This window comes from Tursiops truncatus, chromosome X (assembly GCF_011762595.2).
Source record: "Tursiops truncatus isolate mTurTru1 chromosome X, mTurTru1.mat.Y, whole genome shotgun sequence".
NCBI classification, from domain to species: domain Eukaryota; kingdom Metazoa; phylum Chordata; class Mammalia; order Artiodactyla; family Delphinidae; genus Tursiops; species Tursiops truncatus.
In genome coordinates, this window is record NC_047055.1 from 14,649,799 (window position 1) to 14,703,878 (window position 54,080).

Here is a 54,080-nt window from a genome sequence, read left to right on the forward strand (position 1 = left end):
CACTACTCCTCCTTTCCTCACCTCCGTTCTAGTTTCATTTCTAGGTTGCTAATCTGACCTTTAGTTTTTTGGTTGGTTTTTTTTTTTTAAGTCACCAAATGCAAAGAGAAAGTAGGTATTTTCCCCAGGTATTATTACCAAAGTGAGACCACATCATTTCTTAGAGTCTCTGTAGTTAGAGACCCATTTGCTGTTCAGAGTTCCTGCTCCCCATAAAAGTGCCAGAAGGGGATCCATCCTTATCCCAAAGCCAGTTTTCCTCAGAAAAGCTAGGCTGAGATGTTTATATGAATGTAGATTATTGAGAAGAGAATGGTGTGGTTTAAAATTTGCTCAGGAGGGACTCCCCTGGTGGTGCAGTGGTTAAGAATCTGCCTGCCAATGCTGGGGACATGGGTTCGGGCCCTGGTCCTTGAAGATCTCACATGCTGCAGAGCAACTAAGCCCATGTGCCACAACTACTGAGCCCGTGTGCCACAACTATTGAAGCCCACGTGCGTAGAGCCCATGCTCCGCAACAAGAGAAGCCCACGCACTGCAGTGAAGAGTAGCCCCTGATCGCCGCAACTAGAGAAAGCCCGCGCGCAGCAACGAAGACCCAACGCAGCCAATAATTAATTAATTAATTTTAAAAAATTTGCTCAGGAAACCCAAGGACTTAGCAAATGCCAGGCTTTTGAATATAGGACTTAGGAATTACTCCCCCAAATGAGAGATTTGCTCCCATTTAGTTCAGAATTTAACAAATGCACCCAGTTTCCTTCTCTACCTGCCCCAACCCCTATAGTATTTAGGCAAAACTTGGAAGCCTGCCATCAGGCCTGTTGTCAAGCAAAGCCCTGTAATGGATGGGAGGCTGTCCTAGAAACTGAGGCCCCCTCATACCCACAAGGCAACATATCAAGAATTACATAAGCTCTAAAGAGACTGAGGCACTTCTTGAGAACTCCTTTTAAAAAGAATTATTACTCTACTCTTATGTGGAATATGTGGGCAACATATTTTAATATATAAGCAGACATTGCTTTTCTACCTCAGTTTCCAAGAGACATGGCCGCTCCTAATGATCTTTTGATCTCAGCTTAAGATGCCACATCACCTCCTCCAGGAAGCCTTCCTTCACCCCCACCAAGAGAGTATCTTCCTCTGTGCTTCCAAAGCAGCCCCAGCAGAGCACTTGACTGCTCACCTCCTTCTGCCTGTTTCCTCTTTTGTCTCTCCCACTGGACCTAGATCCCCTGAAGGCAAGAACACATCTTTTCCGGTCAATCATTCTGCCCTCTCTTGCTTCTGGGTCTTCACTCCTAATTATCTTTCAGGGCTTTCGCTTAAGCCCTGCCTCCTGTGTGAAGCCTCCTCCACACTCTTCCACCCTAGACGGAATTCCTACAGCCCATGTGGCCTCCTGGATTTACTGAAACCACATATTTGCTAGTCTATCTCCAGTGGTGTGCTGGTAAATGGTTAATAACTGGTTTTCTGAAAAAATATTCCTGGTTGATAGTGATTGCTGATTTCCATAGTATAAATACTCCTACCGTGGTCAATTTCAAGCTACCAGTGTGAGGTCACTCAACACCTACTTGGGAAGAAGTGACTGGCTGTGCAACATTATACAGTATTTCCACCATGCAGACACAGTGGATGTGGAGAACCTCAAGAACACAGGTAATCATAAAAGGCACCAAAAAATGATTAGGAACTGATAAGCTTTGAGTATTTATTTATTTATATTTTATTTATTTATTTTTGCTGCATTGGGTCTTTTTTTGCTGCGTGCGGGCTTTCTGTAGTTGTGGCGAGCGGGGGCTACTCTTCATTGTGGTGCACAGGCTTCTCATTGTGGTGTCTACTCTTGTTGTGGAGCACGGGCTCTAGAGCGCAGGCTAAGTAGTTGTGGCGCACGGGCTTAGTTGCTCCGTGGCATGTGGGATCTTCCCAGACCAGGGCTCGAACCCACGTCCCCTGCATTGGCAGGCGGATTCTTAACCACTGCGCCACCAGGGAAGCCCGCTTTGAGTATTTATTAGCTTTGTTTTAACTATATTTGCTTTAATTGTAAGTTTACATAATTTAATTTTTAATAGCAGTGTGTTTAACAATCGGTTTGCAAAATTTCTGTTTATCCACGCTCTCGAGCCAGCAGGAGCTCACGCCAGCACATCATTCTCTGTCTCCCAGACTAGGCTGTCAGCTCCTTGAGGACTGAGACCAGGACCATCTTGTCCTCACCGTACCTCCTGCCCCGCAGCTGGGAGGAGACACTCACCCATGTTCACTGGAGGTAGCCGGGCGAATCCAACCTTTGGTTCTCCCATCGAAGAAGTTCAGAGAGAGCTCGCTGTGCTCTTTAACCACAAAGGTGTTGGGAAGGAAGAGATTTCCCTCTCCCCTTGTAGGTTCTTCTGGCCTAAAAATTAAACTGACATGACACAGGTTAACAGGAGAAAATCACACAAAGTTTAGGAACATGTATACATGGGAGAGCCCCAGGAAAACTGAGTAACTCCGAAAATGGACGAAACCCTCACCTTAAATACCAACTTCAGCTAAAGACAAAAGAGGATGTTGGGGGTAGGGGTTTGGGACTTCAGAAGGGTGGGAAGGCAATTGACATAGAGATGGACAAGCAAATGTTTGGTAAATACATGTTTGCCAGGCCAGGCAGAGACAGTGGGACACAGAGTGGACTCTGATCTCTAGGTCCTCTTCCCCCAATCCCCTGCCCCCAGCCCATATTCTCTGCAGATGTCTCCGCTGATAGCTTTATTCTGGGAACAGGCCCTCTGTGTACATTCTTTTAGGCACTTAGGGGGAAGGTGAAAATTTCTTCCTGAGTCTTTCAGGCCTTGATTGTTTTCAGTTCGAAATAATCCGCATGCCAAAGAGACATCTTGGGGTGGCAAGTTTTGCTCCCCTACAAAGGTCACTTGGCAAATGCTCTAGAGGAAGCCTTCCGACCTCAGCTAAGAACAAGGTCAGATCTCTGACATATAACACCTCACGACCAGCTTCCTACCCGCTGAGCTACCAGGAGGCTGAGGGGCAAACACCAGCTTTCTTCCTAAGGAAGCAAGCAAGACAGTGCAGTTCTGATCTTAAGGCCAAATTCACGCCAAATTCCGTTCGGCAAAAGAGAATTCTTGCCTCTCCAAGCCTCAGACACCGATCCAATTATTTCAAGACCCATTAGAATTCACAGAATTCCAACCCAATGGGAGAATTTAGACATTTCCCTGAGGTTTCTTGGAATGGTTTTGACTACCCCAGAGCACCAGGCCGGCCACCAGCAGGATAGAACCACGGAAATAGTTACAGTATGTTTCAGGCCAAATCCAAGTCATAGTAAGTGTGAAATAATATTCATATATACGGTGAAATGAGAAAAATGTAAACATAAAAATTCTTCTCTGCCCTTTGGCCTCCTCTCTCCGCCTGCTGTGCATCGTGTATCTGCATTATGGATCCACCAAACCTCCCCCATCGAGAGGAAGACCTGCGCAACCATAAAGAGCAACATTCTCCCAGCATCAACAAGACAACTCCTTAAAGAACATTCCTGGGCTTCCCCGGCGGCGCAGTGGTTAAGAATCCGCCTGCCAGTGCAGGGGACACAGGTTCGAGCCCTGGTCCCGGAAGATCCCACATGCTGCAGAGCAACTAAGTCTGTGCGCCACAACTACTAAGCCCGTGCACCACAACTACTGAAGCCCGCGCGCCTAGAGCCCGTGCCCCGCAACAAGAGCAGCCACCACGATGAGAAGCCCGCGCACCGCAACAAAGACCCAGCGCAGCCCAAAATAAATAAATTAATAAATTAATTTTTTTAAGATAACATTCCTTCTTGATCTTGTAAAGGGTCACATGACCCACCACAAAAGTGCTTAAATCTGTATTACGTAAACTGTCAATAATACGTCATTTGATATACAGCCCTCTGTCTCAAAAAACTTATATAAATTGTGGCTTGACTTCTAACGGGTAGACCAGTCCTCAGAGCTTTCTGAGATGCTCTTCCTGGGTTATAATCCTCAAATTTGGCTCAAATAAAATTTTCCAATTCTTTCTTAGATTGATTAATTTTTCGTCGACATAAGCCTACCTTTCAGGCACTGGTGAAACCTTCTGGAAAAGAACTTTTAATAATCATAGCAATACCTAACACACAATGGGTGCTTCGTACCTCTGTGCCAAGCGCCATGTAAGGCCATCCTCACAGACTAATTAACGAGGCCTCACACAAAGACCTCAACTGGTGGCATCCTCATCTAAATTGTCTGGGGCTGTTCCCAATCCAGTGAGATCAGACTGTGGTTGGGATCAAAAGGTTCTGCTTCATTAAGTGTCAGAATGTTGTCGTGGCTCTCTAAGAAATCACAGTTGGGGGGAAAAGTCTCTCAGGGACTATTTTCCTTTTTGCCAAGATGGTGTCATTCAAACTGGCAGGAGAGGGACTTCTCTGGTGGCCCAGTGGTTGAGACTCCACACTCCAAATGCAGGGGGCCCCGGTTCGATCCCTGGTCGGGGAACTAGATCCCTCATGCCGCAACGAAGATCCCACGTGCAGCAACTAAGACCCAGCACAGCCAAAATAAACAAGCAAATAAATAAATAAATGTTTTTTGAAAACTGGCAGGAGATGTGGCTTCCTCATTAATGTGCCCAAGTCACCTCGACTCACTCCAGTGAGAAGCACAGCAGGAAGACATCCCGCGGGCTCAGCTTTGCCCCTGTCTGACATCCGTTCAGAGAGTTGAAATCCGTTGGCTTTTCAGGGCAGTGGGTGACACTACCCACGGTCCTTACAGATCTTCAATAGGTTGACATTTCACATCATTTGAATAAATCAAAGTGACAGAGGTGCATTAAGTTGCTGAGTTGGGGAGAAGATCATAGAGAAGTGAAAAAGACATTTTCATTTTCTTGCTGATGAGCAAAATAAGTAAATTTTGAAAAGGAAGTGAGAAGCTTTGTGGGAGGACCCTTCTCAGGGAGAGAGCTGCAGTGGTACCTCTGTCTTGGCCAGTAATAAACTGCTGAGGAAATGTCTCAAAACCACCCACCATGTGCACCCTAAAACCCAACGTGTAGAATTCACATTCTCCCTGGAAAAAACAGAGCCCTGATTAGGTAAATCCTGACCTTGGAATACAAACTCTCAGTGTCACATGGAAAATTGAATCTGGTTTCCTCTAAGTGAAACTTGAGCCTTGGTCCTCCATGGCTGTTAATCTTTATTTTTCCTGCAAAAAGAAAAAAGTAGTTTCTCTACCGTTGGTGAAAACACAGGGTATAGGCGCTCTTCTATTTGTATGCAGAAACAGCCTAACTCGGCTTCCAAGCTGCTTTTTTTCAAAAGGAGTTTCAATGGAAGCAACCTAGATGTCCATTGACAGAGGAGTGGATGAAGAAGATGTGGCACATATATACAATGGAATATCACTCAGCCATGAAAAAGAACAAAATAATGTCATCTGCAGCGACATGGAGGGACATAGAGATTATCATACTAAGTAAGTTAGAGAAAGACAAATATCCTATGATATCACTCATGTGGAATCTAAAAATATGGTACAAATGGACTTATTTACAAAACAGAAATAGTCACAGATGTAGGAAACAAACTTATGGTTACCAGGGGGGAAAGGGGGGAGAGATGACTTGGGAGATTGGGATTAACATATACACACTACTATATATAAAAAAGAGAACTAATAAGAACCTACTGTATAGCACAGGGAGCTCTACTCAATACGCTGTAATGGTTTATATGGGAAAAGAGTGGATATATGTATATGTATAACTGACTCACTTTGCTGAACAGCAGAAAGTAACACAACATTGTCAATCAACTATACTCCAATAAAAATGAAATACAAAAAACAGCAACAACAACAACAAAAAAGGATTTTTAAGAATTCAGTGAGTGTAAAGAAAAAGCAAAGCAAACAAACAAAAACCCCAAGTGGTCCTGCAATTCGAGTCAGAAGTTGAAAAATACGACTGCGAGGCCTCATTCAGGAAGGAAGATCTTTTCATGCGAATCAACTACTAATTATAAAATAGGCGAGAGCAGGCGCTGTGAGGGACTAAAAAGGAGGGGGTGGGGCGGTACTACTTCAGCATTTAGTCACCCTGGGCTGGAAAGTGGGCGTTGTAAGACCTGGCACTAAACCCCAGCGAGTCACTCTGTAGCGTGGGTTTCTCGCACTTCGGGCTTTCAGTTTGGACACCACTGGGTGGGGGAACTAACGTCATTGTAAGACCAAGTTATCACATTGCCAATGTCCACTGCCCAGAACCAAGTCAAGGGGAGGGGATTTGTGGTCTAGAAAGTAAACGGAAAGAAAGTGGTCTCAGTGCTGTCTGCGTATTAGAATCGCCTGGGGAGCTTTGAAAACTCTGTGTCCAGGCTGCACTCCACGTGAATTAAATCAGAATCTCTGGGAGGAAGACTCAGGAATCAGTTGTTTTAAGCGAGTTAATTAATCAATTAATTAATTAATAAGTTACTGTTGATTGATTGATTTACTTATAGGTATCGGTATTTAAAAAAAAACTCCTTAGGTGATTTCAAGGTGCGGCCAAGATTGAGAATCATGAATTAAACAGCAATAAAGCACAGCTAAAGTAATGAAGTATTCTAATGTGTGCAGTCTGTGTTTTTTCAAATGATGCTTTCTCTTATAGTTGGCATGCAAATGGGCGATTAACGTTAGCATTGGTATCTCGTTTCAGTATTGAAATACGTGTAAAGTGAATACCTAATCAAGGGACCAGGTCTGATGTTGAGGTAGGCTGGCAAGGCTGATGCCCTCCTCAGAGAGATGGGCTCCTTTGAGCTCATGGGCTTGGCACTTGGTGTGCTTGGCCAATCAGTTGCTACCAAGTGATCAAGGCGGCACCAAGGTCTGAGAGCCAGGCAGGCAGGTGGATCTGGGATTCGAGTGGAGACAGTGTGGAGAGGCATTGAACATGGAAGTCCCCGAGATGGGATGGCGCACTAGAACAGACTCAGAGAGGGATGCAGCTTCATTCTGCCCCACGCTAGAGTTCTTTACTCAGGCTCAGGCGGTGGCCACCCTTCTCTTTGGCGGGGGTTTTGGAGTTTGAGGGGAAGGATCTGCTACGGCATGTGCTTCCGGTAGGTCTGAGTTAGTTTCATGTTCATTGCGTTCTAGTCAACAGCCACCTATCTGACTGAGGACAAAGTTTCGAGGTGCCTAAGATTCTCCTGGCTAGGAGAGCTGTGTGCTGATGTGGTGGGGCTGGGTACACAGGGCCATTCCTCCAGGTTGAAGTCCTCGTTGCCTTCAGGGTCTGACTGTTAAGAGAGCACCCAGTAAATATTGTATTGCAACTCATTTGAGGACATTCATTCACCTGACAACTCTTCATAGCGTGCCTGATAAATTTCAGGTGCTTGTGAGAGAGGACTGAATCAGCTAAGTGGGGCTTGGGATGGGGGTGAGGGTGTCCCAGTCTTCTGGGGAAGACAGCTCCAACAGGGCTCAATGAGTCCACAGAACAAGAGGGACATGATATAGTAAGAGTTCCCAGAGGTACTGAATCTTAGAGAACGAGTAGGCACTCCCTAGGTGAAGAGAGTTGGGAAGGACGTTCTAGGCAGAGGAGACAGAGAAGGAAAAGCATGTTTCTATTGGAGATCACATGCAGATCACTGTAGCTGGAGTGTTAAGTGCTTATTTGTGTGAACTAAAGGAGAAGGAGGGATCAGGCATGACTCCCCAAGAGATTTGACCGTCATACTTTGCTGATGGGGTTGTAAAATGGCAGGGGGGAATGGGGAGTGACTAGTAATGGATAAGAGTGTGGTTAAATGATGCAGAGAAAACAGGTGACAGAATACAGTTTTTTTTTTTGGCTGCACCTCCCGGCTTGCGGGATCTTAGTTCCCCAACCAGGGATCGAACCCACGCCCTCAGAGCTAAAGCATGGAGTCCTAACCACTAGACCACCAAGGGAATCCTGGCAGAACACATTTCAGAGGGACTGGTGCCTGTGGGGCCTCCGGGTACTGATGTTCAGTAGCCAGGTAGATGGTGAATCCCAAGCTCCTGGGAGAGGTCTTGGTAGGAGATGGTGATTTTCGAGTTATCAACTTGGTCATCAATGGTCATTGATGTTATGGGAAAGGATTCCATCACTGAGGAAGAGGTTGTGGTGTGTGAGGGCTGTAGGCCAAGGAAAGATCCCTGGAAAACACTAACATTTAGGAGATGGTAGAGAAAGACGAGCTCATGCAGGAGCCAAAAGAGGAGGCTCAGGAAGATTTGAGGAGAAGCAGCCAAGTGAGAGGACGGATTGTCATGGGATCCCAGAGCACTGAGATACAAAATCCAACGTAAATACTATTATATAATTAAGTCGTTGCCCACATTCCTAATACCAGCCCATACTGACCCTGTTTTGCCTGTATGGGTAAGATGAATTTTGTGCAATGATAAATTCTCTGTAATTAAAAAGTTCTCTTTAAGAAGAGAATGTTTTCAACAAGAACACCTTTTAATTCTTTTTTCCCCCCTTTTGCTACAAAATGCATTTACAGGAAGATATAATTGTGGGTTTGACTCCAGACCATGGTAATAAAGCGAATATCGCAATAAAGTGGGTCACATGAATTTTTTTTGTTTCCCAATGCATATAAAATTTATGTTTACACTATATCGTAGTCTATTAAGTGTGCAGTAACATTATGTCTGAAAAAACAATGTACATGCCTTAATTTAAAAATACCTTATTGCTAAAAATGCTAACCATCATCTGAGCCTTCACGAGTCATAGCATTGATACTAACATCAAAGACCAATGATCACGTCCACCATAACAAATAGAATCATAATGAAAAAGTTTGAAATATTGAGAGAATTACCAAAATGGGACAGAGACATGAAGTGAACATATGCTGTTGGAAAAATGGCGCCGGTAGACTTGCTCGATTCAGGGTTGAGCACACAAACGTTCAATTTGTAAAAAACCCAGTATCTGCAAAGCACGGTAAAGTGAAGCACAATAAAATGAGGTCTGCCTGTATTTACAGCCAGATAAAATTCTCCGACTGCATATATGGTACATATTATAAGGTCTTTCTTTGATACATGTCCTGATAATAAGGACATTTAATAAGGACATTTAATAAGGACATTTAATACATTATTTAAAAGTCTACCAATAAATAAGCCACAAGGGTATATTGTACAGCACAGGAAATATAGCCAATATTCTATAATAACTTTAAATGGAGTATAATCTATAAAAATTTTGAATCACTATGTGTACACCTGAAGCTAACATAATATTGTAAATCAACTATACCTTAATAAAAATTTAAAAAAATACATAGCAAACAAATATCTTTGTCTCTTAAAATATAATTTAATTAAACTGTTAATGTATAAGCCATGCGACTGGTCACTGACATGGGTGGCTTGCAACCCTTCACTGATGAGTCCAGAGCTATATCAACACATCACCCGACGATGAGAATGTTTTTAACAAGAACATTATAAAAGTCTCTTTTACAAGTCCTGGTCCCTGGTCCCGTTTCCCCCCTGCCCCTGCCCCTAGAAAGACAGAGGTCATCTCTCCAGGGCAGAATTAGTTCCTCCACCCTCTGCAGCCCCGTTATTCCTGCAGGTCCTCTTGGAGACAACAGGAAGAGGTGTGGTCCCCGGAAGACTGAAAAATGAGCTGTCGGCGTGGGCTCGTCACACGTGCCCCAAGTTGTCTGCCTCACATGTTGACAGTGATATTGAGTTGACGTTTATTAAGTGCTAACTATATGTCTGGCATAAGCCTTTACTCATTTAGTCCTCAAAATAACCTTACAAGTACAATTATTCTTCCCATTTCAAAGATGAGGGAAACAAGGCAAAGAGAAGTAAAGTGACTTGCCTGCCGCTGTCTAGCTAGAGCATGGTAGGGCTCTAAGAGCACTTGGCCTTAACCAAGATCTACCGACCTCTCAGGAAGGAGCTGCAGGTAGCAGCGTGGTGCAGGAGTAAAGGGAGTGGATTTGAAGTCAGCCAGTCAAGTCCAAGCTCTGTAATCTAACAGCAGGCTGTGCTACATTTGGCTACTTACACACCCTCTCTGAGCCTGGGTTTCGTAATCTATATCATGGGGATATTAATACCGGCTCTGCGAACCTCACCGGTTTGTTGTGACGAGCAATTGAGATGTGTACTAAGCGAATGCTTAAAACGATAAAGCTCTGTGCAGACACAAGTAGGTGGTACTCTTATTTTCCCAGAACCTCATTTGGCAGTGGACACAAAGTAGGAGCCTAGCACCGCTGATGGGGGGAACTCAGGGATCCTGATCCACGCTCTCTGGCGACACCAACTGTACTTTTTTTTTCCGCACCACTCGGCACGTAGGATCTAATTCCCCCACCAGGGATGGAACCCGCGCCCCCTGCATTGGAAGCCCGGAGTCAACCACTGGACCGCCAGGGAAGTCCCTAACTGCACCTTATTGTAACTCTCTGTTTGGATATCTGTCTGGGACTTGTCATCTCTGTCTCCACAGCACCTGGCTCAGTACCTGGCCCTGAGAGGCGCCTGGTATCTGGTACTAGTTTCTGGGGCTAACAGTGAGAGCGGCAATAGGAGGAGAGGCCCCAGCAGCAGCACTTTGAAGGAATGACTTCAAAGTCATTCCTTCAAAGGAATGACTACAGTCCTACCGCACCAGCCTGTGGCCAGCAGAGGGCAGCAGAGACCCTAGGCCCAGACCGTGCCGGCGCAAGCCCGGGTACCCGGCCAGTCTCCGTGCATCTCTGACATTGCATGGCATTTGGCCTCTCTCCCAAGGGATATAAATTGTGCTCCGTTTGACTAAAATGTTTCCCCAAACCTTAGCAGTTTTCAAATTTCGGCCTGAAACTAGGGCAACAGGAGTCGTTTTAGTCACCAAGGCCATTCCCAAAGTTTGCTAAGCCACCACATTCATGAGGCCTGAAACTCTCCAGGGAGGGACGGTGGCGCTTCCCAACTCCTTCCCACAGAGCTCAGTGCGTTTGACAAATGGTATTATCGAGTTTGGAAAGAGTTCCTGGCTTTAGAAGATCGAGAATTGGAAACTTCTGTTTCTTTCTTTCCCTTTTTTTAAATAGTGTATTCAAAGGTCGCTTAGAGAGAGCTGCTGTCTACATATTATTTTGATGTTCTGTCGTTAATAGAAGGCCCCACAAGTCCGTGTTGGGAGTCATTTAAAGTGGTTGAATGGATGGTAATTATTTTAGCTAGCCGTGGAAAGTAGGGCCCAGCATACTGGTGAAGTGGCCTGCTTCTACTAATTGATGGGCCAACCTTATTATTTTTTCCATTTGACACCAAAAGCCTGCTGGAACTAATGGCCTTTCAAGAGAAGGCAAAAGCTTTCTATTTATTTACTTTATTCTCTGGCTTTTACAGGGTTCCATTTTAATACCCCTTAATTACTCTACAGCAGTTGAGTGAAGGGGTTAAGAGTAATGGGCTTTGGAGTCAGACAAAACAGGGCTTGAATCCCAGCTCTCTAACAGCTCTAACAGCTGCCTGGGCTGGGCCACTTATGGTACCGCTCCAAGCTTCAATTTCCTTATCTGTAAAACAGCAACACTAATTCCTGCCTCAAAGGGTAATTGTAACGATTCAATGAGATGATGCGTGTAGAGCACTTAGCCCAGAGCAGGGTACACCACGAGTGCTCGGTAAATCACAGCCCTTGATATACTCAAATACTATAAGAATGCTAAAACACACGGGCACGCGATCATGAATTCACACTGAGGACAGTCAATGGTCATGATAAAATGCCCGAAACAAGCCCTCATCAAGTAATGAGGTTCAGAGAGATGACGTAATTGCCCAAAGTTGGTAGGAAAGTGCTAGAGATGGACCTTAAGCCCTGTCTGTCTGAGGCTAGAACTAAGCCTCCCATGTCACCTTTGTTCTGGAAGGGCAATCGACTCTTCCCTCCAGCCTGAGATCTCTCAGAACCAGCTTGTAAAAGTCTGTCCTGCGTCCCCTTCAGGGTCCATCCTCAAGTCCACTGCTCTAACTGAGGCTGGCTCCCAGGAAGCCAAGTTATTTGCCTAAGGTCACACAGTTGGCTGAGCAAGGAGACCTGGAGAAAGAGTGGTAAATCCATTATTCCTTAGCCTTGATGTTGTACTTCTGGAACATAGAGTATAATTAATAGTCCAGGCATCCAGTCATTCATAAACATGGCACTAGGGGTACAGTGATGATCAGGGAAGACCCAGCTCACAGTCTAATGAGGAAGACAGACAAGGGGATAAACACGGGGTGACCAACGCTGTAATGGGATGCCTGGGGAGCCGAGGGAGCTCAGAGGAGGGCAGCTAACCCAGACTTGGGTGGGAGTGAGGGTGTGGGTCCAGGAAGGATCTATAAAGTTCATCTGTTCTTTCTGTTGGCCAAGAGTAGTATCAATTGGTCAGTGGCACAGTGCTATTTTCATTCATTTTTTGAACAAACATTTACAGAATGAGGTCCCTGTGCTAGGCACAATAAAATACAGAGATGACTCAGCCCTGGGTATTGCGCCTCTGAAAGCTGGCTCTTTCCTTTAGGAAATGGGTAGCCGTGGTGCTTTTCAATGTATTCAGAATTATCAGCTCCATCAGCTTCAGGTAACAGGTAACGATAACTAAGTCTGAAAAATTCATTGGTTGGATTTCTGCCTGGTTAAAACATCTGTTGATTATTTGTTCTTTTTGCATCACAAAATGTGTTAGTTTGGGGCTTCCCTGGTGGCACAGTGGTTAAGGAGCTGCCTTCCAATGCAGGGGAGATGGGTTGGATCCCTGGTGCAGGAAGATCCCACATGCCGCGGAGCAACTAAGCCCGTGCGCCACAACTACTGAGCCTGTGCTCTAGAGCCTGCGAGCCACAACTACCGAGCCCACGCACCTAGAGCCCGTGCTCCACAACAAGAGAAGCCACAGCAACGAGAAGCCTGTGCACCACAACTAAAGAAAGCCCGTGCGCAGCAACGAAGACCGAACGCAGCCCCCCCACACACAAAATGTGTTAGTTTGTGAGCAGGAAAGTGCACCTGAATTTCTGGAGCTTCCTGCATGGTAATAGGTTATGATATTAACTAATGAAGTCTTGAAGACTGACCTTCACCTTTTGAGGATGAAATCAAACTCAATGTCAGTGATATGAGCAGACATGTTAACGTTGAGGTTTGTCTTTTTGGTTTTTGGCTTCCATTTTTAAATTCTAGTTTTATTCCATTTAGAGGCGTGGCATTTTGCACCATACATTTGTTCTGCTTGTGTTTTTTTTTTTTAACCATATATAAATGGAATCCTGCTACCTTTTCTTTTGGAACTCCAAAGCATTTCTCTTTTCAGTAAAAAAGACAATATTATCTCAAGGTACCAAGCTCTTCTGACCCGGAGATGGAGTTGCTTCTATCATAATTTCAATAATTCTAGAAGTTACTGGGGTTAAGTCAGTTAGAGTGGACAGATCGCCATTGCGATTAGGTTTGGGGACACAAAATCCTCGTGAAAGGGTTGGGAAATTTTGAAAATGTGTCCCAATTGTCTTCCCCAAAGTCCCTTTTCTGTCATTAGCAAGCTGGATGCAAACTAACAGAAAATGAGAATGTCACGCTATCTTGGCCAGATACTATTTCAATGTATTTCACTTTCCAACTTCACAAAGAATATATTCAGAGTATTTCCAATGAAATCCGCTGCTGTTGCCTTCACAATATGAGGAAATCGTTACCAGAAAACTAGGTTTCTGTACCATCTAGTGGTATAGCTGACACATAGATATTTTTTAAGTGAATTGTTCTTTAAAAGAATCTCTGTGGGCTCGGGTCATTGTGGATTGTTTCATAGAGAGATTCTAGGTGCAAGGAAATGGTCAGCTCCTTCATTCTGGTATTATTATTACGAGCTCTGTTGCTTGACTCCTTACCTTGTCAGGAGAACAATAGATTCGGGTCTGCAATCTAAAGAATCTAGGTCTGCACTGACTATAAGTCGGGGCACGGGGGGAGAAGGGCCAGCATTAAGTGTGCACTGTTAGAGCATAGTACACTGTTAGAGCATAACCTCTCTCTTTTTTCTTTCTGGGACATCATTTAAAAGCTCCCAGAACTAAGAAATTTTTTTTAAACTTCAAATGTGGTAGAAAGCACATAACATGAAATTTATCATCCTAACTGTTTCCAAGTGTACGGTTCAGTAGTGTTAAGTATATTCAAAATATTGTGCAGCAGATCTCCAGAACATTCCGTCTTGCAAAACTGAAACTCTGTAACCGTTGAGCAACCATTCCCCGTTCCTGCTGCCCCCTCTAACAGGTTTTATCAAGGGATCACTCATAGACAATCCTTTATGGGTCAGTGTTTTCACTAAAAGGAATAATTGTCGCAAAAACTGCTCCCTCCCTTTCCCTGCCCACTACTTGGGAACAAAAGAATGATTCTGAAGTAGTGACATTTTATCTTTTGTTAACCCCAAATCTCAGAGCTGAGTTCCCGTTTCCCACCATCGTTGCCCGCGAGGGCTGGGAGCAGAGGTTTTGAGACCTTGAAATGCAGGATTCTGTATTCTGTAAAAATAAAAAGTTAAAATTAATTATTGTTTGAATGGAAGGATTAAGTCGAGGGAATTTAAGGCTCACCAGGGAAAAGTTGCAGAGAGATCCCAGTGGAGGAATAGAGAGCACACTTTCCTCTAAAAAAAGGAGAGAGCTGGTTTGGAATTCCGGCTCTGCAAAGTTTCAAGCTCTATGGCTGCGATGGACTGAATGTTTGTGTCCCCCAAGATTTATATTTTGACCTAACTCCCAAGGTGATGGTATTTGGAGGTGGAGCCTTTGAGAGGTAATTAAAGTCCTGAGGGTGGTACCCTCATGAATGAGATTAATGCCCTTATAAAAGAGACCCCAGAAAACACCCTCTCTCCTTCCCTCACCTGAGGACACAGCAAGAAGATGGCTGTTCATGAACCAGGAAGCAGGCTTTCACCAGACAGAGTCTACCTGTGCCTTGATCTTGGACTTCCCAGCGTCCAGAACTATGAGAAATACATTTCTGTTGTTTAAGCCACCCAGTTTGTGGTAATTTGTTATAATAGCTCACACCACCTCAGTTTCCTCATCTGCAAGGTGGGAATAACAACACCTATGTGTTGTGAAGCAACAACTCCACACACACACACACACACACACACACACACACACACACTAACATGTCCTTTTTCAAAAATCACAAAGAGGATAATAGAAGCTGGCTATTCCGTAACTTGCCTTTCTCAACTAATGATGTATCTTAGATGTCTTTCATTACCAGTGTATATAAATCTACCTGATTCTTTGTATCTGGTCCATAGTGTTCAATTGTACAGATGTATTATCATTTATTTAGCCAATTTTTTTGACAGGAATTGGGATCACTCCTAGTTTTTTTGCTACTAGTAACCATACTGTAATAAACAATTAACCTATTTTAATTATCTATATATATTTTACAATGAGCTTAAAGTATATGTGTATGTGTGTGTGTGTGTGTGCAGTGCATGTGTATACCTCTTGTACTTAATAATATGCATTTTCATGCATAAATATAGATCTATAGCATCATTTTTTTTGGGGGGGCCACACAGTGCAGCATGCAGGATCTTAGTTCTCTGATCAGGGATCAAACCCACACCCCCTGCAGTGGAAGCGCTGAGTCTTAACCACTGGACTGCCAGGGAAGTCTCTATAGCATCATTTTAAGGGCTGTGTATTATGTTATATTGGATGAATGGAACATAATTTGTTTAATGAATGCCCTACTGTTGGAGATTTATGCTGTTCCTGATTTTTCACTAGTATAAACAACGCAATGTTAAACATCTGTGTGCTTAAATTTTTGTGCATTTGTCAAATTATTTTCATTGGACGTACTCCTAGAGGTGAAGTTGCCAGGTCAAGGAGTACACATATTTTTGAGTAGTCATTTCATTTAAAAGGAAAACGCCCATTCTGTCACACAGATTTGCTAAACAGAGGTCCTCAGATATATAGCCTCAGGAAGAAACATTTATATCACGTAGGTCGGTGGTTTCCAAACCTGATGTAGTAGGCAGAATAGCCCCAATGATGGCCATGTCCTAGTCCCCAGAACCTGTGAATATGTTATGTTACATGGCAAAGGAAACTAAGGGTGCAGATGGAAGGTTGCTAATCAGGGCGATTATTCTGATTATCTGGGGCCCAGTGAAATCACTAGGATCTTTAAAAATGGAAGAGGAAAGCAAAAGAAGAGAGTCAGAAGAAGATGGGACTATGAAAGAATGATCAAAGAGATGCAATATTGCTGGCTTTGAAGATGAAGGGAGGAGACCATGGGCTGAGGAATGTGGGCAGCCTCCAGAAACTGCAAAGGGTAAGGAGACAGATCCTTCCCTACAGCCTCCAGAAGGAATGCAGCCTCGCAAACACCTTGATTTCAGCCCAGTGAAACCCATGTAGAAGGACTTCTGATCTCCAGAACTGTAAGAGAATCAATGAGTGTTGTCTTAAGCCACTAAACTTGTAGTAATTTGCTACAGCAGCAATAGGAAACGGGTACACTTGTTTACACCCAAAACTAATGACGGGGTGTGGGGCAGGGAGGAGATGGGGGAAAGGTAGGAGAATGGGGGAGTCTCATCCCCAGAGACTCTGATTCAGTAAGTCTAGGGCAGAACTGAGGAGTATTTTTCACCGTGCTTCCCAAGTGATAAAACGCATCAAGTGGGGCTCTCGAGAGGCACTGATATAGACCACATGGCTCTGCAGAAGTAGCCATCTCCTGTTACGTAGACAGTCATTTGCTGGCCTGGCGGATGGTCCAGGTAGCTGACTGAAGATGGAGCTGACCTGGGGCTCCAATCTGGCACCAACCTTAACTCCATGTCCACGTGACAGTGTCAATCAACCTCACTAATCTGACCCCAGCTTGATTTTTCAACTGCTTATCAACCCAAATGCTCCACTCCAGTCAGACTAGTCTAATCGTCATCTATTCAACGAGTCTTGAGATTTATTTGTCTTTGCTCTTAAAATACTGCCCTATTGTCAGCTGGGTCGTCCAGAAAGCAGGCTCCGAGAAAGAGTTAAAGATGTGAGAGGTATATAGGGGCTTGGGGCGAAACATCTGCAAAAGATAAAAAGGGAAGGAGGCAGGGCTTCCCTGGTGGCGCAGTGGTTAAGAATCCTCCTGCCAGTGCAGGGGACACGGGTTCGAGCCCTGGTCCTGGAAGATCCCACATGCCGTGGAGCAACCAAGCCCGTGCGCCACAACTACTGAGCCCATGTGCCACAACTACTGAAGCCCACGCACCTAGAGCCCATGCTCCGCAACAAGAGAAGCCACCGCAATGAGAAGCCCGCACACCACAACGAAGAGTAGCGCTGCTTGCCACAACTAGAGAAAGCCTGTGCATAGCAACGAAGACCCAACGCAGCCTAAAATAAATAAATTTATTTTTTTTAAAAAAAGGGAAGGAAGCAGAATTGAGGAGGAAGAGACTCAGACTAGGATGCAGATCTGATAAAGTCTCAGCCAACTCAACAGGAACCCTGGAACAAATACTGCCCAATAGAGGAGTCCCATGTTGGGCAGTAATGGCCAGGTCCTAACACTCCTGTCATGCTCAGTCATTGGCTGCCCATGAATAGCATGACTGAAGCAGATCCTAAGGTGCTGATAGGTGGAGGCACTCAGCGGACAGCACTTCTTGGAGCTGAATGGCAAACCCCTGGCTGCCAATTCTTCCGTTTTCCAGTTGGCCAGACCCTGTCCTTTCTTTGAGCCCTCCTATGGCAACTGTTGACAGGTCTTGTCATAACCACTACATGTATTTCGAAATATAGGCTGTCTGAGCTGGAAATGTCCTTAGGGATCATCTCATTTTACATATTGAGAAACTGAGACCTGGGCGGGGTGGGAGGGTGAGTCATTCAAGATGGCACAGCTAGCTGGTGGCAGAGCCAGAACTGGAACCCAAGCGTCCTAACACTCAATTCCGGTTTGCAGTTAACATTAAGAAAAGGCTGATCATTTTGAAAGATGAGTGGAGGGTCAGTCTTCACCTAAAACGTAATTGTAACTGCTGTAAATCAATAGACTAAACTTGCTTCCAAGTATGCTGAATCATTAAAATGAAGGGAAAAAATAACCAAACTTCTCTTTGAGAAGATCTCTGAGGCTTAGTTTAATCTCAATTAAATTGATAAGAAATAGTGATAAAACTGTAATCCTTATGAAAATTCTATAGCCCATTTCATTTCTATAATCACCACTAATCTATAAAAAATTCAGTGACATACTATTTTAAAATCATACTAATCTTATTAAAGGAATTCGTACGGACCATTGCATTATTTTGAAAATACAGACGGTTTACAAAATGATTTTCAATTATGTCAAGCTAGAGAAACAGTTATGGAAAGGGCAGAAACTATTGTTTATACGGGAGAAAGATGTGATATAAAGATTACTTAGCTTTATCTCTGGAGAGGTGACTTTCTTTTCAGCCTTACACGTGATATTGATTTTTAGAATGGAAAACTGCTTCAACACAAGTCTCAATTGGCTTTGCAAACAACATCCTTATTTGGAATTCTTGATAGTCTTTACTACCAGAAAAAGGAAATTGTCACCTTTTGTTTTAGCCCAGGTATCATTCAAGTATGTAAGTTTCCAGCACATTTGGAAACAATTTCCATTCTTTCAGACTGTAAAGTTCAGCAATGAGTGTGTTTGGGTTGGGGGAGATGTGGCAGCGGATGAGTCAGTCAATCCGGCCACTTGTCAATTTCTGAAAATTGTAGAGAAAAATGTGAATGAGGTTTATGGGCTGTAGCCCTATTGGGCCTGACTTTCCAGTTTCAAACCTTGATCGATCTGCTAATTCCACCCCCTCCCCAACTAGCATCTCACAAGATTATCAACTAGGAGTGTAGATGAAACCCTACAGATAACACAGGGGGCTGGGTGTGTGTGTGTGTGCGCGCGCGCAATTAGCAAGAGCAAAATGCCAAAGTGAGCCAAAGAAATGCTTTTCAAGTTACCTTTTTGGAAGTGAGGTGTGAAAGTTAAAAAGGATGGATCTAGAAAGACAGAAACCAAAGTCTAGGATTAAGTAGATGATCTGGGGAGGGATTTACTTGTCTCAGAGGAGCAGGGGTCTTTCAGAGGCAGGAGACCTTTTCTTCCCTCTTTATTAACGTGGGAAAATTGATCACTGCTTTCAACTTTATTCAAGAAAGAGCTTCCAGGCTGAGGGATTTGCAGGGAAATATTATCAGATTACCCAGGCTACACAAAATGCCAGCCCTCTTGGAATCATTTTTCTTTTCCCTAAATAGCATATTGAGTTCAGTTCTGATGGGCATGTTATCTTCTAACAGATGAATCTTTCTACAGCGAGCCAAGATAAACACACACTTGTTTAAGTGCTGGAATCAGCCTCCACCCTGAATTTTCCCAACCATCACCTAAAATAGAACACGGCTTTTGAAGGCAAATAACTGAGAGAAAATGTACTGGTCAAGTTTTTTTTTCTCTTAGTAAATCTCGGAAACCTATGCAACACACTGGAAAAACTGCTTGAGACAAGAGAATTACTGTATTACTGCCAACGTTACCAATTCACTCGTGCAAGAGCTGATGGGAGAACAAAATATCCAAGAGCCGCCCTGATGGTAACCTTTGATAAATATTATGGTGGAGAGAAAAGAGCCCCGAGATCAGACCCGGGTTCCAGCGCTGGCTGTGTGACCTTGGGCCAGTCATTGGCCAACTCTAAGCCTCAGTATCCACATGTATTAAGTGAAGATAATCATGTCAATCCTAGGGTTGCTGAGAAGTTTGCATGAGATCATGGATGTGAAAGAATTTAGAATTAAGAATAGCATAATCCAAAAATGTCATTTGATTATTCACCCTTTGAGCTGTTACACGGGAGCAACTGGGGTGTGCGTGGGGAACGCTGGTGGCAGGGGCCTCCAGGGTTGTCAGGGCTAAGTACCGAGCTCACACCGGACCATGAGCTGTCTATCAGATCGGAGAGATGAATGAGTTTGGAGAAATTTGTCATCTCATCTGGAACAATCTGCAGAGAAGTCCTGCTACCAAGTCTTGGACCCACGTGGGCAGCCACACTGGTGGCCCCAACGGTTCTGTGCTGGAAAGAAAGTTACTATTTTCCCGATGTCACTAACAGCGGAAGAGCTACAGGAAAGCTTCCGTGTTCATGGCAGCCAGGCGGGCCTCTGCAGAAGGCTGTCAGGTGCAGATGACCTCCTCCTCAGAGGGAAGGCAGCCAGCAAGTCTTGCAACTCATCCAAGAAACGTTCTGGATACAGAGCTCATTCTAGGCCCCACTTGGGATGGCGTGGTTTGCTTACTAACGACTTGCAAGTTACTTCTCAGATTGCTCAGCCATTCTATTTGGAATCACTTTTTTAGAATTCAGGGATCGAATTTTCCGGGTGACTATCTCGTTCATCAGGCCCAGCCTGAGACCTTTTCAGCTTCCTTTCAGACTCCAGCCACTCTCAGTGGGTCTTGCCCACCCCATTTCCATTTTGCTTTTTGTAGAGGCAAGAGGGAAGATGGAAATAGTCTGGTTAAGGCTAGAAAGTGTCAGGCTGTTCCTGGAACCTCTATTCAGTTCGAAGAGTGGGACAACCCCATCGGGTACCACGCCATCAGTCTTGATGTGGAAGACCCAGCTGATGGAGGGGGTAAGGCGGCTGATTTCTAAGTAGGAGGGCAGTGGGTGCAGGGGGTGTGAGCCTCTATGCTCCCCACCACGGAACATCTCTTTTAACCATCTTATATGCTGAAAAAGTTAAAAAAAAAAAAACCTAATGTGGGGCATAGGTGCCAAGGAAAAGTATAGAATTTCAGGGAGAACAGAAACTTGCTTTGGACTCAGTGCTCTTTTGTGGCAGAAAGAGATAAGGACGGCGATGTCTCTAGACCCTCTGGATTCTCAGTAGAAAACCATAAGCAGGTTTGGAAAAAGGAATTCTCTTCTTTAAACCGGAGTTCAGTAAAAGAACAGATCTTTTCTTCTCTCTGGAGACTGGCTTTCTGAAAAATAGGATAAGCATGATGAGGAAAGAAGCCAGCTTGGGGTCCAAGGAGCCCAGGTTTGAATTCTGACCTACCTCACCACTCCTAGCTGTGTGACCTTGGGCAAGTTGCCTAGCCTATCTGAGCCCCACTTTCCTCAACTGGTAAATGGGAATACTAATGATACCTACCTCCTACATGAGTTACACACACGTAAAGCCCTTAGAACAGTGTGTGGCACAGATATGTTCAATAAATATTAGCTCTTATTTTGTTAAAGAGGCAGTGCCTTTATAGGGAGTAGAATTATTGTGGGGTCATGCTGCAGCTTAGATTAGTGGGTAAGACCAAGGACAGAGAAAGCTGACGCTGACACTTACCTTGACTTTGGGCAAGTGACTTAACCTCCCTAAAGCTCCATGTTCTCATCTGTGAATGAGGATATAAACAGTACCCGTGGTGTGGGGAGCTATTGGTTCTTCTTTTGCCTCACTTCCATGGCTCTTGTCATTCTCCTCACCTTCTAATGATCTTTACTTCATGCCACTTCAGCCAGCCATTTGCCCTGGTCACACGCCAGACCTCATCATGGCCTACACAGGTAGCATCCTTGCCCTCTCAATTTCGAACATCCGCTCTCCAACCACCATGTCCCAATGTCATTGGCTTACGTAGTCTTATCACCGCATTTTATATAACCTCATCCTCCAATCCATCAACCTCCACTACCCGGCACCTCCCATCTGCCTCCATTTCCTTCTTTGAGCAGCTTACACGCCATGGTCCCTTGTTCCAATCACTCGCTTGCAAATACCCTCAACTCCTTTTCCTCTTTCTCCACCCATCGCACTCACTCATCAAAATCTCAACCCTGGATGAACCTCATCGTTTGCCTTCTCTGCATTACACTAACCCAACAGCACTGGCAAGAGTCACCCAAGCCTGTTTCCACTTAAACTGGTGATCTCAGCCTTCATAGTTGACTGAGAAGAGAGAAATCGTGTAATTAGTACATTTCAGACTCCCCACAAACAAGCCTGCAAATCTACTTGCATCTGTGTCCTTATTCTCCTTCTTTTGTCTGCTTTCAATGGCAGAAGGTCCCCTCCTCTTAGCAAATGTCAGTACTTCCACATGTCCCTTTCAAAACTTCTCAGTGTGGGGAGGGGGAAGGGTAAGCTGTGACAAAGCGAGAGAGTGGCATGGACATATATACACTACCAAACGTAAGGTAGATAGCTAGTGGGAAGCAGCCGCATAGCATAGGGAAATCAGCTCGGTGCTTTGTGACCACCTAGAGGGGTGGGATAGGGAGGGGATATGGGGATATATGTATATATATAGCTGATTCACTTTGTTATACAGCAGAAACTAACACACCATTGTAGAGCAATTATACTCCAATAAAGATGTAAAAAAATTTTTAAAAAAACTTCTCAGTGACTTCAACCACGAATTTATCCTCATCCTCCCGTCATCCATCTCTTCATTTTGTATAGGCTGTAATATTTGCCTTCTTTAAAAAAAAAAGACCCACTCCACTCCACTAGTCTCCGTAGCTACCACCTTATTTCTGTTCACCCCCCTCAACGCTATGCTCTCCGAGAAGCTACTGGCATTTACTGTCTCCACTTTCTCATCTCCCATTCCCTCTTCAACCCACCCAACCTCGCTTCCGTCCACACGCTATAACGAAAACTGCTCTTAACTAGGTTATCAAAATCTTTGATGCCACATCCAATAGAAATTTCCCTGGTCTTCTCTTATTTGATCTCTCGGAAGCCTTTGCCACAGTTGATCATGCTCTCTGGAACTTTCTCCTCTCTGAGTTTCTGTAACACCTCACGCTCCTGGCTCTCCTCCCACCCAGGGACTGCTTCTTCTCAGTATCATCTTCTGGGTCCTTATGTCCTCAACTTGTAAATATTGGCATACTCCAAGACTCTGCCCTCTGCCCTTCTCTCTTCTCTGCCTGGGTGATCATTCAATGGCTTTCAATGTCATTTTATACTGAACAATCTCAGAAGTTTATCCAGACTCCCCTCTTGAACTCCACACTTACATACACAACTGTTGAAGAGGGATATCCGCTTGCACGTCTTGTAGGCACCCAGACTGAACGTGGTCAGAGTTTTGTTCTCCTACAGTCTTCCTCATTTCCATACATATATCCACCCAGTTGCTCAAGCAGGAAACCAAAGAGCTAACCCCCCTCAAATAGATCTCAAATGCATTAACTTCATTTGGCCTCCACTGCTGCCATCTGATCCAGGCTACCATCCTATGCTTCTGGCCTCCTAACTGGTCTCTTTGTTCTCATCCCTTTCTCCAGTCAATCCTCTCCACAGCAGGTTTCTGCACCCTTATTAAGTGCAAACTGGGGGCTTCCCTGGTGGCGCAGTGGTTAAGAATCCACCTGCCAATGCAGGGGACACGGGTTCGAGCCCTGGTCCGGGAAGATCCCACATGCCTCGGACCAACTAGCCCGTGAGCCACAACTACTGAGCCTGTGCTCTAGAGCCCGTGAGCCGCAACTATTGAGCCTGCGTGCCACAACTACTGAAGCCCGTGCGCCTAGAGCCCATGCTCCACAACAAGAGAAGCCACTGCAATGAGAAACCCGCGCACCGCAAGGAAGAGCAGCCCCCCCCTCGCCCCAACTAGAGAAAGCCAGAGCGCAGCAATGAAGACCCAGCGCAGCCAAAAATAAATAAATAAAATTTGTAAAAATACTTAAAATAAATAAATAAATGCAAATTGGCTCACACTTCAAACCCTTCCATGGCTCACTGGGTCACTTAGAAGAGAAAATCCAACCTCCCACCATGACCCAGAAGGCCCTGTGTCACCCGGCCCCGGTCGACCTCTCCAGGCTGGGCTCTGGCCCGTTCCTCACTCACTTCCGGGCCTGGGCAGGGCAGCTCCCTCCATCTCCACTCCAGCTCTTCCTAAAGCTCACTCCATCCCTCACTTCATTCGGGTCCCTGCTTGCACATCACTTCCACACAGAAGCCTCCCTTGACCACTTTATCCAAAGTTGGCCTCCATCTTTCTCTATTTCAACACTTGGTATGCTTCCTTCATACTTACCGTAACTTGCAAATATTTTGTTTTGTCTTCTTTATTGGTTTTTTGATGGAGTCTACCTTCCCCACTAGACTATTAACTCTCTGGGGAGCAGGGACCAAGACAGTTTTATACACTATTAGATTTATATATGTAAATAAAAGAGCACCGTGTCTGGCAAATAGCAATGTCAATATTATTATTACCTGTAAAAACTGAAGAAATGTACAAGGAATCAGTGTCTATTTGTACAGATTAAAAAAATCAAATTCACTAAAAATTTCGGCACCGCAGTTTTGGGGAGTCCCCTCCAGAAAGGTCTCTCCAACTAACTACCCTTCCAGCAGATCGTTCTCTCCACAAGGTCTCTGCCTCATGGGTGTGGGACACCTGCATGAGGGGACTAGGCCATATTGGAGGGGAAGGAGGGGACTCGGCCTTCCTTCCTTCCTTTGACAAATATTTATCTGGGGTCTCACAGAGGAAATCTTTCAGAACTACCAAAATCCTTCCTGAAAGTTTCATCCAGCTCACTTCAAAATCAGGTTAATATATGGGAATTCCCTGGTGGTCCAGTGGTTAGGACTCAGCGCTTTCACTGCCAGGGCCTGGGTTTAATCCCTGGTCGGGGTACTAAGATCCCACAAGCCACGTGGGCAAAAACAAAAAACAACTCCCCCCCAAAAACACCAAGCCCCCCCAATCAGGTTAATATAAAATATATCAAGAATCAAACATATAAAGAGGCGACCAAGTCCCACGCCAAAGCTACCAACCAGGAAGTGATGGCACAGAATCTGGGCATTTCACGAGCTCCCCTGTGGTTCTCAGCGCCAGGCAAGATGGGGAAACTGGCAGTGTGCTCTCTTAAGAGCATGGGTTTTGAAGGGGTTTCCTGGTCCTTTTAGCCACCTAGGGAGTCACCCCACTTCCCCGTCCCCACGCCCTGCTGCCTCCTCTGCCCAAAGCCACAGCTGCAGCTTGGCCAATGGGGATGGGGGCTATTGGCATAGCCAGGTACCCATTCCCCACATCCTGTCAACTGCTCTCTGCATGGAAGGCTCATCCCCTTGGCCCTTTCTCAAGGTAATACTGCTCCTTTGCATGCTTTCCAAGTCTTCTGCACCCACTCCTCTTATTCCAGGATGGTGTCCTGGCCACAGATGGACAGTGAACCCATATACAGTGAAACAACCGTACCAGTTGCTAATCTTCACTGTTGTACACTTGATTTAAGTTGGAATTGTTTTGATGATTTATGTTTCGTGTAATTTTCGATGCTGATCATTGTAGGACACGGCAAGGGCAGAGAGAGAATACCTCTGCTGCCTGCTGCTGTGTGATCTTAAGGCGAGTAAGGCCTTTCACCTGTTTGAGACTCAGTCCCCTCATCTATAAAATGGGCATACTCATTCCTTTATTCAGTCAGTCAATCCCTGTTTACTGGCTACCTCTCGTATAAGGCACCTAGGATGTCCTCATACCCGTATCTCAAGGTCGTTGTGGGGACTGAGCGGGATGCAGTGTGTGGGTGCTGCTGTTAATTTGGGCCTGTGAACAACGGAAATCATCAAGTTTTTAGTAATTCTAAGGCTTATAATTTTTAAATGTATAAACTCTTAACAAGTACTTAGGAGACTTGATAACCCTGATGTCATTCATTAGAAGGCCAGCAGGGCTCATCCCCTCAGGCGGAGCCTTCCATGAAGCCTGACAAAGCCGCGCTACCTTAAATCTACCTCCCCACCTGGGCACCGCCAGTTCCTCCCTGAGGGTGATTTGCGCCTTGCTCGTTTCTGTTTTACAAAATGGTGTCAAACAAAATTAATTTGTACTCTGTTGGCAGATAGATTTTTACCATTTCCTTTTTCGATGTTCTTTTATTGTTTCCAGCATCTGTGCACTCATTCATCTGACACATATGTGCTGACCTCTGCGCCAGGCACTGCCGCAGGTGCTAAGGATGGGGCGGTTCACCCCTCAAAGCCTCAGCCCTCAAGGACCGGACATCCTAGGGAGGCCTATATATCGTGCTCACCCTCACTCCACACCAAACTGTAAAGTGCCTGAGATCTGGGGCCGTGGTGGCAGCTCTTCCCTTGATGCCTCTCAAACACACAGCAGGAGAACAGCTGAAGGCACACAGGATGCCCTCCCGAAAGGCACTTTTTGCTGCCTTATGTTGTGCCCGGCTCACTGGAGCTAATTCCCATTAGAATGTACATTCTAAGCATTTACATATATTATTTCAATTAATCCTCACAGAAGCCTGATGAGGTGGGCATTATTTTAATCATCATTTTATAAATGAAGCCACTGAGGTATGGACAGGTGAAGAAACGTGGCTAAGTTCCTAAAGCTAGTAAGTAATGAAGCTGGATTCGACACCAGGTCATGAAAATCCTCATGTCAACCCCTGAGACTGTCCTCATTTGACATCACTTTCAAATTGAGCGTGGGCCCAGACAGACTCCTAGCCTTTGGTGTCAGGTGGCATTTTCTCTGACTGCAGAGTCCCGGGGTGGCCCTATGTTCTAGGCTGAAAACTGAACATCTGGGAAAGAGCAGGCTAGCCCTCATGAATTTGTTCATTTTCCTGCGTCACCTTGGTTATCTCACTTAAATCCAGCGCAAAGAACTCAATAGAGTTGCTTTTATAGCCAAATTAGAAAATGGGCAAGACATTTTACAAGATACCAAGTGCACGGGCTCTTTGAGACCAAAATGAAACCTATTCTAGGGATGAAAATACTAAGTAGAAATGGGGGTCATTTCAATTGCTGGAGATCTTGGGTTTGTTTTTTTTTTTTTGAGTTACTGAAAAAACTTTATTCACAGAGCAAGTGTGAAAATGTCTTTTTATTGGTATTAAAAGGGCATTTTAAGGCTGTAATACCGGCTCTTTATTCCTTAAAGGGAAGCAGTTACTATAATGATGTACTTGGAGCCACACGGCTAAGTTACCACCTTCCCTCTTCATTGGGGAACCATGAAGTCTATTATGTTGCCTCAGGAGGGCAGCTTTCCATGAGAAATTGCTACATTTGTAAAGAACATATTGACCATGATGAAAAGATTTTATCCACATCTACACGATGATGACAAAATTGGACATGACTAAAAGGTTTGGGCAGCCCAATTCTCAGGAACAAAAACTAGAAACAAATGTCATGATACCCATAAAAATGCCTTGATGTGTCTGTCGAGCGTGGGAGATCCTGGTTTTTATGCTACAAGCTTGTTCTCAGGATACAGAGACATGCTATCAAAGGCAGAAGCAGATACTTACTTTCAACTGCAAGGCTGGAACTGGCAGGTCCACCATCAGGGGGGAAATAGATTTTCTTACCTAGGAAAATAGAAAACATGATTGGGAATGAAATCGGGGACTGGGTTAGAAAGTGCCCAGAAGCCCCCCAGGGAACCCCAAATCGCCTGGTCCTCAATTTATAGACACCTGACATTTTATCAGTTGCTACAAAAACAGAGAAGCTTCTGTTTTGAAGGCCCTGTGGGTTTTGTTCCCATGTTACAGGCAATGTTTCTGATCAAGGGTCACTGACTTCCTCAACAGATCCTGGACCGTCGGTCACCAATTAATCTGACAGATATCTGCATTAGTAGGAGAGTCTGAAGAGTTGGTAGCAGTCGAGACTTTAGCGATCAACATTTGTTTGAGAATGTGTCTAGAACTTTCAGGAATTGGATAATGCCTGCATGGTGGCTTTGCCGTGATGTGCCTGGCATATAGTAGATGCTCACTAAATCTTTGCTGAATTGGATTTGAACTGCACGGGCTTGTTATGTTTGGGAGGTGATGATTTGAGCCATCTGTGTTCTAACCATCTGTTGAGACGGGGCTCTGCTGTGCGTGTGCACAAGCATATATACACAGTTGGCCTCATCTGTCCCTCTGAATCCAGCAGGAGCAGATTTTTGAAAAAGAGGACTAGGGTGGGAATTCTCATAGGTTTCCCAAGCATGACATTTTTATGATTTACTCTTTAGGTACATTCCTAATCAAACTGTGGGAATGATGGAGTGGTATTTTAATGGGAAATTGGTTTTCGACATTAGGATGGAGCACAGCACCTGACCTGGGTAGGGCTAGACTGAACAGGCCCTTTGTGTAATATATATACTTGGTTCGGAAGTAAAAGCAGCTTCTAGCAATTTCTTTCAGGCATGGAACACTAGAACCAGATATGTATGGACCAGGGAGCTGGAAAGAAAATTCATCTAGGGTACAGAAAGCCAGAGGATTAAATATCTGTCGGGTGAGTGAGTAAATGAAATGGTGAATGAGCCTTAAGGATGCTTTCGTTTGTGGAGGGGTGTGGGTCTGGGAGCAGAAGCCCCAGACAGTCAGGCACCGTGACGCTCTCCAGGCAGCAAGGGGGCTGCCTCCAGTCACTTTGAATTTTAATGTGTGGAGCAGATGGATGGTATAGATGGCCCCTGTTCTTGCCTAGGGGTCTGGCACTATTGCAAGTTGCCAACCTGTTTGGAGGATAGAGTTTTGAGCCTGTAGGTATGTCCCTGAGTTCTGTCTTACAAATGGATTATTCGGCAGCTCACAGTGAGGTGAGTGCAGGACCCTAAGATCTTAGGCAGCAGCCCATTTTTCTAGGGTAAGTCCAAGTCAGCAGACCAGGGTGAATACTCTGAGCCACGTGCATCTGTCTGGCTATCTATGCAACCCTTTAGTCGTTAAACGGTGACTATCGACGCAGCCTAGTGAAGACAAATGGAACTTAAGCAAAACATTCTATCCCTCAGAAGCCCCGTAGCTGGAGTGGCAGCAAGTCGTCCTCACATCCCATCTCACGCCAACTCACTCTCAACCACAACCAATCAGAGGCAATCCTCCAAGCATCTGGAGGCATTTCCTTACTGTGGGCTGAGCCGGAAGGCAGGTTGAAGAGCAATCCCATGCTTCCGGCCGTCTGGGCAGAGTTGCCATCCTCCCACGAGGCAGATTCCTGAGGATGGGTTAGGCATCTCTCTGGCTGGAGGAGACTTAGGAGGGGCTCATACTTCCCATCAGGCTGGGTCTCTGGAACCGAGTGCCCAGTGGAAAAGGCATGAGGGTAGCCAAGCTCTGGGAAGCTGGAGCTGGCGAGGGAGGAGAAATGCCTCGGCTCGCCAGGCTGAATGGAAGGGCTCCCGGTCAGGGACACTGGATACTGATCCACAGCCATGGGACCAGATCCACTCAAGCTGCAGCTGGCGGCACCATTTGCAAAAGATACTTCCGGCTGTGGCTTTGTCCACTGAGAAGAGAAACGCCACTGATTTGGAGGCATGCCACTATCTGGGAAGGAAAGATTTAGAAGACAGTTTTATGTATTGTTTTCAAAATGGAATTAGCTTAATTTATTTCTGGTTAATATATACTATTTTTTAATTGTAAAAAAAATCACTCTAAGCATAGTATCTAGAGACTGCCATTGTCTACCTTTAGGTGTACTTCTTCCTAAGATTTGTTTCTATTCATGTATGCATTGTTTTCACATCACATATTGTTTTCAAGGTCGCTTTTGCATTATTAAAATATCGCAAACATCCTCCCAGAGCAAAGAATAGAGCCAACACCAGCTTTTTAAACGGCTGCAGGTATCCCATCATAAGGCAGTACATCCCTTGTCCAACTAGCCCCTCAAGGAAACTTTTCTAGAAGTAGAATTACTTGGTTAAAGGTGATTGGTGTTTGTTTGTTGCCGTTGTTTGGCTTTATTTTATAGCTGGTGCTTGGAACACACCGAATAGGAGGACTCCACAGAACTTTACAAAGGGTTTAATACTTGCTTGCATCACACAACTCTAGGGATTGAAACCCCACTTTCAAGAGAGGTCTGGGGCATGGGGATGTTAACAGACTGGACCAAGTTAGCCAAGCAGATTAGCCAAGTAGGGATCTGAGCTGGAGGGATCAGTGATGGGCAGGGAAGTGGTGGCTTGAACCTCTTCCTGCGAAAGCAAAATGCTCAAGGTCAAGCAGCAACTCAGTTTCTTCTTGCAAAGTTCTTGTGGACAAGCTAGTAGGGATGGAGTCTCCTTTGGTCTCAGAGACACTGTTCAAATTGCGCCTCTAACAGCTGCTGAATCAGAGTTCTTGAAGCGTCTCGGGCAGCCCATGACATGGACGGGCGTTTTCCCCATTCTCAACACCCACTCAAGGAGGAGGGGCGGGAGGGAGAGAGGGAACTCTGGCAGATGGCGCTCAAAGCCTGGAGGTTCTTATCTATCCAAGATAATGCAGAGGGCGCGTGGGTGTGGCTGTCAGGCCCCATCCCCCTCCTCCTGCACCTGTCCCAGTGCCCCTGAATGTTCAATTTGCCTGGATTTTGTCTGAGAGGTCAGCCCAGTGATACTGGAGTGTCCCACCCACCACCACAGCAAAACAAGCCCTAACCTACACGGCACAGATACTCTGCCCAACTTTTCCCAGCGTTCACGAGAGATGGGCGATGGGTGGCTACTTTTAATGAAGCCAAGGGCAAGGAAGCGTATGAAGATTTGTTCCTGGGGATGGATGTTACTTTTGAAAACTGTTATCTGCGGGCTAGTAGCAATTCAGGGCGCTGTGTAGCACAAACAGTGATTAAGCTGACTTAGGCTAACCACTGTTTGTGCTTCGTATTGAATGAGGGCACAGAACATGTCCTAAGCACAAATGAGAAACAGTGCGTGGCCTCTGATAACTGGGCAGTTTCCATCTGAACTGGCTTCACAGATCTCATGCACAGGACCTAGGTTTTGAACACTTGAAAAGTGGAAGGCAAGGCCCCAGCGTGTTTTGCATATTTTTAAAAACTGCTTCCCTTCCAGAATTCTCTGAGTGAAACGTTAAGGGGAGTGGGTGGCGCGCCTCTGGCCGAGGTCACACTTGGTCACTGAGTGCACCAGAGCACAGTTTGGCTGGCGCATGTGGCCCAATCCTGAATTCACAGCAACCCAATGGTGGGCCTTGGGTGGCCTGGGGAAAGCACCTGGCCAGAGCAGGCTTGGGTGTGGTGTCCCGTGGAGCAGAGACCCTAGATTTTGGTGGGCCTCTTTCCCAGGCTACTTGGGCAAACAGCTTCCAACAACCACGGCCATCTATCCTGGGGACCGCTGGAGTGACTCCCGGTTGCCACCGCTAGAAGTGGCCCTGGTGACACTTCCTTACCCAAGATCCCCCCTCTTAGCTACTTGGGAGATGAGGGAGCCCTAGGGAAGACTCTGCTGCCTTCTCAAACCCCAACCTACACTAATGAATGGAGAGCGGGCAAGGAGCTCTTTGGGGACACTTAGGGAAGGCTGGATTTTTCTCATTCTTTTTCTTTTCCTTCAAGGTGACACTAGGCAGTGTTTGTGAAATGTTAACCACCTCTTATCTTGTGATGTCTTGAAGTAGATGTGGCTTTAGTCTTTTTTTTAAATTAAAGTATAATTGGCTTACAATATTATTTTAGTTTCAGGTGTATTTTTAGAGATTATACTCCATACAAAGTTACTATAAAATATCGCCTATAGTCCCTGAGCTGTACATTACATCCTTGTAACTTATTTATTTTGTACCTAGTAGCTTGTACCTCTTAATCCCTTTCTCCTATTTTGCCCCTCCCCCTCCCTCCCAGGCTGGATTTTTCTTTCAGTAGGAATACAAAAGGCTTCCATCCCCTCTACTCCAACTCTGAACATGTAGCCCCAGCCTCTTAGTCCCATCCATGCCTCTAGCATTCCTGAGGCCTCTGGTCCTAAGACCAGGTCCTGTTCAGAGAGCGCAAGTCTCCATTTCCCACCCTGCCCTTTTAGGGTGAAAATAGCTAGCTATTCTCTGGCATCCTAAGCAAACCCAGAGGCACCACCCATGCCACCCATAGACACTGCTGAGAACCCCAGAACCTTCTAGAAAACACCTCCAGGCATCAGAGTTTGCTTCCACCCCAGAGGACCCTCCCTCCACTCTATCCTTGCGTGGTGGTCCCGTCTCCCATTCCAGACTAGTTTCTGGACACACCAACTTCAATGTCACCCCCTCAGAGAGGCTCTCCCTGAGCTGCCAATGTCCAGGGTGTTAGCCTGCTACTCTGTGACTATGCCCTGCTTACCGCTCCGTGGCATAAGCCTAACCTGTGATTCCATTCCCTCCTGCCCTCCTTCCCTCACTATCGGTCCTCCCCACTAGCCAGTAAGCTCTAAGAGGACTGAGATCCCTTCTCTTTTGTTCACCATCACATATTCAGGAACTTGCACAGTGCCTGGCACAGAGTGGGCCCTGACTAAACGTTACTGTAATGAAGGCACACCCACGTGTGTGCCCTCACACGTGCACAGGCATACTGGCGCGCACACACACACACACGCACACACACAGTCCCCACTAAATCCTTCTCTGTGGACGAGAGCAGCACGCAGAGGGTCTAAGAGCACAGACTTTGAGGCCAGACAGGCTGGGAGTCCAATCCCAGCTCTGCCACCTCCTATACGTGTGACACCGAGCATGTCCCCTCCCGTCTCGGAGCCTCTTGGGGCTGTTGTGAGATGGAAGGGGACAATACATGTAAAGCGTTTGGCATGGTGCCCGGGACCTAGTAGGCACTCAAGAAGTGAGAGCTGTTGCTGTGGTTACTATTAGTATTATTTTGGTTTAGAAACGCAGTGTAGGCTCACATTCACGGGTTTCTCCCCTGGTCTGCAACACTCCACAGAATCAACCAGGAAAAAGCAAATTGGTAATGCATGAGGCCTGAGGAGCCTCCTTGCCCTCAGTCAGCACAGAAGGGAGGGCAGGAAAGGACAAAGCCAAGGCGTCTGGGAAGCAGTGGCAGCCGCAGCGCTTCGGGGCTGACGTGGAGGATGGAGTAGGTATTGGCTATGAGAGAGATTTCAGAAGCCTTGGCTTGGTGTGTACCTTCCCAGAAATAATCCATCAGAGGTGGGCAGGAACAACTGTACGTCTAGAAGAGCTTTTGTTTATTGAGCACTTACTATGGGCCAGGCTCTTTATCTAGCATTCTGGATGCGTCTCCCGTGAGCTTCACAGGAACCCAGATGAGAAAATAGTGGTTAAACGAACTCGCCTAAGGCCACACATAGCTAGCAGGTATAGAGCTGACTGATTCTCAGGCTCAGACTTCATTCACTGGTTCTGTCTCCCATAACTGCAAGAATGCAGCGAGCCTGCACTTTCACACACTCCCGTGGCTGGACGGGGGGGCAGATGGGCATAACATTTCTGGGAGCAATTTGTCAGTAGCTATCGAAACCCTAAAATTTGAGTGGACTCTGATGCAGTCATTCTACTTACAGCCATTTATTTTAAGAATATAAGCAATGATGCCTGCAAAAATTGAGCTACAAGGATATTCGATGTGGTATTTACATATAGTGAAAGACTGGCAACAATCTAAATGTCTGAAAATTTTAATAGATCTGGTACATCTATAAAAAGGATACTCTTGAGCCATAAAATGATGTTGTAGTAGAACATGTAATGGCAATAAAGATACATACGGCTTATTGTCGGTTAAAAAACCAAGTTACAAGCCATGATGTGCAAAATGATGTTAGTTTGTAAAACTTAGTATGTGCACGTAGATGCACATGTGGTTTTGTGTCCTGGATGCTTCTGTGTTTTCTAAAGTTTCGAAACTTGACACATTATTTTTGTGATTAGAAAAATTTAGTTAAGTAAAAATTTATGAACCCACTTGACTCAGTGAACCTGTCACAGCTGTGAAATAATTGCCCGATTACCTTCCACCCATCTTTTCCTCCTTCTCTGTCCCGTCTCCACCTTTAATATAAATGCTGTTTTATGATGAAGTTGAAGCCGAGATCCCTCTGAACACACACACATATCTTGCCCCACGAAGGTCCCAACTTTGACCTGCCTGATTCATTCATCCCAGAAACAAAGAGGATATTCTTTGTATTAGCCGACGGCTGAAATAACACCAGAGGCAGAGACAGCTTATGGAGGACAGTCCTGTTCCAGGGCACCCAGTTCGGGGGGGGGGGGGGTCCTATTCAGTCCCACCCCCTCCTTCATGGCCTCCTGCCTGGGTTACCTAGTCTGTTGCTGATTATCCAGATTCCCTTTCCCAACTGAAAATAGGAGATTAAACATAGAAAGTGTACTAGTATTTTGAAAGTAGCTAAGAGCTCAGTATCTGGAATCAAATGATCTGGCTGTGAACAGCTGCCCCTTACTAGCTGTGGAATCTTGGACAAGTCATTTGCCTCTCTGAGCCTCAGTTTTCTTACCGGGAAAATGGGCATGGTGAGAATTAACCAATAGGTTGGTCTGAAGATTCAGTAAGATAATTCACGTGACAGCCCCTAGCAAAGGGTCTGGCACACAGGAAGTGCTCAATAAATATTAGTCATTATAAACATTATTAGTGAGAGTCCTAATAGGCATTAACTCTCTGGCTGGGGTGTCGTCAGGGTCTACAAAGGCAACACAGTGGAATAGTCAAGAGACTGATTCTGGAGTCTGACTGACCTGGGCTTCAATCTCTATCACTCACTGGGCTGTGTGACCCATCCCATCACTTACCCTCTCTGGGCTTCAATCTCTATCACTCACTGGGCTGTGTGACCCATCCGTCACTTACCCTCTCTGGGATGCAGTTTCCTCCTCTGTAAAGTGAAGCTATTAATACCCCTTGTAAAGTGGTTTTGTGAAGTACAGCACGCATGTAGGAAAATGCACAAGTATAAGCGTGCAGCTGGGGGAAAAATTTTTCACAAACTGAGTGATGAGTACCCAGATCAAGGAACAGAATATGACGGTCACTCCAGAAGCCTTCCTCAGCCCCCTTTCCCATCACTAAACCCCTCCAAATGTAACCCCTCTCCTGTCTCCTAACACCATAGATTCTGTTTACCCAGCTTTGACCCTTATCAGTTGTAGTGGATTTAAAGGACTGAAGTGAATGCAGTTACAGCACAGCACCTGGCACCCAGTGTGGCTCCCTGTAAGTTAGTGCAGAGTCCTCTCCCTCATTGGGAAGGAAGACACGAAGTCATCAGGGTTCGCAGGGGCCATAAACAACTAGCATGACTATACCTCACGTAGATATTCACACTAAAACAGAAACCCAAGACACGGAAGCAACCTAAATGTGCATGGACAGAGAAATGGATAAAGAAGATGAGATCACACACACACACACACACACACACACGGAATATTACTCAGCCATAAAAAAGAACGAAATAATGCCATTTGCAGCAACATGGATGGACCTAGAGATTATAATACTAAGTGAAGTAAGTCAGAGAAAGACAACTATCATATGCTATCACTTATATGTAGAATCTAAAAAATGATACAAATGAACGTATTTACAAAACAGAAACAGACTCACAGACTTAGAAAACAAACTTATGGTTACCAGAGGGGAAAAGGGGGGAGGGATAAATTAGGAGTTTGGGATTAACAGATACACACTTCCATATATAAAACAGATAAAAAACAAGGTCCCACTGTACAGCACAGGGAACTCTATGAACTATATTCAATATCTTTTAAGAATCTATAAGGGAAAAGAATCTGAAAAAGAATAGATCCATATATATGTATAACTGAATCACTTTGCTATACACCTCAAACTAATACAACATTGTAAATCAACTATACTTCAATTTTTAAAAATTTTTTTAAATAAAAAAAAAGAAAGGAAGAAACCCAGCGTTTCTTCCCCACCCCGACTGGATTCTGGAGGGGGCAAGAGAAGGAGACTGGCTATAAAAGACCTCTGAGGGCTCAGGCTGTACGTATACCTTCTTCTCAGCAGCCCTTGAGTATGTTGCCAGGCCTAGGGCTGGGCTCGAGGCTGGGATAGGAAGAATACAGGGTGGTAGTGTACCAGAACCGTGACCCCAGAAATAGTAACTTCTGAAGCTTCTCGAGTTACCTACTCTAAAATCCCCAACGTCCTTCTAAAAGGGAGATAATTCAAAGATACTTTCAGCCTGTGTTTTCTTTTCTACAAGTAGGGCCAGTATAAATTATACCTAAGTAAATAAAAAAGTAACTTTGATTTGAGAAAAGCAGCCAGGAAGTTCAACGGCATTTCCTAGCCATACGGGCCTCAGTGTTTGGGCTTTACGTATTTGGCCTGACAGAGCACCCTTAGAATGTGGGTGAGCCCGCCATGGGAGCCCGTGAATGGAAGCCTGTTCTCCGTGTGGCTTAGCTGAGGCCTCTGTAGGGCCAGGCAGCCTGGGACTGGCCTGAAGAGGCTGAGAGGATGCTAAGGGTCAGTAATGAATTTCCCACTATTTTCGAAGCTACGTGCATCTCATGTAACACTTCCAGTGAGAACAACTGGGGACCCGCCTCCTTTCAGGGGACCCTCCCCGGAGGCAGCAGAGCTTATGAGAAACTTGACTCCTAACTGCGATAAGAGAGGCCTTGAGGAAGACGGACTTTCTCCTTCATTTGTTCAAGCAGCTAGACGAACGAACATTGGCCTAGCCCCTACCACGCGCTGCGAGGGAGACACATCTTCACAGTCCCGGGATCTGTGAGACTCTCACACGGAAAATGCAACAACCCAGAAGGTAGGTGGAGAAGAAAGCCGCCTCTCTGTTTGGCCTGGGAAGGCTGGCTTGGGCAAGATATAAGGCCATGTCCAAGTTCCCTTGGCGGGCAGGGGCTTCACAGAATACAGAGCAAAGTCAGAAGGCATAAGAAACAGGGCAGCAGCCACCCAGCAGAAGCACCTGGACAACTTGGGGGCTGACGGGAGGGGCCTTTGATCCTGATGTTTTGAAGGTGGGCCCTCGTACCCACTGTAGCCCTTCAGAAACATGCGTCAAGCCTTCACACCACCACCGCAAAAGGAACTACCACCTACATGGCATTTACTATGTGCCCTTTGACATGCGTTATCTCATCGATTCCTTCTCTAGTTCAATAATACTCAGCTTTACAGATGAGGGAACGGAGGCCCAGAAAGATGAAGTGCTGTGCCCTGAGATCACATGGCTGATCAATGGTGAAGCAGGCCCCGCCCCAGGCTGCCTGGTTCTAAAGCCATATACCAAATGAATCTCTCTCTACAGTGACTCCATAATTGACAGAATCAACACCTTGTGATCCACGTCACAACTTCAGGGGGCTTCCCTGGTGGCGCAGTGGTTAAGAATCCGCCTGCCAATGCATGGGACACAGGTTCAAGCCCTGGTCCGGGAAGATCCCACACGCCGCGGAGCAACTAAGCCCGCGTGCCACAACTACTGAGCCTGCGCTAAGAGTCCGCGAGCCACAACTACTGAGCCCATGTGCCACAACTACTGAAGCCCACGCACCTACAGCCCATGCTCCACAACAAGAGAAGCCACCGCCATGAGAAGCCCACGCACCGCAACGAAGACCTGATGCAGCCATAAATAAATAAATATTTTTTTTTAAAAAAGAGCTCTACAAATCACAATTTCATTCATTCACGAAATATTTATTGAGCACCCTCCATGTGTCAGACATTAGGCTGGGTACTTGGAAAACATCAGTTAACAGGTTGAGTCCCTGCTGCCACAGAATTCAGAGTCTAGGGGGTAGGAAGAGCTAAGAAACACATAAATATATAATATGCCACATGGTGACAAATGCTAAGAGAAATAAAACAGGGTAAGACAGAGAGTGACAGGGTGGGGACTTCTATTTTTTAAATAGATCGTTCAGGGAAGGCCTGTCTGAAAAGATGACATTCCAATGGAGACTTGAATGAAGAAAGGGGAAGTCATGCCGTTATCTGGGGAAAGAGCATTTCAGGAAGAGGGGAGAGGAAGTGCAAAGGGCCTGAGGCAGGACTGTACTTGTCAAGTTCTACAAAGAGAAAGGAGGCTACACTGGAGTGAGGGAGGTGGGAAGTGGTAAGATATGAGAGCAGAAAGATGACAGGGGCCCAGGCCAGGGAGGTCCCCATTAAAGACCTTGGATTTGATTCCAAGTGAGATGAGAAGCTAGTGGAGGATTTCAAACAGAAAAGTCATATGGTATGACTTTCAATTTAATGGTATAGACTGAAGTGGGGCAAGGGCAGCAGCAGGGAGACTGGTGAGGAGGCTGCTGCAAAATTCCGGGGGGGCTCCCCTGGTGGCGCAGTGCTTGAGAGTCCGCCTGCCGATGCAGGGGACGCGGGTTCGTGCCCCGGTCCGGGAGGATCCCACATGCCGCGGACCAGCTGGGCCTGTGAGCCATGGCCGCTAAGCCTGCGTGTCCGGAGCCTGTGCTCCACAACGGGAGAGGCCACAACAGTGAGAGGCCCGCGTACCACAAAAAAAAAAAAAATTCCGGGGCGGGGGTGTGGAGACGGCTTCGCAGACTAAGGGGACAGCAGTGGAGGTGAGGACACGTGGTCAGAGCTCGGATATATTTTGAAGGTAGAAGTTACAGAATTGTTCGAAGGATTGGATGTGGGATATAAGATAAAGAGAGCAGTTAAATATGACTCCAATTAATTGGAAGGATGCAGCTGCCACTTATGGACGGAGCAGGGTGACGGGGAAACTAAGAGTTCAGCTTGGGACCTGTTTGGTTTGAGATTCCTATTAGCTCTGTGAAATGAAGGTATCAAGTAGACAGCTGTGTAGATAGGTCTGAAATCCAGTCTGGGCTAGAGATACGCGTTTGGAATTGACCAGCGCACAGGCGGTATTTATATAGATGGTATTTAACACCAAGAGACTGGAAGAGATCCCCTAGGGAGTGAGTGTAGAGAGAGAAATTGTCTGAGATCAGAGTTCTGGGGCCCTCAAATGTTTAGGAGTTGAAGCGTTGAAGAGGAGAGGACATCCAGCAAAGGAGACAGAAGGAGGGTAACCAGGAAGCCAGGAGGAAAAGCATGAGGGTGTGACATTATGGAATCCAAGTGAAGGAGGTGTTTACAAGAGAGAGCAGTCGACTGCAGCAAACGTTGCTGACGATGGCTCAGCTAAGATGAGGACAGAGAAGGAACGTTTGGCTTTGGAAAGTGGAGGTCCCCGGCTAGCCTGGATAAGAGTGGTTTCAAGGAGTGTTGAGGATGAAACAGAGTGGAGTGGATTCAAGAGAGCAGGAGAGGAGAGGAAGAGGACGGAGAGTCCATGGACACCAGTTATAAGTCTTGCTGCAAAATGAAGCGAAGAGATGTGACAATAAGACAAGAGTTGGTTTTATCTCAGGTTGGGTTTACAAGGCGAGCAGGATAGAAGTGAGGGACCATGAACTGCTGGCGCTGACAAAGAAGGGATTGTAATATATCCAAGCCAAAGTGTTCAGAACTAACCCAGAGTCAAATACCCAAAGTGAGCAGACTTGTCTAGGCATGAAGAGCCTGCGGTTTTGACCCTTCCCAGGAGTCAGTTAGATCCTGTGAATCCCACTTACCGCATGTCAATTCCCCAAACAGCCATTCCTGCCGCTGCTCTAAAGCGCTCAGCACACCGTTAGACAGCACACCTCCCCGCTGTCCACCCAGCCCCTGGTGCCCAGCGTTTCCTTTAGGATCTGCTGCTGCTACACCCCCTTCCACATGTTTCCTGAAGTCCCAAGAGTCTCTGAGGAAATCACGTCACCTGACTGGAAAAGTTATTTCTGGGAGAGAAGCAAATTCTGAAAAGCCATATCAGCTAATACACCCACTCCCTGCCCAGACTGAAAGAGTCTGGCCAGCCAGGGTGTTGGCGTCTGAAAGCAGAGGTCCCACTTGGAGACATTCAGCACGTGAGCGCGGCGCCTTTTGACGTAGCTGTCTTGAAATGTGTTTTGAAAAGAAAGAATGCTTATTATTAAAAAAAAAATGACCCAAGAGCTTGTGCAATAGACACCCCTGATGCTGTGAAGGGTGGGGAGAGGGATGCCGCCGGACAGTTCATTTGCCTCCCTCTGGCCCTGGCCCTGCTCCCCAGAGCACCCACTATTAATTGAGAGGAGGCTGGGTGTACACGCGGGGGACACGCATGCTCTTATCACAAGTCCTTTGGTGTTCCTGACCTGTCAGACAGAAGTAGTAGTAATAATAATAATAATAGTACAGATAATGGTGCTAATAATGAACAGTTGTGGCGCTCTTACTGTATACTGAGTAGTGAGCTCAGCACTTAACACGATTGAGGACATAAGGGAATAGGTATATCAATTGGATTAAACAGTGTCCTTTTTGTTTTTTGGCCGTGCCACACGGCTCGCGGGGATCTTAGTTCCCCGACCAGGGATGGAACCCGTGTCCCCTGCAGTGGAAGCACAGAGTCGTTACCACTGGACCATCAGGGAATTCCCTAAACAGTGTCCATTTTCATGTGAAACTTCTGAGAAAAGGGTGTGGCTTCTCACTAGACAGTGTGACGTGCCTTCAGGAAATATACACACGTCTAACAGCATTGAGGGCATCAGAACTGGTCTTTCCGTGATAGCCCGATAGGTAATTCCAGCCCCACTCTCCCGACATGCTCACCATTCCTCAGGATCACATCTCCACTCTGGCTGGAAGGGCTGAGTCCCTGGGGGCTCTTGACATTGCCCAGAGCTCTGGAGAAGTGTTCGTCCACTACGCTGCTAATGTCCCCTTGGAAATAGGTGAAAAGGACACAGCGGGAATTCCATTCAGTCTTGATAGGACTCTGCATCTGGACGGCGGTCTTCCTCACTTCTTCCATCGTGACACAGGGGAGAGCTGCGGAGCAAACGCAAAATGTCACTGGTACTCTTTTTCCAAGCGGCTTGGCTGTAGTTTGGAGAAGCAGCGTCCTTGAGGGCGAGCAGTTTGCTCCTAAGGTTCGGGCTCTCTCACTGGGGCCCTGGGTAGCTGCGCAGCTGCTGAGTCCAGGAAACAAGACAGAGCTCTACCAAGTCCTGAAGCGACCCTCTTACAAATGAAAAAGATTGTCTGGGAGCATGATTAGAAGAGCATCAGGAAATGAAAAAGAAAGAGAGGCAGGGAGGGAGGGAGAGAGAGAGAGAGAGAGAGAGAGAAAGGAAGAAAAGAAAAGAAAAGAAAGAGGGAGGGAGGGAGGGAGGAGGGGGAGGGAGGGGACACTGAGAACAAAGAGTGGAGTAACTTGCCTTCTGGGGAAGTGTCTGCCTCCCGCGAAAAGCACGTGCAGATCCCCCTGAACAAGGGCACTGAGTGTCCCAGTAGAGCTTGGCTAAGCAGTCCAGTGGGTACTGACAATTTCAGGTTCCCTAATAAGCACTGCTTTCCACCTTGGCGACTTCCACGCAGGAGCATCAAACACATCAAATTCTCCCTCCCCTCTGAAGCCATAATCTGTGTTCGATGGGGTCCTGCACCCACCCCCACCCCATCTTAGAAACTAGCAATTACAAACAACACCAGTTCTGAGGCCTCCAGACAGATATACTCTGCCCAGAGTCATTTAGAAAATGTCAGAGCTTTAAATCCAGGTCCAATTGACTCTGAATCCCATATTCTCTCTCTTTTTTTTTTTTTTTTTTTGTCGCGCCGCATCACTTGCAGGATCTCAGTTCCCCAGTCAAGGATTGAACCCGGGCTACGGCAGTGAAAGCCCGGAATCCTAACCACTAGGCCACCAGGGAACTCCCAGACAGATATACCCTGAAGCAAATGCAGAGAACACTTTTCACACTAATATTTTGTGGCGACATTGGGGAAAAGCGCTCTGTTCACCACGCTTCCTCTGAGCCTAGAACGGTGCCTGATGCCTAGCTTAATATTGAACAAATGCTCAACAGCCGTTGGCTAAATTGCCTTAAAGTTGGCCTCCATCATTGGATTCTACCTGTGAGCTCCTTGAGGGCAGAGGCTGTCCTTTTGCACCCAGGCGGGGACCGGCACACAGTGGGCACTGGAGACAGGCCCTGGCCTTCCTTCACCAGGAAGTAACCAGTCTGGGTGCCTCGTCACCTCTGGCCATCCAATCCGACTTGCCCCGTGCTCTGGCTAAAGACACCTTGAATCTATTCTGATGCATATAATGCAAATGACTAGAGTTTAATAGCTCTTCTCCCTCTCTAGTCTCTGAGATCCTCGAGGATGGGGACCATTTCTTATTCATTTCTTTATCTCTAGCACCTAACACTTAGTAAACAATGGGCTGAGTGGTGAAATGCCATTTCGTGCAGTAAAAGCACAAAGCGAGGAAGTCACACCAGTCACAGGTCAGAGGACCTGGGCTTGCCCTTGGCTGGGTGTGTGCCTTTGGGGGAAATCACAGAGCCTCTCTGGGCTTCAGATTCCTCTAGGGTAAAATGAAGAGGTTGGGGTGTCTGAATTCTGCAGCCTGTTCTTTTATGGTCCCGCCAGAAGTGCCAACAGATTATGATGAAACATTACGAGGGAATCTGGCAGTGAGCAGAGGACCCTTACTTAAAAGTTCTCCTTTCGGAATCCTAGCCTCAGTCAAGGCTGGATTCTCTTGTCTCCAGAAGCCTCTGATGGAGCACGTCAATCTGTTTCCCCCGGGTGACAACCATGCTAAGTAAGCATCACAGGTACGACCTGAAAACTGAATCCACTGTATCCTTATTTCAAAACACACGGGAACAACCACTTTGAAAAACTGGCGGTTTCTTCTAAAGTTAAACGTACACTTAACCACATGACCCAGCAATCCCACTTCTAGGCACATGTAACCAAGAGAAATGAAAACAGATATCTGCGCAAAGACTTCTACATGTTCTCAGTGGCTTTATTTATAATAGCCAAAAAGTGGAAACAACACAAGTGTCCATCAGCAGGAGAATAAATAAACTAGCTGTGACACTTTCATACAATGGAATGTTCGTCAGCCAGAAAAAGGCACAGACTACCAATCCACCCAACAGCATGGATGAATCACTAAAACATTAAGCTGAGTGAAAAAAGCCAGACACAAAAGACCACATATTGTATGATTCCACTTACACGAAACAGGCACAAATAATCTATGGTGATAAAAGAACAACGGTCGCCTGCGGGGTGGGGCTTGGAAAGGGGTGAGAGGGAAGTCGTAGGAGTGTTGGAAATGTCTTACATCCTGAAGAGGGCGAAGGTTACACGTGGATGTAGACATTTGTCAAAACTCATCAAATTGTGCACTTAAGATCTGTGCATTTCACTAAAGGCAAATTATTCCTCAGTGAAAAAGCACATATTATCGTCAGATACTTGGACTCATAGAAATAAAGCAAAGGTGTAATCCTTGGGCCCGTTACACGGTAAGTCAAAGACAAGTGCTGTATGATCTCACTTATATGTGAAATTTTCAAGAGGCAAACTTGTAAAAATAGAGAATAAAATGGTCGTTCCCGGGGATGGGGGCAGGACCAATGTTGTTTAAGGAAACAAACATGCCATGAGTAGTGAGTAAGTCCTAGAGCTCTACTGCGCAGTGCAGTGAAAGTAGACAACGATATTGTATTATAATCATCAAACTTTCTAAGAGACTGAACTTAATTATTTCAACCACTAACAGGAAAGGATAATTATGCCTCATGATAGAGGTGCTAATTAATAGCTCCGACGGCAATCATATGACAACATATAAATTTATCACATTAGCATGTTGTACACCTTAAATCTACAGAAGTTATACGTCAAATATATTTCAAAAAATAGCAAATCAAATAAATAAAGCGACAGTGTTGTGAATGACGAAGTAATGATAAATGTGGACGCAGCCCTTCTTCTAAAGCGGCAGTTTACAGAAGACCTACCCTGTGTCGGAAGCTACAGATATACTTTCTCCAATCTTTACAACCTTCAAGGAGGTATTCTTGTCCCCATTTTATAGATGAGCAAATTCAGGCTTCGAGAAGGGAAATCGAGGGCCCAGGCCACGCAGCTCGGTGGTGGCAAAGCTGGGGTTTGAACTCAGGTCTCCCTGACTTCAGTGTCTGGCCTTTTCTCCCCATCCCTTTCTAACTACCTGGTGGGGCTAACCGTCCGCTCCCCTCCACGGGACTCGCACCAGGACCCTAACCCAGCTCTCTGGCTCCCCGTCGGGCGTGCAGGCAGGCGGCCCGTGCGCTCTCGCACACATCTTCTGGAAGCCTGTACCGGCAAGGGCCGCTTGGCGCCTTTGTGGGTTTTGCCCTCTTACCCTCTCGTCAGTGGCCACTTCTCTAGCTCAGGCTTGACCCAGCCTGCCACCTCTCTTTGCTAAGTCTCCCTGAAGCCACGAAAAGAGCCGGCCGGACTCTTGGGACATCAGGGCGGTGAAGCACGCTGCCAGCCCCCGTGGTAAGAGACCACAGGCTAGCTCCGTAGCGATACAGCAGGTCAGAGCACCGTCTCAGCGCCCTCACCCGGGGGGCTCAGACCTTACACAACTGCTGATCCTGAATAAACCCCGAGACCTGCCCGTGCCCCTCTCTTTTCCTCACCAAACACATGACACATACTCGAAAGGAAAGCCCTGGTTTACGGCTCTGGACCCAGCTGATAAGCAGTTCTCCGGACTGTACTCAGAGCTCAGGGGCGAGGATCTGTATTTGCGGGCGATTCAGATTCTGAGAACTGTTATCTGATTTAATTCTTTCATCCCCACACGAAGCCTCCTCGAGGGCTCTCTTCTTTATTTGGGAGTGAATTGGTGGGGTGGGTCTGACTTAGAAGGGGGGCCGCAAAGCTGGATCTAATGGGAGGTCAACGAGGCAGAAGAAAGGGTGGGACTTTCCTAGCCAAGATGTTTCTGTATCGACGCCTGGCTTTGTAGCGAAAGTCTCTTGCTGACAAAACCCTCGGCCTTGTCCAAGCTTTGTCAGCTGTGCCGTTCAAACAGCAGAACTACAAAAGCCCACTGTAACTTGCAGTTTCCCCAACGCACAAAATATCAAGACACCAAATAGGCATCAAAATACTGCTCGGTCTTCTGCACAAATATTTTAACGTGGAATCCAAGAGGAACGGTTTGACCTGACTTCTACCAGGCTGCCTACCTTGACGTGCTTACCACCCTTCTGCGAAATGGTACCCAGCACGCCGGCGGTGGGATGGGAAGTCAAAGAGGTGATCACCTGGAACAAAAACCCCAAAGGGACCGGACTGTATCTCACTGAACAGAGCATGTGATGCCCTCCACCACCACCCCGCCCCCAGCCCCGATTCCTTCCCAGTTGAATTCCCATCCCTCCTGTCTCCCCCAAAGTCCCCACCTTCTCTTACCTTAATTCTCGACCATCGGCGGAGACACAGGAAGATGCTATGGCCGGGCAAACGTACCTTTTTGATGGCCGGAGCCGCCTGGCCCGTTTTAGAGCAGCTCAGTGCCGGCCCGAGCAGGGCCTGGCGATCTTGTGCCCTCCCCTTGCTACTTTCTACCCTTCTAGCAGAGCCTAAATGAGGCATTTCCTGCTAGCTATCTATTAAGAATGCAGAAAATGTACTCCAACAAGTCAATCGGGTTGGGCACCTGCAGGAATGAGGAAAATAGGTAGTTCTTTTTTTTTTTATTTCTTTCTTTTTGCATTAAAAAAAAAGCACTTAGCGATATTGTCTCTTAAAGTGGGCGGCCAATTGTTTGCCCGGAAACCACACACAGAGTAGTAATGTCTGAAGCCTCAGTGGTGGGGCTGGGATCCAAGTGATGTGACTTTCAGTCTCTGGAACAGACAGGAAGTTTGGCTGGTCTCTAGTTTCGTCCTCTCTCCCCTTGGGAAGAGAAGGGGCGCCCAACCCCCTAGGATTCTGGACTTTCTCAGGCTTCCAGGGGGCCCAGAGGGATTGAGGACTTCTCCAAACCGGCAAGAGATGGAGCAGTTCAGGACTCCAGCTGCAGGTTTGGAGCAAAGGAGTCCCAGCCCTCGTCCTGAAAAATCTTCAATAGTACCTCAGTAAGTGGCACCCACCATTCAGACCCCAAAGCCTGGAGCCGTCCTTTGCTTCTCCCATTCTCTGTTTCAATCATATTAATTTAACAGATATTTATTAAACACCTACTCTATACCAGGCATTATTCTGGGAGTTCTGTTCCATAGTGAACAAAACAGACCGAATCCCTGCCTTCCTGGAATAAATATACACACGTTCTATGTTTGTACGTTATGTGGACTTGTCAGATGGCAGTAAGTACAAGGAGAAATTAATCAGCAAAACGAAGCAGAGACAGGGAATAGGAAGTGTCTCATTTATCCAAGGCGGTCAGGAAAGAATTTTCTGATAAGGTGACGTTTGAGCAGAACCCCGGGGGGGAAACCATGTTGTTACCTGCTTTCCTGATATCTGAGGGAACATCTAATACAAAAGGCAGGTTCACACCTGGCTTGTTCACAGAAGAACGAGGTGGCCAGTGCGTCTGGAGAGGCGGAGGGAGGAGAGATGGGGCCACAGCACAGACAGCCTCTCCCGCCACGCTTAGGCTGTGGGCTTTTCCTCTAAGTGAGAAGGAAACCTGTTGATGGTTTCCATCCTTTCTCGCCACCTCCACCTTGCTCACCCTCGTCCAAACCCCCATCATTTCTCCCCCGGACCACAGCCTCCTAACTGACTCAGTACTTCCACCCTTCGCCCTTTCTAATCCTTCACCCCAAGACAGCCAGAGTGATCGTTTGAGGACATGCATCAAATCCTGTCACTCCTTGTGGAAAATCTTCCAGTGGTGTTTGTTCCTGGCCCGTGACCCGCCCCCCTCCCCTTTGCTGTCTGTCCTCATCTCTTACCACCGTCCCCTTCGCTCCACTCCAGCCCCACTCACTCCTGACTGGTCCTTGAACAAGTTAAACACCCTGTCGTCTTCACACTGACTGTTTTCTCTCCCCGGGATGCTCACCCCCCTGACACCCTCCTGACTTGCCCTCCCCTTCATTTAAACCTGGGCTCAGTCACTTCTTCCGAGAAGCCTCCCTTCATCATCCTATCCACGTCAGCAGCGTCTCGCACTCTCTGTCCTCTTACCCCACGTCCTATTTCTTCACAGCACTTTTCATCTCTGGACGTCATATTGCATATTTATTTATTTACAGTTGGTTGCCCCTTCTAAAATCATGCCTGGTATATGGTAGGGGCTCAGTAAATATTTGTTGAGTGAATGAATGAGTAGTGGAGGGAGAGAAATTATTCAGGTATTGACACAAATAGACAACCACAATGGTAATGAATCCATAGCTGGTGCAGGAGAGCCTGTGATAAGGAGCCCTGACTCCGTCAGCAAAGGTAGGGTTGTCTTCCTTGTGCAAATAAATGCTCCAGCTGAGATCCGAGAGGCTGAGAAGGAGTTAACCACGCAAAGAGGGGAGGGGCGACTGGTCCAAGCGGAGGAAACCGCCTGTGCAGCAGCCCTATGGCGGGAGGGGCCTGGGAAATATGAGTCACAGGGAAAAGGAATGGAGACAGTGGGAGAGAGCGTGGTGCAAGGTGAGCTGGAAAGGTAAGCAGGGGGCCAGAGCAAGAAGGGCTTTGCAGGCCCTACTGAAGCATTTTGTCTCTTTCCTAAGCAGCAGAAGAAGAGGAAGCTATTTAAAGGTTTTTTGGAGATGTGCGTTGAGGAGAGTGGGGAAGGGGAGGGAGTGGGAAGTGATATAATCAGGTATGCATTTGTTTTCTTTTTTATTTATGTTTTATATATCCCACGGCTTGCACAATCTTAGTTCCTCAACCAGGGATCGAACCTGCACCCTCGGCAGTATGAGCGCAGAATCCTAACGACTAGACTGCCAGGGAAATCCCCAGATATGCATTTTGAAAACCTCTGTCTGACCGCAGTATAGAGAAAGGATGAAGGAGCACATGGCCGTGAATAAACCAGTTGGAGGGCTGCTCGTGTGGTCTGGGGAGAGATGATGGTAGCTGCATCTGGGGGTTGAGGTGGAAGCAGAGAGAAGTGGATGGACTCAAGATGTAGTATTTAGAAAATAAACTCAACAGATTTGATACCGAATTGGATATAGGGAATGAGGGGTCTCAAGGATAACTCCTAGGTTTGCGGGTTGCATAACCTGATTGATTAGAGCACCTTTCACTGAGCTATGAAACATCGCAGGTGTGTCTTCTTTACGAGAGGAAATAAAGATTTCTGTCTGAACATGTTGATTTTGAGGAATCTTTGAGCTATCTAAGAAGGGATGATAGTAGTCAGTAGGGAGAGAGGTCTCAGTTGGAGCTATAAACTTGGAAGCCGATGTTATGTAGACGGTCATGTTATGTAGATGGTCTAACTCACCCAGGGGCAGTAGAGAGTGAGACATAAAAAAGAACTAAACCACTCTAAAAATACGGGGGGAAAAAAAAGAACAAAGACCTGCTCGTGTAACGGCAACATTTACCGGCCAGGTGGAAGCAATGAGCCAGCAGACATTACTGAGAAAGAATGGCAAAGGAGGAGGATAAACATCAGGACCCTACAGCCCAAAGGAGAACATGTTTCAAGATGGTGGAACCCATCACCTGGGTCAAATGCTGCTGAGAAGTGGGAGAATCTGATGCCTGAAAAATTTCTGTTGGATTTAGTAGCATGCAAGCATGCAAGTCATAATTGACTTTAGTGAGAGATGTTTGCTGGAGTGATGAGGCCAGAGGCAGACTCCAGCGGGATGGGAGAAGAGGAAAGTACGGACAATGTGAGAAGGACTTTGCAAGAGTTTGGAGGTGAAAGAGAGTGGAAAGATTGAGCAGAATCTGGGAGTGAGAGTATGAGTGGTTGACTGACTTCACTGTTCGTTTTTCTTGAAGGGATAGATTTCGACATGATTAAAGGCCAATGGAAAGGATCCAGTTCAGAGCACGAGACTGAATATACTACGAAAAGAAGGTATTAATAATATAAAACATTGGAGAAAGCAAGAGGAGAGGATGGGCTCAAAGTCCAGGTAGAAAGATGGGCTTTAAATACAAGGAGAGACTGTTTTGTCGTAAGAGGAGGAAAGGGGCATAGGATGGTCCCAGACAGACAAAGTTTATAACCTTGGTACCTATGGTAGATAGTTATCTACTTATTTTCAGTGGGAGGAGAATTGGACTAGGAGGCAAGAGATCCTGACTTTTGTATAGGATGTTCCCCTAAATAGATTCACAGCCTTGGGGAAGTTCTCATTTCTTTGCCCATTTTTAAAGGAAGAGTGCGCTATTAGATGATCTCTAGGATTTTTTTTTTTTTTAGGATTTCTTACAGCTGTGCTTATTCTAAGTAAATCAAGAGAATGTGAAATTCAAAATGGTAGAAAATTAACAACCTGAAATGTTTACTTTTTATTGTTTTCAAATGCAGTGCTCACTTCCACTTCAAGGTGATGGACCTAGGCAATGTATTTAATCTCATCTTCCCTCCGAAATGCCCAAAGAGATATACAAATAAGAAGAAAACAAATCCAGAGCAGTGCTAGAAAGCCCGAAAAGGTATCACCTTCAGACCAGATAAATATAATGGCTAATAAGTTATTCAGCACTTCCGGTGGGCCAGCTACTGCACTAAACAATTTACATGTACTAAACCACTTAAATAATTCTACAAGGCAGGCGCTATTATTATCCAATTTAAAAAACGAGTAAACAGAGCCACAGAGAGGTTAAGAGCTTGTCCAACCCAGGCAGTCCGACTCTAGAGTCCGTACGCTAAACCACCGTTCTGTGACCCTTCAGAAACAATAGGATATTTCTAGAAATTATACTGTGGAACCCACATCCTGCTAACACAGAAATAGGAGAAGGATATTTGAGAAATAATTATGAATCCTCCAAATAGAGCCCCAGAAAAACTCAGAATTCGCAGAGGCTAGGAGCTAGCGTGAGTCATGGAACAGAAAGTAGAGAAGTTAAAGGTCTGCCAAAGCAGCTGGGCCATTCTCCAACTCTGCGCACAGTGTCTTGCTGTAGTGTTCAGCCCTGGCCATAGCCAGTGAGAGCAGCTTTCTAAATAAAGCCCTTCTGTGCGCAGAAAGGGAGCCCAGCATCGACTCTGTGGTTGGAGAGAGAAGTGGGGTGTGTCCGGGTAATTTGGGGACCACCATAAGGATATGGAAACAAAGGACATGTTGGCACGGCAGTTAAATCCTCTAAGCCACGATACACCCAATAAGACAATTTCCCCACCTCTGGCTGCCACCTGTTCCCCATCCATGCTTCATAAATGGGGACCCTGCTGTTGGTACATCCTAACCATTCGCCCACACAGCTCTGTCACGTTCCGAGAGAAAACCTGTCGGGTGAATAGTGATTCACAACTGCTGAGGACTCCAACCAGGTTACCAAAATGTAGCCAAGTCCTTCGTATGAATGGCTTGTCACCAGACATTTCAGGAAAATCAACAGCACCACAGAGAAACACTAGGATGAACAAGAAAACAACTGACTCCTGAGGGAAACGTTAGTGTGGAAAATGTTTTTAAAATTCTACCTTATATCTTGAGAGATGTCTAAGAGAATATTGCATCCCTAGAACAAAAATAGTCTGCTAAGAAGAAGTGGTCAGAGAATAAGACAGAGTTACAAATGGGAAACAATTGTTGAAATAAAACAGGTCAATCGCAATGGGCATAACTTGAAAATGGTCTTAGTAGCTTGGAAGCCAGGTCATGGAAGATCAGTAGGACAGACTATGGACAACAAATGAGTATTTCATATTTTTATAGGTTTCAAATCAGTAGGAAACAGGTGGGTGGATCATTTGATGGTATCGAGACAATTGGCTATTCATTTGGAAATGAATTAACTTAGAGGCATATCTTAAAGCTCAGTTATCCCCTTTCTCTCCTGCTTCAACTTCTCAATCTCTACTGGATCATTTCCATCATTATCCCAACCACCTCCATTTCCATTCCTTTCTTCCCCTTCGCAGCAACACTTCTTGAACTTCTGGTCCATGGTTGGTCATCATCTCTACATCTTACCTTTCCTTTCCCACCTAAACTCAGTCCAGGAGGGTGTCCATTCTCACCACTCCAACGTATCTGCTCTTGTCAAGGTCACCAATCACCTCAACGTTACTAAATCCAATGACATCTCTCTGTCCTTGTCTTACTCGACCTCTTAGAGGTGCTTAGCAGGGTTGATCACTTTCTTCTGTTCTTCAAACATCCTCCTCTGGGCCTCCGTGGCACCGCTCTCTCTTGTTTTTCTCTGGCTTTGCTGCCTCTTTCTTCCCAATCTCCTTTGCTCAACTTCTCAACCTTGGGTTACCTCAGGGATTGGTTAGTTCTGGCCTCTCTCCTCTGATGCTATAATCTCTCATTTGATGATCCCAGCCTCAGAGTCATAAATATCTTCCATGTAACGATGACTCACAAAGTTACATCTCCAGCCCAGCCCTCTCCCCTAATAGGCACCACAAACATCATATGTTGAAAACTGAGCTCTGAATTCCCCTCACTCCAATTGTTTCTCATGTTTTATGCAAAAGTAAATACCATAAGAGTTAAAGATAGAAACATAAAAATTAAACTATTAAACTACAAAAAAGAATATATAGAAATATATATGGGAAATATATTACAATAAGTATCATACTGAGATGGGGAAGGTCTTTCTAAGCATGCCACAAAGCTCAGGAGACATAAAGGGAAAGATTTCCCAATTGACACACAAAAAACTTCTGCATGACTAAAATCAACGTAAAGTTCGAAGACCAAGGGCAGACTGAGATAAACTGCTTGCAGTACTTATCACAAATGACTACTATCTATAATAGAAAAAGAACTTCTACAAATCTTTAAGAAAAGTCAAGCAAGTCAATAGAAAACTTGACAAAGGATATGAAGAAGCAAATCCAAGAGGAAGAACTGTCAAGTGATGAACAGAAGCTTCTCTTCCTTAGTTATTAGGGAAGTACAAATTAAAATGAAGTACCATTTTCAACTATCAGATTGGCAAACACTTTAAAGGTCAATAACACTTAGTATTAACAAAAATATGAGGAAACTGCACAGTTTCACACACCGTTGCAGTGAGTGGTGTTGTGAGTTCAACATTTCTATAGGGCAATTTGGCAGAATCAATCAAAGTTTAAAATATATACATGATTTATAATGCAGCACCACTACTTTATGGAATCTATTTTAAAGAAATACTAGAAGACATTTAAAAATCAACTTGGAGACTTCCCTGGTGGTCCAGTGGGTAAGACTCCATGCTCCCAATGCAGGGGGGCCCGGGTTTGATCCCTGGTTGGGGAACTAGATCCCGCATGCGTGCCACAACTAAGAGTCTGCATGTGGCAACTAAAAGATCCCACGTGCCGCAAGGAAGATCCTGAGTGCTGCAACTAAGACCTGTCACAGCCTAAATAAATAAATATTTAATAAATAAATAAATTAAAAAATAAAAGGGTGAATTTTATTTTAAAAGATCAACTTGCATTTAACAAAAACAACATTCTGATTTATAATGAGATAACTACAAGTCAACTGTGAAGTTTCAACATGAACACTATTCATCTGTGCAAACCTCCAGAGAGACTGATAACGCTGTTGGCCTTTGCTTAATTTAAAACCAAAACAAAACTAAACCAAACTAAAGAGTGTCAATCTACAGAGAGGTACAGTAAAAAATTCTCTTTTTATTGGATGGGTAGAGCCTGCAGCTATTAAATAAGCAAAGGTATTCTCAGGGGGAGGGGGGCCAGGGGATATTTCTCTAAAGTATTTATTAAAATTTTATTATAGTTTATGGTAGGAAATGAAACACACTCGTGTCCCTCCTCCTTTGCTCCTTTATTAACGAATTAGGATTCTGGTAATCTAAATTCACAGTCCAATAATAGCCAAGTATTATCCAAATCTTTTCCTATCATATTTATTTAGTAAAACTAACCCATCCATTAAGACTGCATTATCTAAAATCAGTGTTTCCTTTGCAATGCCCCACAGCAAAGCGGATGTGTTCATTACAGTTAACAATCATCGTCAATCACCACGTGATCAATTTAGTTTCAGCTGATACCACCATGAGAAGCGCCCTCCCTCTCCTGTTATTGGCATGCCCGACACTTACGCATCTTTGCAGCTCACATACTCTTCCTATGAAGATTTTCCTGACTACCCCCTGCCGTATGGAGACAGGATCAGTGCTTCTTTATGGCCCCACTGCTTCCAGGCCAGCCTTCTATCAAGACCGGCAGCACCAGCAGAACCTGGGAAGCCCGTTAGAAATGCAGAATCTCAGGCTCTACCCCAGACCTACTGAATCACAATCTCTGGGGGTGAGGCCCAGCGTTTTAACTAGTTTTTCAGGTTTCTCATGCTAAAGTTTAAGAAGCACTAACCTAAGTGTACTTGACCAGAGCCTCATCAGTCTCTGGGTACAAATGAAGTCACATTTACATCACTGCCCAAATGACACTAGCTCCCTCGATCACCCACATTTGCAGGACTCCCCAATCCTTTCCAGGTCTGCTCCCTTCTCCCCATAGTATTTCTGGGAGTGTGTCCACACATGCTCCAGAGTTGATCAGGGCAGCTGCTCACCTCTGGTATGCCTGGTCTCCATTGCTGTTCAGTAGGCAACTTTTAAGCTGACAGTTCTGCATAAGCCACTTAAAAGCTAGTCCAGTCCCTCAATTGAGCAAACTGTGTTTTGGCCTCGAGGAGTGAGGTGTGGGTAACTGCTGGTCACAATGGAAGGCTAAACATGTTATTATCTGCCCTACAATTTGCATTGATCAATTGAATTGCCCAGCCAAAGGCAACTTGTTTGCATCTCTCCAATTGAAATAGCTTACTCAAGGGTTTGGACCTGTAATTATCCTCTCCTCTCTTGTACATCCATTTCTCTGCAGCATCCCATCAGCATACAAGTGATATGTGTGTGTGTGTGTGTGTGTGTATACACCCACTTTAAAAAAATACTTCTAGTTCTGGTCTGGCATGTAAGAAGCGTGGAAGTCACCACTGCATCCTAACAATAAGTAAAAAGCTAAACAAATGAAAAAATCAACAACTCTTCTTAGATTCATAAGAAAAGTGAGGTCACAGGGCAAACCACTGCTCCCAAATTGAAGAGACTGACTGAATTACAATTTACTAGAGCAGAAACCCC

At 45.7% G+C, this 54,080-nt stretch overlaps 1 protein-coding gene across 1 annotated transcript; it reads right to left on the reverse strand.

Annotated features, from left to right (window-relative positions):
* Positions 1-16,729: 16,729 nt before the first annotated feature.
* Positions 16,730-45,494, reverse strand: VGLL1 (vestigial like family member 1). The gene is made up of 6 exons (XM_004322373.2): positions 45,285-45,494; positions 45,059-45,136; positions 40,614-40,832; positions 29,072-29,491; positions 27,467-27,526; positions 16,730-21,129 (listed from the first exon to the last, which is right to left on the reverse strand). The coding sequence occupies exons 3-6, from the start codon at positions 40,813-40,815 to the stop codon at positions 21,086-21,088; spliced, it is 726 nt and encodes a 241-aa protein (XP_004322421.2). The 5' UTR covers positions 40,816-40,832; positions 45,059-45,136; positions 45,285-45,494; the 3' UTR covers positions 16,730-21,085.
* Between the last annotated feature and the right edge of the window lie 8,586 nt (positions 45,495-54,080).

Bases quoted from the DNA above. Each gene is read 5' to 3' on its own strand.
- VGLL1 (XM_004322373.2), bottom strand. From the start codon at position 40,815: ATGGAAGAAGTGAGGAAGACCGCCGTCCAGATGCAGAGTCCTATCAAG. The intron at 29,492-40,613 runs GTGAGCATGTCG...TTTCCTTCCCAG, and splicing joins AGATGTGATCCTGAGGAATG to ATAGTGGCATGCCTCCAAAT. The intron at 27,527-29,071 runs GTAAGGAAATGC...CTATTTTCCTAG, and splicing joins GCCTTCCGGCTCAGCCCACA to GTAAGAAAATCTATTTCCCC.